Genomic DNA, 72,089 nt, shown 5'->3' on the forward strand with positions numbered 1-72,089 from the left:
GTTTAATTAAGAGAAAATATCCAAATCAACACTGGATGGGCCATTTCTTCCTACCAAATGTTAAGTTTTGTGGGAAGTGTCAGAAGTTAGGCTCCACTGTGCTGCAGATGAAGTATTGGTGACCCTACTCTCCTCAGCCATCCCACTCCTCTTTATGAAAAGATATGGTAGTTCTTTATGCAGGGAGTTTGAAGAACATGAAACATTTTGAAACTATCCCCTTTACGGTAGTGTCAGAACCTCCCACAGTCATTCCCTGTTTCAGTCCATTTTTTTTTTCTTCATATGCATGGAACTGTTGAAAACCTGACTCATTCTATTTTTTTTTTTTTAATGTGTATTTATTTTTGAGAGACAGAGAGAGAGAGAGAGCACATGTGAGCCAGAGAGGGCCAGAAAGAGGGAGACCAGGATCTGATGCAAGCTCTGTGAAGTGAGTACAGAGCCCAGTGCGGAACTCATACTCAGCAATGTGAGATCTTGGCCCGAGCCAAAAATCAAGAGTCAGCAGTTTAACCAACTGAGCCACCCAGGTGCCCCAACAACCTGACTCATTCTGAAGGTGTCTTTATTGCTTCTAAACTGGTGGCTCACCCTTCCTACCCACGATTCTAATTACTTGTACTTGTTTCTTGGCCACCTTTCTTGACAACCAGCAAAACCCCCACCTCAATGTACCTGGAACCCAAGGTATCACATGCCACAAAAATCCATTTATCTTCTGACTTCCATGCTTGAATCACTGGATCACATTTCCTATGGACAAACTCAGGAAAAATGGGCATTACCTTTTGACTCTTCTCTCTCTTCTGCAGATCATATCCACTAAATTCTCAATGCCTTCCCATTTTACCCTTCAGAGGGAATTACCTTATCATTCTTATCTTCATTACTCTCTTATTGCCCGTGTAAGGGAGGGGAAATAATTTTATCACTACCCTTCTAGGTTCTTGGCTAGAACACTCCTATTAAAAAAGGGGGGGGGGGGGGGGCTGGGTGGCTCAGTCTGTTAAGCCACCGACTTTGGCTTGGGTCATGATCTCACGGTTTGTGAGTTCGAGCCCCGCATCGGGCTCTGTGCTGACAGGTCAGAGCCTGGAGCCTGCTTCGGATTCTCCCTCTCTCTCTGCTCCTCCCCCGCTCACACCCTGTCTCTCTCAAACAAATAAATAAACATTAAAAAAAATTAAAAAGAAAAGACAGATTAACAGGGGAAAAGTAGAACTTTAGTTGTATACATGGGAGATACCCAGGAAAACTGAGTAATTCCCTGAAATGGCCCAAGCTACCACCTTAAATACCACCATTAAAGGTAAAAGAAAGATGTTAGGGGCTGAGGATGTCAGGAGCCACTTATGGGAAGTTACCAGAAAAGCACAATAAACAAGGATATGGTTGTTATGCAGATTTGTTGGTGCTTTCTCCACTCATAAGTTTTTAGAAGTGTGGTCATCTCCCTCTCCATCTCCAACAGAGAGAGATACCTTTACAAATGGAGATTTTCCTCATACCTGTAAATGTCTCTTAGGAAAAAGCAACTTCTTGGATGCCTGGGTCGCTCAGTTGGTTAAGCATCTGACTCTTGATTCCAGCTCAGGTCATGACTTGTGAGTTTGAGCCCCACATCAGGCTCTGCACTGTCAGATCCTCCCTCTCCCTCTCTCTTTGCCCCTTTTCCACTCATGCTCACACACTCTCTCTCTCTCTGGCTCTCAAAATTGATAAATAAACTTGAAAAAAAAAGGATAACTTCTCAATTTCAGATCTTCTCCTGTATCTGCTGTTTCTTAAAAATAATCAGTCTAAAATAATTTTTTTATGCCAAAGAGGCACATAGTGGGGTGACATATTCTGTTTTCTTTCACCTGAATTAACTTTCTAAAATGGAACTCATTGATAGGGAAAGCTGTTCTAATTCCTTGAATAGGACCTACAGAGAAAGGCCAGTCTACTTAAATGATATGACGCTTCTATGTAACCAATTTCCCACCTTATGTTTTACTTCAGCCATCACACACTGCTGTGACTTGGATTGTGTACCCCCAAAATTCATATGTTGAAGCCCTAAATCCCAATATATCAGAATCTGACTGTTTTTGGAGACAGAGCCTTTGAAATGGTGACTATGTTAAAATGGGGTCATTAGGGTAGGCCCTAAGCCAATCCGACTTGTGTCCTTACAAGAAGAGGTAATTTGGGCATAAACATGTCTGCACACAGAGGAAAGAAAGGTGATGTAAAGACACAGGGAGAAGAAGGTCATATGTAAGCCAAGAGGAGAAGACACCAAACCTGCCAATACTTTAACCTTGGACTTCCCTTCTCTAGAACATAAAAACATAAAATCTGTAGTTTAAGCCACCCAAATGTATTTTTTATGGCAGCTCTAGTAAGCTAATACATGCATCTTAAAACTTAGTAAAATGGTACTATTCTCCAGTTACAGAACCATGACTCCAGTATTTCTTGCTCAACATTTTGTACATTCTTTTTGGCATTTGATGCCTTTCCCCATCCCTACACTTGCTATCCTCAATCCTTGGCTCAAACTTTTCCTTTTTCTGGAAGATATCATAGATTCCTGAAGCTGGAGATCTTCCTTCTTTTGATCACCAATAGCATTTTATTTGTAATTCTAGTAAGGTAACCAACTGATCCACCCAGGCATCCCACCAGTCCACGGTTCTTAAAAGCAAGCACCTTGTCTAACACACGGTTGAAGCCTCCATAGCATCTTAAACTGTGCCCTACACACTGGAGGAGAGAACTGTACGTTCTGGAAGAAAATGGCCATGCTCACATTACTCACCATCTAGCTTCTAGCACCCACACAGCTTCTGTAAGAAGCGGTACTTGGAAAGTATTTATGGCATGACTATACGCTCAAACAGATGGATTAAATGGATAGAAACAATGCAGTTAAATTTCCTCCTATGACAAGCAGCAAAAATGATGTGTCGAAAAGTCAATGCCTGGGGTGCCTGGGTGGCTCAGTCGGTTGAGCGTCCGACTTCAGCTCAGGTCACGATCTCACGGTCCGTGAGTTTGAGCCCCGCGTCAGGCTCTGGGCTGATGGCTCAGAGCCTGGAGCCTGCTTCTGATTCTGTGTCTCCCTCTCTCTCTGCCCCTCCCCCGTTCATGCTCTGTCTCTGTCTCAAAAATAAATAAATGTTAAAAAAAAAAAAAAAAACATTAAAATAAAAAAAAAATAAAATAAAATAAAAAAAAAAAAAAAAGAAAAGTCAATGCCTAACTTTTAGTTTTCTAGTTAATTAGTTGTCTAGCTAGGATTACAAGTTGGAGCTCCTCAATTCATGGCTGTTTTCATAACTCAGTATTGCCTTCCTGGAATAATATGACCCTGTTAAAAAGTTAGTGCATTCAGGGCAGAGAAACAACATGAAATCATTAATGTGTATTATATTTTGTTCATTGTGTTACCAGCTTATTAGAGTAGAAGGCTTTGAGAGAATGAGAACTCGATAATCAGATGCATCAAGAATGCCATATTGGATAGTAGAAAATACAGATTGATGCCTGGCCATTTTCTCAAGCATGGTTTTTTATTGAGATGCCAGTTTGTCAGGATGAACATAAAGACATTAGACACCAAGCGTTTCCACGTGAAAAGAAGTGCTGAAAATGGAGATCAGGAAAGCAGGCAGGTAGGGAGTGCTCTGGTAACAAACTCAAATTACTTAGGTTTTATTTAGCAACTGTTATGGTATAATATTGACCCAGCCCTATCATTAAGTTCTACTTTAGAAGGTTAAATCAGGTGAAGGGGAGCATAATATGTCACCCCAATATATGCCTCTTAGGCATAAAAATTCTTTTAAGCTGATTATTTTTAAGAAACGGCAAACACAAGATGAGCTCATAAAACTTAGAAGTTACCCTTTTGTAAGAAACATTTACAGATATAAGGAAAATCTGCATTTTATAAATACAGGGTGTCTCTCTCTGTAGCAGGAGAGGGAGTTGACAATTTCTAGGAACTCCTCTGAATGGAAAGGCTCCAACAAATCTACATAGCAACCATACCCTTGTTTATTGTGCTTTCCTGGTAACTTCCAGAAGTGACTCCTGCCATCCCCTGAATGCTTTAATGTTTCAAATTCTGTTAGGTCAAGATCATTAATTACTAATACAGTCTATTTGCAATAGAACTCATGGTATATTTGCAATGAAACTCATGTTAAGATACAGACAATGCGTTTTTCAAGAGCTAATAGTTAATATGACTGACACTTTCTCTAGTGCTTACTCTTATAACACAAGGCTTGCCACCCTTGACATCATTCACATTTTGGGCTAGATCATTCTTTCCTGGGGGGTGGGGAGTCATCCTGTACATTGTAGGATATTGTAGGATGTAGCAGCATCCCTGATCCATATACTCACCACATTCCAATAGCATCTCCCCACCGAGCTGTAACAATAAAAAATGTCTCAAGATATTGCCAAGTGATCCTTGGGGAATAAAATTATCCTGGGTTGAGAATCACTGTTCATAACAGAAAAGCTTTTTTGAGATTCTAGTATTTAAGACAGGCTAACTCCTATTCAAACAAACAAATAAAAGCAAAAACCCAAATTTCAGTGGCTGAACTTAGCAGTTTATTTCTTGCTTTGAAACAGTCTACTGTGGGTCTGGATTGAGAGGGAGGGAGATGTGGGGCTTGTTTCATGCAGCGACCCAGGCTACTGTTGGCTTCCCCATCTTCAAGGTGCCCTGACTCTATACACAGTCAATAGATGGGGAAAGAGCTGGAAGGACCCTGTGCGGTAGATTTCCGACAGCCTGGCCTGAAATTGGAACATAAACCATCCACCACATTCCACTAGTTGGAACTCAATCAGAAGGACTCACTTAATTGCAGGGAAATCAGAAATGGAATGCAGCTCTGTGCAGAGAAAAGGAAACGGTCTTAGTAACACGGTTTCTTCTGCATGTCTAATAATACTAAAAGGGGGAGAGGGTTACATTTCTACTAAATGTGTCACAAATGAGGATGTTTTTGGCTTCTGTTGGGCCCAGAAAAGAATTTATTAGGAGTAACAGAGTCCCTTCTCATCCCTCAGAGTTAGTTCTTCAGTTTCTGAACTAAAAATAACTTAAGCCACAAAGTGTGTGTCCTTAATCACTTTTTGGTCCCTGAGTAGAGTGGCCTCCATGCGACTTAATATATACTTATGTAAGTGTATCATTGATGGAAGTTCATGTGTGGCCTCTCTGAGATGATAGTGTATTTTTTTAATCATCCAACATTTGGATAATTCCCAAAATTCAAAGTTAAAAACAAAACTGATTCTTATGATTGGTAGCCCTTCGTGTATTCAACAGACATTTATGTTCTCAAGAGGGCAGAAAACTGAATCACTTTTTTTTTAGTTTTTGTTTTTGTTTTCATTCATGGGACCTGTGTGTCCACTCTTCCATTGAGAACAAATACATGAAAGGGTTAGCTGGAACGGAGACAGTCCTGTCTAACTGTGGAGCAGAGAAAAGCTAATAGATCACACAAAGATCAAATCTGTGATCCCAGACCCATGACGTCTGGACTTTTACACGTTACAAGAATGAGCTGACCCTAGATGAAATATCTTCCTTCCACTTTCTTTTTGGAGATGCTCTACCTTCAGGAGTTTTACATCTCATCCCAGAGGTCTCTTCAAGCTGTTTCCTCTCAGTCTGACGTATGTTATCAAGAAAAATCTATTCAAAAGCACATACCGATGCCGTGGAGTGTTGCAAAAACACCACCTCTGCTCTCTCTAAAGAGAGAGTCGTGCAAACAGCTAACCACATTCAGTACAACAGAACAGCCTGACTGTAGAGCGTTCACATACTGCAGAGTGCAGGTTATGGAATAATTAAGTTTAATTGGGGGACTATTAGCAAATGACTCATACAGAAGAGTGTAAGTGGAAACTTGAAGGGTATATGACTTTTAATAGGCTGGGAGTGAAGAAAAGATAATTGTAGGCTAAAGGAATAGTTTGATCAAAGGTGCAGAGGTGTTTTTATGTAACTGGTGTGTTGGGGGGAGGCTGAGTAGTTGGCAACAGGATAATTAGCATAGGCAAAGGTCCTGAGCTAGAGATGATGGATTTACCTCACCCTCGCTCCGCTGTTCCTATTTAGTCTCACATTCTCAATTTCCTTAAACATGCCCTAGACATGGCTCACTCCCATTCCAACTGCTTTCCCCATGTGTTTTCGTACCAACAAAACATGTGCTACCTTCTAAATCTATACTTAGCCAATGCAAGTCCCCCTTCTTTCTCTCTCTCTCGCTCTCTCTTTGAGAGAGATGGCACAAGTGAGTGAGGGCTAAGTGACAGAGATAATCCCAGAAGGGGCAGAGAGAGGGGGAGAGAAGCAGGAGCTTGTTTGTTGTTGTTGTTGTTGTTGTTGTTGTTGTTGTTGTTTTACCCCATGTGGAACTCAAGGTCATGAATTGTGAGATCATGACCTTAGCCAAAGTCAGATGTTTAACAACTGAGCCACCCAGGCCCCCAGTCTCTCTTTTCCATGAGGTTTTTCCCTTTGATGCCAACTCACTTCCACCCACCCCACCCCCCAATTCACATATATTCATATCTTTCTTCCTAGACACGATTTTCACATCTAGAGGCAGGAGGTATCCCATTCCTATATAAATGGTATGTTTCATTCTTTAACTGAACTGTAAGATCCATGAGCAAAAGCATGACATTTACTGGCAACAACCTTCACTCCTGTGAATGCAGTTGCAATAAACTTTGTTCATGGTAAATTTTCAGGTAAATAGGTCAGAATCTTGAGGTGATAACGGGATAAGCTTTGGTATCTAATTGCAACTTTGAAATGGTAGTCATAATGGTAGACAAAGATTTACCTTGCATTTGGTAGTGAGTATGGTTTAAATTCATCACTAACTGTCCTTCTGCCTATCACTCATCTTTTGTTGACCTGGCAAAAGGGTTTGCATATTTAACCCACTTTCTGGTTCTGGACAGCTGCACAGTCACCAGGAAGATATTCTGAGAGGGATGTTTCTGTGGCATCTAACAAGGAGAAGAGAATATCATCTTCTTCAATTCATAAAATGTATCTAGAAACTCTGAAATTATACCAAGCAAAGACAAGTTTTTGTTTTATTTTGTTTTTTTAATTGTAGTAGAACCAGACTTGAAAAGTATTAAAAGGGCAAATAAATTTTCTCTAACTTTTTACACAATATGCCCAATTTTACTTGTAAAGAAAGATTTATGGAGGCCAATTGAGATAGCCAGATAAAGTTAGGTTAAATCCAGAGGCCTGGGAGGTGGTCTGCTGTAATTTGAATTCTGGTTTTGTCATTAGCAATCTTCCTAAGGTCTCTGTGCTCAGTTTGCTCACTTGCAAGGTGGGTTATAATAGATGGCAGAAGTGAACTAATGAGCTCTAATTCATAGAGCTTTGAGCTGAGTTAATATATTCAAAATGCTTAGAGCACAGTACAGCACAAAGCAACTGTTCTCAAGCATTAAAGGAATTCCTAGCTTGGGGGCGCCTGGGTGGCTCAGTGGGTTAAGCCACCGACTTTGGCTCAGGTCATGATCTCTCAGTTTGTGAGTTCGAGCCCCAAGTCGAGTCCCAAGTCAAGCCCCAAGTCAAGCCCCAAGTCAGGCTCTGTGCTGCTGGCTCAGAGCCTGGAGACTGCTTCAGATTCTGTGTCTCCCTGTCTCTCAGCCCCTCCCCTGCTCATGCTCTGTCTCTCATTGTCTCTCAATAATAAATAAACGTTAAAAAAAAAAAAAAAGAATTCCTAACCTGACAGAATTCCTTCGTGGGGAATTTCCACAATTCTAACACTCACATCTCCCCATCTCTCCATTTTCTGCTTTTGGTTTCCCCGAGTTCCCTTGTTAACAGGAAATAAACCATGCTAATGTTTGATGTGAACACAGTGTTGACATAAATAAATGGTTGATGTGGATACAGAGTTTGGGGCAAAGATCACAAAATTTTACAATTCTACAATGGCCAAAGATCTATTGAAACACAGAAAGAGTTCACTACAACTAAAATTTTTAGATCCAGACAGAATAGAGGTTTGGCTTGCTTGATATAATTCTTCTACCTTATTTTCGAAAATACAACTACACATTTTGCCATTTGGGGACATTTAATTGATAAAAAATTAAAATTTTCTAGATTTTTTCTGGCCAACATCTATTCTCAGAAAGTACTTTGTATTATATACCAGTCACATATGAGAAGTTGTGTTTCCCAATAACAGAATAAGAGCCCTAACTAGAATTTGGCAAGTTAATCTACTCTGTGCTGTCTCTGAAGACATCTTGTTTGTATCTGTGAGTGAGAGTTATTGTAAATAATGGTCCTTTCATTCTCTAGTGAGAAGCCTTTTGCTGAATGATCCTTACAAAGTACCTGAAGGACTGAGCTCAGCATATTCTCAAAAAATTTATGAACTTGTTCACAATTTGGGGATTTAAAAATATTATCCAACTAGTTTTCTTCTCCTAACAGAATGTAATAAAGTAATAGGTAAGAGTTTCATATTCCTGGTGGTCATAAGTGTTTAATTCTTAACCAGAAGAGAAAAGGACTCCCTCTACATTTTCAAGCTGTTTCAGAAAACAAAACTGAATGGATTTGCTGACAATCTTATGTCCAAAGAAAATGGTAGAAGTCAGTGCATTATGTAATGCAATTTTAAAACCTTCAGTTGTTTATGTGAATTTAATGGTTGATGAGATTTTTTTCCCAAAATATACATGAGCATCCACATGACTATGATGAGATGAATAGGCCTAGAACCTGTGGCTTTCTTGACACGGGAAAGGAAATGATTGTAATTAATCCATTTACTTATGACAATTAAAAGATTAGCTCAGTTGATTTGCCAAGACTGTCTACAATGTTGTCATTACTTTTAAAATTAGAAAAGAGTAACAAAAATATACTCTGCTGCCTCAGCAGTTTTAGAAGGAAAAAGTCTTAATGCACCAAAAAAAAAAAAAAAAAGAGAGAAAAACAAACACCCAGAATGATATAAGCATTTTATATTTTACCAAAAAAAAAGACCTGCTTTTCCATCTTCAGCATCCATATCTCTTTTATGCATATTTTATGGAAATTCATTTTTTATGGTATTAAACTTGAAGCATTGATTTTAAGTTTTTAATAGCCACACATATTTTGTTATATTTTACACAGAAACATAATGTATTTAAAAATATAGACCTATTTAAGAGTAGCACTAAACCCTTCCAAATAGATATACTTTCAAGGTTATCAGATGCATCTTGATGAATAATTTGGAGATGAATGTGTTCTCTAACTGCAATTCGACTCTATTTGGGCTGCGGTTTACATAAAAATACAATTTTTAGAGAAAAATCATCATCCTATCTGAAAATGTTTCTGGGGATAGCTTGTTGTCCAGCAATCCATTCCCACAGATGATGGCAGATAAACTGCATATATTTAAAGGCAAGGAATGACACTCTGCTACAAGATGAATTAATTTATCGTTTTCACCTTAGGTGGTCCACTGGTGACGAGGGCTTAGGAACTGGATAGCTTCACTGCAGTTATGCTCCAGGAGAGCAATCTTCATCATTTCTCTTCTACTGCTTTCAAATTACATGGAGCTCTGTGCAGGAATAAACTGTAATGTATGGCTACGGCCCTAAACATGCGTATATGGCTTTACGGTATCATAAAATGAGAATCCTGTGCAGGCAATTATTATTTAAAGTGCTTTACTATTGAGAAAGGCCACATGCTACATCTACATTTTTAGCTCTTTTTCATAGAGATTCACCAAAACATTACTGAGAGTTAACGTGTTTCTATTCAGGGGATAGAAACAGGTATGGATTAGTTATTAAGGGGAAGATGGTCTATTGAGTACCTGACAAACTGGCCTTCAGTACAAATAACTTTATTATCTCACGTAACAAGAAGCTCAGGGAAAGGGTGTGTTAAAAGGCTAGTTGATCCGGTGGCCCAAAGGTGGCATTAAGGACCATATTTCTTTTTGGCGCCTTTCTTACCATTGTTCTTGGAGTGTTGTAATCCTCAGACTAGTTTTGCTTATTGTCAGAACATGTCTGACCCAACACAATAAAGGCAGAATCTTCCTTCTCTACCATCAGTAGGAAAATATTTCAATGTTAAATATTCATCTTTTTCTTCAATCTGGTTGAGCCTACATTAGTCTCATGTTGACTCCCTATCCAATACAGGTTGTGCCCTTAATGCTTTAAAGTTACTGGGCTCTGTTGCTAAAGTGCTATCATTTGAAGAAGAATGAATACTTGGATAATATCAGGGTGCCTGTCAGTAAAGAATAAGGGGAAAATGACTGCTCTCATATGAAATCAACAGTGTCCACAAGAAATAACCAGGACAGACATGAATACCCAACTCAAGCAAGTCATGTGCTATGAACTCGACTGATCTCTGGCAAATTATCAACCCCTGGAACTCATTTTTCATCTGCAAAATAAAGATTAGAATATTGTCTTCTTAGCATGGTTTTGATGATTAAAGATAATATATACGAATCATTTAGCACAGAGCCTGACACATATAAAGGTACAAAAGTACATGCTCAAAAAAGGTAGCAAGAAGGAGAAATTATTGCTGTTGTTTTTGTTACTAGTGTCATAGGCTGTAATATGGATGACCTGACAGCTGGCATACAGCTAGTAGAGCAAATTTATCCCAAGGAAAAGCAAATGTCACTCTCCAGAATACAACTAATTATCTTGTAAAGATGTTCATCAGGATCTACTGAGACTTAACCATTTAGAAAATAACTATATGGATCCCCTGACAGCAGACATCACTTCAGAAATAAGTCAGGGACTCCAGGGTTGTCACAATGCCAGCCATCATCCTGGTTCTCCATCCTGCCTGGGATAGGAGGGAATAGAGAGGCTTAATATCTTCCATGGGTCCTAAAGCTAAATAGGGTAACATGATGATTTCCTACGGAATTCTTCTGAGCTAACAGTATATATATGTTCCAATAGATCAATGCAGCTTTTCTCTTATTTTAGGGCAAAGTGAGTCTTGATGGTGTCTTAATTGATACATTCATAATTGGTTTTTAATGCGGTTTTAAACCTGTGAAATTTATTCTAATGGTACAAATCTGTTATTCTTTCCTACTACAAAGTGCTACCTATCTTTCTTTACAGAATACAGTTATCTTCCAAAAAACTTTCTGTTTTGATTGCTATAGGATGCATTATATAACTGATTCTTATGCCAAGAAGGTACAAGTTAATACTTTAATATAAATATAAATTATTTCCCAGACAATGACTCATTCATGGTTTAATTCAATAGATCTAAAATGTATTTAAAGCCTGTCTGGCTACCTTCCTGCAAAATGCTGTAATCATCCTTCTAACCCCTTCTTTTTCTTCCTATTTTTATCTCTTTATTCATATTTCAAGGTGCAATAGTGATGTACATCTTCCTCACTCTATCTGTGATATATGATATACACATTAAAAGGCAGCAATCAAGTGCAGGTGTATTGATTAAATTAGACTGTCATGAGGAAGAGGCAGAAGAATTTTATATTTATTTAAGTCTCTCCATGTACTAATTCTGCCTGCCACTGTCCTCCACAGAATGTTTACTTTGGTTTCAGTACAGAAAACATAAGTTTCAATGTATAGATTAAATTTTGGGAACAATAAATTCATAATTGTTTCTTTAAAAATGGAATATCACGTATTTGGTGATGGGGCAGAGCAAATGTTTGTGTTTAAAGGAGTTGTTTTTGAGTGTTAATAAAACAGGGAGGGAAATTGAAATATATTTAAAGTAAATTTACCTTTCTTTTGAAAAGATTTAAAATTTAAAATACAAATAAAACATAATTGATAAAGCATACAAAAAGTTAAAGGTAAATAGGTCAAAAACCTGAGCAAAATCTGTACTTACCATATGTCTTAATGACCTTGGGCTGCTGTAACAAAACACCATGGACAAGGTGGCTTTAGAAACAGGCATTCATTTCTCACAGTTCTAAAGGCTAGGAAGTCCAAGATTAAGGTGTTCCCAGATTCAGCCCACTCCCTAGCTTTCCACATCCTGGCTCTGTCTTCACATGGAGGAAAAAGTGCTAGTGACTTTTTCCCTTCTTGTAAGGGCAGCAATTCTATCTTGGGGATTCTCCCCAGCTCTAAACCTAATCATCTCTCAAAGGCCCCACCTCCTAATAACATAACATTAGGGGTTAGGGCTTCCACATATGAATTTCAGTCCATATACACTGTGACACAACAATTTCATGACTAGATGTTTATGCAGAAGAAAAATGATAAAGTTATGTCCATACAAAGATTCATGCATAAATGTTTATAGCAGCTTTACCCATAATTGCGAAAAACTAGAAGCAACTCAAATGTCTTCAACTGTAGAACATATGAATAATTTCTGATACAATCATAAAATGATATACTAATCAGCAAGCTATTGATTTCTATAATAACATGGGTGCATTTCAAAAGCATTGTGCTAAGTGAAAGAAGGCAGACAGAGAAATCAACTATGTGCTTCCGTGTAGGTGGCATCCCAAAATACGAAAAATTTTAGGGAAGAAATCAGATCAATAGCTGCCAGAAGCTGGGATTAGAAGAGGGAATTGGCTGTACAGGAGCACATAGGAAATTGAGGTTGATGAAAATATTCTATATGTTAATTGTGCCAGTTGTTATATGACAATAAAAATTCATCAAAATTCATGGAACTGTTCACCTATACAAAAATTATTCCTCAAGAAACACAACATTGACAAAAAAAACCTGGGCTAACATATTCAAAGTATGCCCTTAGAAAATTCCTTTGAACAGACATAACTACCACCTCAGTTATTCATTAATGGTTAGCCATTAAAAATTAAGTAGAACCCTAATTTTTGAGTGCTGAAACAACCTATACACTGGTTTCCACTTGTGAGAAATATCATTCTTATGACCTGGTTGTCTCAGAACTCCAGAATTACCTTAATGAACTCTAGGGGTTGCCTTGGGCATAGGCAGAATATTCTAGCTGCATGACTGTGTATTGAAGAACCTCAAGCTCAGCCTATTCAAAAGTCTTCCCCCTGGTTTGCCAATGGGCATGAAATTTCCATCAGTATCTCTCTTTCAGATTAAGGAACTGGAACAAGAAACTGGGATAGGAACTTTGAAGATGATATCAAGGCTAACACAACTCATTGAGAAGCCACAGGAATTAATGAGACATCCTGAGAGAAGCATGTTAAAAGAGCATTCTAACACACATCTGTCTTGATTCTGATCTCCTCTTTTCACTGAAAGACAATATAACAGAATTAAGACAGAGGTGATTAAGAAGAGGGATTTTAAATGGTGGCTTTGCCTCTTAGAGCTCTGCTCTGTTAGTCAGATTCCTTAGCTACTTTAGGTCTCAGTTTCCTCATCAGTAAAAAGGAGAAGAATAATATTTAACACTCAGAGTGGTTTACAGAGCACACACACATACTCACCTTATATGGTTAACATTCAGCGCATATATATATAGTAACTGACACATAGTAAGTGCTTAGTAATGGGAGCTATATTAACAGTTATTATTACAGCATCCCTTCCCAATGTAAGCCTTTTTAATGTGTAAGACAGTGTTCAATGTTGGTGGCATAACAAACCTCCTCTACACTTAGTAGCTTAAATTAAAAGGTGTTTTATTATTATCAGTTGGGCAGTTCTGTGGCTATGTACCAGGCTTCACTGATCTAAGCTGGGCTTGCTCTTGTATCTTTGGTCAGCTGGCAGAGTATCCGGGGACTGGCTCTCATCAGGGATGACAGTGGTTATTGGGCCTCCTGTCTCACTATCTAGCAGGCTAATTTGGGCTTGTTCACACAGTGGAGGTAGATTCCCAGGAGGTTAATAAAGGGAAAAGCCTCTTGACTTCTAAGCTCATAACTGACATAAGACACAGACTAGCCCCTTCTCTCCTGATGCTTACTGTTAATATTCTTTAGTCTTCAGACATCCCCAGTTTTTTTTGTTTTTGTTTTTGCTTTTTTTCTGGTTCTGGTTCATAACAGATTCCTAAGCATGTCTAATAAAGTGTAGCCTACAGCCCTCACACGTAGCAGCTCTAAACAAAAATACTATGCATAACAGATACCTAGGATAACAGAGTCATATACCTTGCATATTAATTGATCAGTAGACTTGACACTTCTCCACTGAATCTCATAATTCCTTATCTATCATCCCTTCTTTCATTATATTATGGTTGTTTATTTATACTCATGACATGACATATTATTTCTGGAAGATAGGGATTCAGTTTTATGCTCTTTATATCCTCACTGCCTGGTACATATCTGTTAAATAAACACTATTAGAATGATCATGTTGCAAGCAAGAGAGATGACTTCAATCAGGGATTATCAAGGGATAGTCTAAGAATTAAGGTGAATCATGAAGTCTGGGAAAGAATTCTATTTGGAGAAAAGTTTTAGTGAGCATTCCCGCCAACATGAAGGAAGCCTGGAGTCAGAAACAGACAATGGGGATAAACCAAGCAAAGAAGACTCATTTGCTTGGCTGGAGCAAAATATGTGCCTAGAGCATTGATGGAAGTTGGGACTAGAAATAAAGTCAGAAAAAGAATGCAAAGACCCCCAGGTTAAAGAATTTACTTTAAATCCATTTATTATTTAATTAATGAGAGATAATTAACTTATTAATTAAATAATGAATGATAATTGAGCCATTAACTCTCATTGCCCATTAAGTTTATCAGACTAGTTAGACTTTACCTTGATAAACAAGGACATGGACAAATTAACCACAGATAATTACACTCTGAAGGGGGTTGACATTGATGAAAAGGGTCAATACATAACATTTTGTATGGAAAAGTCAAGTTCCTGTGGATTATGGGAGTCATTAGGAATACCTGCAAACTTCAAGGACTTAAAGAGAGAGCAGATATTGATAGAAAGGTAAGTCACAGATTGTGAAGATCCTTCATACTGGAGTCTCTGAAATGTACAGGCAGGGTTATGAGGATATATTCTCAACCAACACTAAACACAGTACACATAAATTTCCCCTCTATTTCATTGACCAGAACTTAGTTGCAAGGGCTCAATCTCCTGCAAGGAAGCCTGGGAAATGTAGTCCTTTTTTGGCTTATCCAACTTTGATCGCTGAAAACATTATACAAAAAGTTGCACAATATAGTTCAACATTTTGTGCAGGGCACGATGTAACAGTTAGCAAGGTATGCTCCATACATACAAGTGTTTTTTTCAAAATATTTAGGATTATCAGGTTTACTTGTGGCGAGTAACAAAAGGGGAAGAGAACCATCTTATAATGTTTGGAGGAGAGAGAGTAGGACAGTTACAAAAGCAAAAACAAAAACAAAATCAAAACAAAACAAAACAAAACAAGACAAAACAAAAAAATACTTCCTTTAGTTGTCAGGAAGGAGTGAAAGATGGACAGGCACTCCATTGGGTAATCCTTTATGTAGGGGTCACCAGGAGATTCAACAGTATAGTTCACTCAGTCTATCACACAAAGTAACCCCTGCCTCCCATTCTATCATAACAACTTAGCATATCTTAACTTTTGTCTTTTCTCTTTATCCTTGCTGCCTGTTAACTATTAACAAAACACAAAGTTTTGTGTTTTGTTATTTATTTTAGCATAAGAGTTACTCATGAACTTAAATAATCCCCAAAGAACAGGATTTATTTACCCCTCAAGGACTTATTTATTAGTAAAAGCTAATAGAAGCGTATTTTGGTTGTTTTCATATTAACAAATCTTGGATATAAGCTGAAATCCAAATATATCTTTAAGACTTTATTTTCACTTCAACAACCCAAGACAGATTTTTTCCTCAAACCTGGACTATTGACAGAATTGTTTCTTAACTGGTATCACAGTCCTTCACACCTTTAATATTTAATATTTATACAAGCAAAGCAGCATTCCTAAATCCTGCCTGCCTTATGTCATCCCTCTGCTCAAATTTTAATGGCTCCCTTCTTCCTAAAAGAGACATATTAAGCTCTTAACTTTCCATTTAATGCTTTCCAAATTCAGACCCTAAATGTTTCATTGCCTAAGCCTTTTTAGCCAGACAGGTTGATCTATCCCCAGACATACCTTACTAAGCCTTTCCCTTTTGGTTTTATAGGTGATTCCGTTCTTCCATCTTTTTCTATCTTATTCCTACCAAATCTAGAGGCCTCTGTAGACAGCTAATTTCACTTTAAATCAGGGCAACCTCATGAATCACCTTTCAATAAATGGGAATTCAGCCTCTGTCTCTTTCTGTCTTGTTGCTAGTTCTGGAAAGCAAGCCTCCTGATTCTACAACTGATCCCCACATTGTTTCTCAGTTCCCATTAATCTTTCCAAATAGAGTGGTGTATTCCTGTGGATTTCTTCCCAGGCTGGAACTGGAAGCCTAATGCTGAGCCTCAGTGCACTAAGGCCATTTACCTACTGTTTTCAGACTTTCCTGTCATTGACTTCCAGCCGGCTAGCCTAGGATGATGAATGCTCTTGGACCTAACTGCTGGGTCATCCATTAATGCAGGTAGGAACCCCTGATACCAGAAAATTTTCTGATTAATAATTCATTATTGTAGCTTGCTGTTTGGGTGGAAACAGATCAGTGGTGGGTTCCGCCTTGAGGCTAGTGTCTAGGGGGTAAGAATATCTTAGCAATGTTGTAAGCATGAGGTAAGTCCTAGGAGCTCAGACTTAGATAGTATTCCATGAGGACTCAGGAAGTTTGGATGGGATGAGTATGATGTTAAAAAAGAGAATATAAAAGAACTGGGTTCTAGAAGTAAAACTATAGAAAGAAGCAGTGCAAAACTAACAATTGCTAACATTTATAGAAGGCATTGCCTTAGCACAGGCACTTCTAAGCTCTTTATTTACATTCACTTACTTACTAACCACAAACATCCAATGAGGTAGATTCCATTATTATGCACACTTTCTAGATAAAGGAGATGATGCACAGAGGTTAAATAAGTTGCCCAAGGACAGACACACAGTTTACAAGTGGCAGAACTTGTGTTTCAAGCAAACATAGTTTGATTCCAGAAACTTCATTCTTGAACATTATAAAATATTGTCAATATGTAAAGTGCAACTTCTCAATTTTGTTAAGTACAAAACTTGGCAATATTATGCCTATAATAAAGACTCCCATGATGCCTGTTACTGCTGTTGCCCATTAAATAGTAAATAACAATTATGTGATGGATCAGTTAACATTTTAAAGCAAAGCTTCACTTTAGCTTCATTAAGTTTATTTTGAAGAAGACATATTAATGACTTTTTCTTAAGAAATCCTGCTGATTATCCTAATCCACAATTTTATGACAAGAAGTAATTGAGCATTAGAGAAAGGAACCAGAATTTATGGAAATTTTACATTCGAGATAATTTTAAGATTGTGGACAGAGCTGATGCCACCAAGGCAATAACTGAGGCCCCTCAGCTTGGAGAGGACTACACAGTAGTGTCCACTATTGTTGCAGGATTTTTTTTCTATTTACCTCAATGCCCAGGGTTCATTGTCTCATCGTTTTGAAGAATGAAGGGGTGAAAACAAAATAAAATGAGAAGCAGGCAAAAATTTGTTAGAGTATAAAATAAGATCAGAAAATAAGAATAGTATGAAAACTCTCTTTTCAGAGAGTGGGTATTCAAAAGTGAATGCCCTTGACTACAGGGAAGGGTCTTTGTTTTATGAGGTTTTGGTCTTCATCCCCCCTTTCCCTCCCACCCCCTTCCTTCTCAGGTCCTACCCTTATTGGCTTGATAGCTCTAGGTGCTGGCTTGTCCATTCCTGATTGGCTTGATTCCATTGTATGAATATGTCATTTTTTCATGGGTCATATGTTTTATGGCCTACTACTTATCATTAATTAGGTCTTCTGTCAAATTCCTGAGGGGAACCTGAGGGGAGTAGGTGGTGTCTGTTACATTCTTAAGAGGAACCTTATGCCCAAGGGGGTTTGCTGCAGTCAGGCACTTCCAGCATTGTTCCAAAGTATGTGTTTTTCCCCACCTAGGGACCTCAGGTCCTAACCTTTCCCTCTCTGCCTACTGAATCCTATCTTTTCCTATCATATTGTGACAGGTTTTCAGCCAGGTGGATGGACAGTGGGTCCCAAGATGGAGCAAGTGCTCCCAGGTTCAGCCATGGATCTATACTACCAAACAAAAAATAAGAAATACCTAGAAGAGAGAATCATGAAAAACAGGAAAGGAAAGTGAAAGGAAGATGGTCACAGGATATGGGTGGCTTGGAGTGGGGCTCTTAGTCCTAACATGACACTGTTTGAGTTATATTCAAGTACATCCTGAGCTTAATCCTGCAGCTGTGCTGAGAATCTCTGGGAGCCTATTCAGAAACCCTAAGAAATTACCCTTATTCCCTGTGTCACAACAGCTAAAGGAACAGGGAATTTTTGTTATATGAGTAGATGCCTTTATCATTAACTCACCTGAAGTCGATTTAGATTGTTATGTCACTGATACTATGTCAGAAGCTTTACATAAGACAGCTAACTTAATTCAGTAACTCAGAACAAAACTTATCATTTCTTCATTTTTAGTGGGGAGGAAAAAAAACAAGTCTCAAAAAGTCTAACCTTTTAAATATTTGTTCTAACATTTCACATCTGGCGTAAGTGGTGAACCAAAACTTTGAACTCAAGGCTGTCCACATCTTGTGCTTTCTGCTAAATTCTGCTTCTTTTTACTTGGAGAAAAGAAGTACCATTGTTTTCTGTATGCAAATCAAGCTTCTCCTCTGCAAAGAAGTTGAATTGCTTCAGGGAAAAAGAGTAAGCAGAAAGTACACTCCTCTGATTAAGGGTGGAAAAATTGTAGGAAGAAGTTACCTCCTCAGTGAAAGGACCTTCCAGTTATCAGTTTTTACTGCCTTGGGGAGAAAAACAAAGGCAGACATAACCTATTTGTGAAGGTATTCCTTGTCACAAATGCAAATGGTTTGGGTCTACTCATGAATAATAAGTGTTGAGTGTGTGTGTGTGTGATTGTATTTCCCTGGGAGGGAAGGATAAAGAAAACTATACACATGTGGAGAGAGAGTATAAAAGTGTAAAAGTGACTAGTCACCTGTACACTGTACTATTTTTAATTATTATTATATGCAGTTCATTGCAGAGTTTTCTGTCCATTGAATCTTCGGTGAGGGTCAAATTACATGCATTACAAAAAAGGCTGGGATTTATGGGTTAGGGGAAGGGAGAATAATTGACAAGTATTGAGCATCTATTCTGCTCTGTCCTATGTTAGCTGTTCTCCAATGTGAGACAGCCAGGATTTAAATCCATGTTTGGAAAAAAAAAATTCATGTCAATCTTTCTCCAAAGTTCATCCTCTTTCCATTAAAGGTAGTTTGTAGGTCCTTAAACATTTATCATTTCAGGTAGACCAAAATATTCAATCTACTCATACTAAATTACTGAAGCAATCACCTATTTTCTGAGTTTGCCTATAGTGTTCTTACACTTCAATCCATCAATTATAATGTTTCTAAACTTAAATGCTCCTAGTTTTCCAAAAAATAAAATCCAGAGTTCCCAGTCTGGTTCCACTGAAGCTGTCTAATTGTACCTTCCATTTCTTACCACCACTGATCTCCCATCCCAGCTGATCTCTTGACATGTCTGTTGAGTACAAACCATATTTTTTTGTTTTTCTTTTGAACATTTGTTCTTGCTACACGAACAGTCTGGGTTATATTTTTCCTCTTTCCCACCTTTGAGTTCAGAGGACTATTCCCAACCTTGATACTTACTGCTTTCACCTTTTATAAGTACTGCTTTTTTTTTTTTTGCTACTTCTTACATATATTTATGTTTTGTTCTGCCATCTGACTGCCTGCTCCTCGAGACAGTAACTCTATTTTATATTTTAAGTGAATTTAACAAACAGCTTTTGAGAATGAATTATGAGCCAGGCCATATGCTGGATGCATTAGACAAGGAGATACAAAGCTACGGCATCTTACTAAAAAGATTTACCCATATGCTTATCCCACATAGTGTCCAGGACCATGGTTCTCATACAGCAAGTGCTCAGTAAACACGCATAGGAGAGAAAAGCTGAAATGAAATTAAGAATGATCTTCCATTCTGAATGATCTCCAAGTCGATTTAAGTTTGCATATATGCTGTTAATGCCACGCAGCTAATTGCATCTTCAGCTCATTGGTGCTTCTGGGTTGCACTCCATTGTGTAACACAGGGTTTTCTCAAGTTTAATCAGTTCACGTGCTATGTCTCCATGCTATGCCTCTGCTCATACATTCTGAACGTCATTTTGCTTTCTCTATGTGACTTTGACTCCATCATGCTTCTCTCCTCCCTTTTCCTTTATTTTCTCCTGGGTGTTTTTTTTTTTTTTTTTGCCACAGAAGAGGCATTTGCCTAGAGAGAGCCACTGAACTTCCAGAAAGAATATAGCTAACAACAACAACAACAACAAAAAGACTTGTTGGTCCTGAGCTCTTTTCTTTTTTGACAGTCACAAAGGTTACTATCATGGCTATTATGGTCTGGATGGTATTCATGAACACTAATTAATTAATTAAACTTAAGCTATTAAGGCCTCGGAGCTTAGATACCAAGACCCATTGGCTCTCCCGGTTTGCAGTTGTGAAGACTCAAATTAACAGCCTTGTAATTATTGATCGAGTTCTTTTGCTTCAAACTACTGAACACAGGTTTGATTCTAGCATTCCACTGTGTGACTTCCAGGTACTATTATCACCAAATGTTTTAGGAGAGGATTTTTTTTTCCTTTTACATTTCAGGAAAATAAAGGTTCTTTGGAAGAAATACATGAGGATCATTTTAAAGAATCCTAGTTTAATAAGCACACTTGTTAGTAAATCAGTGCATAGCGACAACAACTAACTTCTATAGTTTTAGTGGTTTGGGGCCGCATTGGGGGAAGAAAGTGTGTGTGTGTGTGCATATATCCATGCACATACATACTCAAACTTACATGGGTATGTACACATTGCATACATACACACACATCCACAAACACACCCACGTGTATAGGTATACGGGGATGTGGAATTATCATATATTGTGTATGGTATGGCATATTCAAATTCAATATCCTTCTGCAATATTAACAATAATTATTTATTGAGTGCTTACAATTGCCAGATTCTATAGTTAAGATTTTACAAGCACTGTCTTAGTATATCCTGTCAGCAGCACCAAGACTTATTATTCCGCATTTTGCAAATGAGGAAACTGAGGCTCACAGTAGCTAAGGTTAATTTACCTAAGACAAAATTCAATGCTTGGTCTTCCAGACAGCCTCTCAAATGATTTATATTCTTCTCTTCCCTGATCTGATTACTTGGTTGTGCTTTGACTGTCTCTCAGTTTCCCCTTGTCTCTCGATCTGGCTGTCCTTTGGCAACTTCTCAAAATCAACTGCAATCATGTCCTGAGCATCAATTTCTAGGAATTGAGAGTTGATGCTAGGGTGGGAAAGAAAGAAACGTGCAATTCAGTAGAATTGGCAGCATTTAAACAGAAACAGATACCTGCTGCATCACAGAACTTCAGATCCTAACGGTTGGAAAATGTCTGATACTCAAATACTTACTCCCTTTTCTTCTTTGCACTAAACATGTGCAGGTGACAAAGGTCTATAGTGTCACTTGTGAGTATGACATGGGCAGAAAACCAAATCCATGGCTATAAGGCACATACAGTTTATTTGTGTTATTTGTAAGATAAAAAACACCTGGTGTTTTAATTGTGTTCTTCGTAGATATTTTATTAAGTCCCATGGCTCCTTCCTCAATATTTAAAGTAAGTTAATTTTACTTTGCCATTCATTTCAACTAACTTGTGAATTCCTTCCATGTGATTTCATCTATTTGTATAATATTGCAATGGCACAATGGATTTTGCTATGTTTGTGTCATATATCTTAGATTGCAACCTGGAAACCCTATCAAACACAAGAGAGTTTGTCTGTCACAAGAAGTCAGAAACCATTTTGAAGATGCTCCCTTTTGTGAAGTATGGGACAATTTGAACCTTGACAAAGATAATAAGGGTGAAGGGATTGAAATACATCAAATATTTAAAAATCCCTGTATTTATAATAATACTAAGCATTGTACTGATCACCTTTGGAAGATGCTAGAGAAACCAACTTATGATTTTGAAAATAATAAAGGGAAATAATCGATTATGACTGATATTCCATGGTAATCTAATAGTAAATGAGGAAAGGATTTGTTTATGAAGTATTGCAGCTAACAGATGGAGAAGAATTAGAATATCAATATTTTGCAACTGTAACATATTAACGGAAGCAAAGTTCCTAATGTCCCTAAAAGAAAAATGACATGAAATAATATGCCTTCTGATTAGATTACACAATGCTTATTCAGTGATTTTGCTTAAATAAGTTGAATTTGCTTCCAAATTTGAGTTGCATACAAATCTAGGGGTCTTGTCAAAATGCAGATTCTGATTCAGTAGGGCTGGGATGTGGGGGGGGATTCTGTGGGAGATGCTGGGGCTATGGGTCCAGGGACCACAGCTGGAGTGACAAAGCCTTATGTCTCATGACCATCAATGAACTAACTCACTCACTTTCCAGATGCTCTAACAGAGCATAACAGAGAGGATAAAAGCATTGACCCCAGAACCAAACTGCTGGGTTTAAATCCTGTCTATACCAATTCTGTATGTCTTGAAGCAAATTATTTTTCTTCTCTGTGACACAGTTTTCTTATCTGTAAAATTAAGATAATAAAGTTAAGATCAAATGTGCTGATAGTCACAAGACACTTAGAACAACAAACTGATAGATAAATAGGTTTTTCTTCTTGCCTCCAGTCCTACCATCTATACTTTCATCAGAGTAATTTATCTAAAATGAAATCTGATCACGTTCCTTCCCAGTATGAACCCCCCACACCTTTACAATGACAACTTTTACAAGGCAAAGCCATCTCTAATTCTCATCCTTGCCCCTCAAAGCTCAGTCCATGTGCCAATAGCATTGCCAGCAAACGCGAGGGAGCTTGTTAAACATGCAGAATCTCAGGCCCCATCCCAAACTTAAAGAAGCACTACCTGAATTTTAACAAGATCCCCAGTGATCTGAAGACACTGGAAAGTACTGCTTGAATTCAATCTTCCACCACGTCACATCCTGCATTTACTGTACCAGAAATATCCACTAATTCAGTTTCATGGAACACATCCCATTGTCTTTTCAACTCCATACCCTGTGTATGGTGTATTCTCTGCCTTCAATGCCCCCATCTTCTCTTCTTTTCTCCTGGGTCACTCCTGCTCAGCCTTTGAAATTAACACAGAAATCAGCTTCGCTAAGAAACGTTCCCTGTCCACCCCCACTAGGTTCCCTCCTCTGAGCTCTCCTGACACCTTCCTTTCTGTAGCCTACATTTTACAACACTATCTGTTTATTTTCTCCTACAGGTTATATTCTCTGCTATATATATATATATATATATATATATATATATATATATATATTCATTCCAAGTTTATACATTTTATATATATAAACTCTAAGAGCTTAAACAATTCTGTAAAAACTACCTTTGTTAAGTGTTTTTGAATAAATGACATATCTTTTAGACAAATAATCAGTTGTTCTTGAAGAAAGTTAGTAAATAGAAATATTACTCTACCCCCACTCCCCCATACATACCCCTTTTCTTCTTATCAGCAGCTGTGACTTTCTTAAAGTCACTGAGTTACTACTTAAGAGAAACCAGATATGACTGCTGATTTCAGAGTCTTAGAGAATGATCATTTTTTCTCACACCAGCCAGCATCGTGACAGGAAGTGATGGGAACAGCTAAGGAAAGAACACACTTGAGCAAAGTCTGGCTGCATTAGATTGTTGAACAGAAATATTGTGTCATCTCCATGAGTAGAGTGTTTTATATGCATTAATAGCATATTCAGACTAGTATTACCTCCATGTTACAACCGTGCAGTCCTTCCTCCTCCTCTATTCCACCAGCAGCTCTTTTCCATCAGCATGATAAACAGCAGACTAATTGGAGGAGAGGCAGGAAAACTATACCTGTCTTTCACTCCCAAAGTGGAAATGCCTGTTCTTAGTGGTGTCATAAGGCAATCTTGATTTTCCTTTCCTAGGCTCTTGAGCTGAGACAAATCTGAGTTCTGCTCATATTTTGGTGCCAGTTGAATGAATTAAATACATATAGAAAGAAATGAAACTCAAAGATTTCAGCTCAGACTACTTATCTATATCCCAGTCACAAAGGTAACTATAAACTGCTGAATGATAAAAGAGAACTCAAAACGATAGAATGAGAAAGTGATATCTGTGAAATCAAATGGAAGTAGAATTCTAGTCAAGGCAGGCCAATTGCCATCTTAAACCCTAGCAAGCAAGACTTATCTGGTTCTATTTATGTATCTGTTTTTATACTTCTCTTATAATGCACATTGATTTTTAAATAAAAAGGTTGCAAAGAAATGGAAAACAGTATTGCAAAAAATTATGTACTAATAAGGAATGACCTGTAACATGGGTCAGAATAGTTACAAAATTGCTTAAATCTATGCATTTCTGAGATCAGTAAAGAGGACCCCCTTTAGTCATAAGCAAGAAACTAATTAAAAAATGTCTCTCTGATGTTAAGTCTGAATTTGTGAATAAAGAAAGCTAGTGCTGAAATATGAACTGTTCTTTGACATATACTGTTATTCATATTATAAAAACTACATACATTTACCATGCATGTCCCTACTTATAAAATCCTCTTAGAGGAGGACCTGGGTGGCTTAGTCCGTTAAGCGTCTGACTTCAGCTCAGGTCATGATCTTGATCTTACAGTCTGTGAGTTCAAGCCCTGCTTTGGGCTCTGTGCTGACAGCTCAGAGCCTGGAGTCTGCTTCAGATTCTGTGTCTCCCTCTCTCTCTCTGCCCCTCCCCCACTCACACTCTGTCTCTCTCTAAAAATGAATAAACATTAAATTTTTTAAAATAAAATAAAATCTGGGGCACCTGGGTGGCTCGGTCGGTTAAACGTCTGACGTCGGCTCAGGTCATGATCTCACGGTCCATGAGTTCGAGCCCCGCGTCGGGCTCTGTGCTGACAGCTCAGAGCCTGGAGCCTGTTTCAGATTCTGTGTCTCCCTCTCTCTGCTCCTCCCCTGTTCATGCTCTCTCTCTGTCTCAAAAATAAATAAACGTTAAAAAAAACTTAAAATAATAATAATAATAATAATAAATAATAATAAAATAAAATAAAATAAAATCCTCTTGGATTATGATAATATGTACAGATTAAGTACCTCAATGTCCACGTTTTTCATTTTCTAAATCATTAAAATTCCAGGTTTTCCCTTTTTTCTGGTTTGAATTCTTTAAGTAACCTAAGAGTAATTTATACTTTTTCTAGTGTCTAAAACTGTTACTTCCAGATTACTTAGTCCATAATTAGACACTTGCTTCAACTTTTTCCATTTTGATAAGTATACATATTTCCATAACCAGGTATGTTGATATTTTCTGGGCATGTTCACTGTTATTTTCTATTCATCTTAAACATTTTACTTAAGGACAGTTTCTGTAGTTAAGCTCTGTCCAAGGCTTTGGCAAAGAGCACTTCAAAAATATGTTTTAAAAGTTTTTCTGCTTCATCAAATCTGGTGTAGGAGTCATCTGCCTGTCTCTTAATCACTCCTGGGAAGAGAAGAAATGTTTTGACAATAAGCTATTCAGGAAGTTCAGCTCATGAGATCTAATTAAAATAATAACCTGACATGCATGTTCTTCTTGGATTAGTGTCTTATGAATCAGTTGTTCACGACTTTCCAGAGACAAATCAAATCAGAGCACAACTGTTAATTAGAATGAGAAACTGGCTAATTCATAATCAGAGAGTTGTTGACTTAAAAACATAAATGTCAAATGTCAAGTGCAATGACTCACTAAAACATAAGGTAACATTAGCTCCTGAAATATTAGAAAGAATATTTTGCTATCATATAATAAAAATAATAAAGAAGGAGGAGGAGGGGGAGGAGGAGGAGGAGAGGAAGAGGGAGAAGAAGAGGAAGAAGAAGAAGAAAGAGAAGAAGAAGAAGAAGGGGAAGGAGAAGGAGAAGGGGAGGAGGAAGGGGGGGAGGAGGAGGATGATGACCACAAGGAGGAGGAGGAGAAAAGAAGAGGAAAAAGAAAAGAAGGAGGAGGTGGAAGAAAAGGTCACATTATAAATTCAAGTAAATGATATTCACAATGATATATTTCCATGTCCTTATGTGAAAACTCTCACCAAACTATATGACAAATGAGCCTTAGAAAAGCTATAGGACTTGCCCAGTGACACACAGTGAGAAAGTGAGAGAGTGGCAGAATCAGGAATAGACCTCATGGTTGCTGACATCATTATCTGATATTTCAATATCGGTTTCTCTATACATACTTATAAGGCATATATCTAGATAACTAAAAGGTTGTTGGCAGTAAGGCTGTTATAATAAATTTTCACTTTATTTTCTGCATATCAAATGTCTACAATGTAATTTCTACTATGGAATGCACACAGAGACTTTGGGGGAAAGTTGTGTGTTTTGGCATCAAACCATATCTTAGATCGAAATATCAGCACTACTGCTTACTGAACAGGAAAGTCCTTAATATTCTTAAATCTCAGTATCTTTGGATGTTAAAAAAGAAATACCAACTTCCATATATTTTTTGAATGTTGAATGAGATATGTGTATATTGTTACTGAAGAAATTATTTTTGAATCTTATTGGTTGAAGATATTCTGCATTAGCCTTGCTACTTTCTTGTCTTTACTTTCTTACTACAGAAGTACTGGCTAATGCTTTTAGCATTGGTTAGATCATGGTGTAATAAATTTTATGGGTTGAGTTCTTGCAGCTGGTTTTTACTTCAATAGCCAGTCCATCAATAACACATACCAATGCGAACTGTAAAGTGTAAATACAGGATTTTCAACAATTACTCATGTTGTCTTGAATGAGAAAAGGCAATCAACAAAGTCAATGCTAAGATGGCACTAAAGTTAGAGTTTTCTAGCAAGGAATTTAAAGCAGCCATCACAAGGATATTTCAATTAAAAATTATAAACATGCTTAAAACATATTTTAAAAGTAGAAAGCCTAAGTGAGAAATTGAAAATATAAAGAAAAAAATGGAAATTTTATAAATGAAAAGGACAAAATCCAAGATCAAACATCCATTGGATGGGCTCAACAGCAAAATGGAGAACATAGAAGAAAAAATCATTGCATTTGAATTAGAACAACAGAGATAACCCTTTGTGGCTTACAAAGAAAAAATAGACAAAATAGACATAAAAAAATTGAACAGAATTTTAGGGGCATGTGGGTTTATAACAAAAGATCTGGCTTCTTTTTTTTTTTTTTTTTTTTTTTTTGTCATCAGCATCCCAGAAAGAGAAAGAAGATAGAGCAGAGAAAGTGTCTGTAAAATTAATGGCCAGAAATATTCCAAATTTGTTAAAAGACACAAACCTACTGATTCATGAAGCTGAAAGAAAAACAGGATAAACCCAAAGAAAGGTGTTCCAAGGCACATCATTATCAAGCTTTTGAAAACTAAAGACAAAGAAAAAATCTTGAAAGTAATTGGAAAAATTTGGCATCTTATCTGCAGGGAAAAAAACCAATTCAATTGGCAGTGGAATCTCATCGTGACAGTGGAGGCCAAAAAGGAACAGAACAAAATTTTTCAAGTGCTAAAAGAGAAGAATTATCAACCCCAATTCTATATCTTGGCAAATTCCCACCTTCAGGAATGAAAGAGAATAAAGGCCTTCTCAAATTAAGGAAACTAGAAAATTTGTAACCTACAGACTAATCTAAAAGAATGGTAAGTTAAGTTTTGAAACCAAAAAGAAATGATAAAAAAGAAATCTTAGAATATCAGGAAGGAATAAAGAACAATGGAAAGAACAGAAACATAGTTAAATAAATAGACTCTTATAATGTAACACTTAGAGCAACTACTAAAAATATATAACAGGTATACCCCAAAATACTATAGATAAGTCAAAATAGAATTCTCTATTCTATTTTCTATTCACTGCCCTGACAGTGCGGAGCCTGCTGGAAATTCTCCTTCTGCTCTCTCTCTGCCCCTCCCCTGCTTGTGTGCATGCTCTCTCACTCTCTCTCTTTTTCTCTCAAAGTAAATAAATAAATACTTAAAAAATAAAAAATAAAGGGATAGCCTGAGCATTATCTTTGTAGTGATAGAATAATTATATAGCGTGATTGGAGTGGTAGTTACATGACTCTACACATGTAATAGAAGGACATAGTGCTATACACATATATTTTACCAGTGTCAACTTCCTGGTTTTAATATTACACATTTAATTATATAAAATGTAACTATTAGGGGATCTGGACCAACAGTAAATGGGACCTCTTAAATATTCTTGGCTAATATCTCTGGATCTATAATTATTTTGAAATAAAAAGCATTTAAAGAGAAAAAAGTGCAAAAAATTAGAAAAGAAAAACATGTAAATATTTTTATTTCAAGGAACCTAGAGAAAGGATCACATAGCACAGTGGTGCTGGGAAAAGCAATGAAAGTTCAAGATCAACAGAGAGAAAAATTATTGGTTGGAAAGAGACCTGTTGTGAGTTGTGAAGAAAGACAATTATAGTTACAACAAAAATTATATTTAAAAACCTGTAAAGAGAAATGCATTGTGCATATCTGCATTTGTGTCTGTGTGTGTGTGTGTGTGTGTGTGTGTGTGTGTGTGTCAGGCTGTAGCAAAGAGCCAAATGGAAAGAATATATTGACTAATTTTTAAAGAAAGATAAAAATTAATTTCTGTTTTTGAAGTTTTATTTTTATATAGGAGGATAAACTGAAATTTATCAACTGAATGACCTATTCACCTCCTGAGAATAAACATCTTCTTGAAGGGCTTTGAAAATATTTTATGATCCATATCAAAGAGCTCAGGACAATTAAGAGAATTTTTGTAGTATCTCTTAGTTTATCCCTTGTGATAACTAAATCTGTAATATAGCCTACATCTAAAAGATACTTGGCCTTTGAATTTCAATTTCCATCTATCTTCACTTTGCCTTGGCAATTAAATATCCTTATAACACTGAGCTCACTTTATTGGTGGTAAAAAATAGTGGAGATATAGAAGAAGCTCAAGGGTCATGGTAATTTTCTGCTTGCATAAAGATCTATTATAACAAGTGAGCTGAATTAAGGAAATAACTATAGCATTACTTCAATGTATTTCAGAGCCTAGTTTGCCTTCATAAACAAGAGAGATTTGTTGCCATTCTATTGAGATAATTTCAAAAAAAAAAACACTCTTGGAAAAAACAGAATATCCCTTCAAAGGAAAAAAATATATATAATCACTACCCATATGACAGTAGCTTTCGCTATATAATGTAAAAAAAGAAACTACAAGAACAGAGTTTCTACCCTAGAAGTTAGGCATATCAAATAAACCTAGACCCAACCCAGGTCAAAAGAGACAGATGGACAATAAGTGAAATTACTGAGTTACAGATGTCACTTAATTTAGTGATGAGAAATAAAGGTAAAAAAATGGTGTGAGAGGAGAGAATAGCAATACCCTTTTGAAATGTACAAAATAGAAACCATGGCTATTTTGAGGCATGATTTTATGCTTGAACTCTCAATTAAAAATTGTAGATTCATCTAGACTTCTGGTTTTATCCTGAATCACATCTCCACAGGAAGGCAGACACAAATAAGTGGAAAGATATTCTGTGTTCATAGATTGGGAGAATTAATATTGTTAAAATATCCATACTACTCAAATCAATCTATGAATTTAATGCAATCCCTATCAAAATCCCAAAGGCATTTTTTAACAGAAATATTTTTGAAATCCCAAATTTCACATGGAACCAGAAAAGACTCTACATAGGCAATGCAATTTTCAGCAAGAATAGAAAAGCTGGAGGCACCACACTTACTGATTTCAAAATATATTACAAAGCTAAGAAATCAAAACAGTATGGTACTGGCATAAAATTAAACAGATAGACCCATGGAACAGAATAAAGAGCCCAAAAATAAACCTACACATATACAGTCAACTGATCTTCAACAAGGGTGCCAAGAATGCACAATAGGGAAAGGTTATCTCTTCAATAACATGGTGTTGGGAAAACTGGATATCTACATCCAAAAGAATAAAATGGGACGCTTGTACTTTATCATACACAAGAATTTACTCAAAATGGATTAAAGATTTGAACATAAAATCTGAAACTGTAAGACTCCTAGAAGAAAACATGGGGAGAGAGTTTCTTTAAATGATTTCTTGGATGTGGGACAAAAAGCACAGGGAATTAAAGCAGAAATAGATTAACTGGGACTATGTCAAATTAAAAAGCTGCACATCAAAGGCAACCTATGAATAGGAGAACATATTTGTAAACCATATATATGACGAGGGGTTAATTTCCAAAATATATAAAAATTCCTGAAATTCAAGAGCAAGAAAAACAAATAACTCCATTAAAAAATGGGCAAAGGACTTGAACAGACATTTCTCCAAAGAAGATATATGGATAGCCAACATGTATATGAAAATCTGTTCAATATTTCTAATTATGAGAGAAATGCAAATCAGAACAAGATACCACCTCACAAATGTCCAGTGGCTGTTATAAAAAAAAAAAAAAAGGTGACAAATAGTGCAAGGTTTTGAAGAAATTGGTACTCTTGAATACCTATTGGTAGAAAAGTAAAATGGTGCTACGACTATGGAAAACAGTATGGAGTTTCCTTTAAAAATTAAAAAGAGAACTACCATATGATCCGGGGCACCTGGGTGGCTCAGTTGGTTAGGCATCCCACTTCGGTTAATGTCATGATCTCACAGTTCGTGAGCCCCACGTCGGGCTCTGTGCTGACAGCTCAGAGCCTGGAGCCTGCTTCAGATTCTGTGTCTCCCTTTCTCTCTGCCCCTCCCCTGACGGCACTCTATCTCTCTCTCTCAAAAATAAACATAAAAAAAATTAAAATTAAAAGAACTACCATATGATCCAGCAGTTCCACTTTTGGATATGTATCCAAAATAATTGAAAGCATGATCTCAAATAGATATTTCCATTCTTGTGTTCATTGCAGCATTGGCCATTCACAATGGGCCAATGTATGGAAACACCACAAATGTTCATCAACAGATGAATGGATTAAAAAAATGGCAAAGAGATAAATGGAATATCATTCAGCCTTAAAACGAATGAAATCCTACTACTTTCTACACACGAATGGACCTGGAAGACATTATGCTAAGTGAAATAAGCCAGTATTAGAAGGACAAATACTGCATGATTCCTCTTATATGAGGTAACTGAAATAGTTGGAGCTATAGAGCAGATAATACAATGATGGTTACCAGGGGGGATAGAGAGAGGGATATGGGGAACTGTTTTTCCGTGAGTATAAAGTTACAGTTATACAAGGTAAGTTCTAAAGATCTGTTGTACAACATAGTACCTATAGTGGACAATAAGGTATTATGCACTTTAAAGTTTGTTAAGATGTTAGATCTTCTTTTAAGTGATCTTAACACATACACACCCAAAAGGGGGAGAGGACATAAGAAATCTTCTGGAGGTGATAGATATATCTATTACCTGGATTGTCACTATAGTAACACTATTTATTGTATACATATGCCCCAAATCACCAAATTGTATACGTTATGTGCAGTTTTTTATGTACTAATCATAACTTAATAAAACTGAAAAAAAATTCTTTAAATTACAAGGACCCATTATAGCATTAGAAAGATGAGTGATATCACAAAAACATATTCTTAAGTATTTCACAGACTCAGGAAATAACAATAATTTATTTTAAACAACAAAATACTATGAATACAGGCTGGTCATTTTGGGGATGCATTGGCTTTTATATTTACATTGCAAATTCTTTGAGAGTAGGAACTCTATGTACATCTTTGCCCAGGTAACTTAGTACTTTGTACCTGTGGAGTCAGTCATCTGTTCAATCTGATTTTATTTATACTAAAATGTGTGCATTTAGATATTAGTTAATACTTTTGCTGTTGTTCCTTTGTAAAAAAGAAGTAGGCTGTTTAAGTATAATGCTTCTATGTAAAATCATGGACAGTGAAAATATTGAAGAATGTCACCAACTTTAAGGTAAGTCAACAGCAAATTCTTCTTTTCTTTTTTCACTTCAAGTCTTAATTTAAATTCCAGTTAGCTAACATATACCGTAATATTAGTTTTGGGTGTAGAATTTGGTGCTTCATCACTTACATACAACACCCAGTGCTAGCAGCAAATTATTTTCATCATATATATACATATATATTCCTGTTTTATTTTATTTTTAAACTTTTAGCCAAAAAAAGGAAAAAAATTAAGCTACTAGGCAACATTTTTCAAATTCAACTTCCATTGCTATACATACATGATTTATCATGAATTCAGACTGATCTCAACTAGTCTTAATTTTTTATTTTTTTTAAGTTTATTTATTTATTTTTAGAGAGAGAGAGTGACCGCAATGGGGGAGAGGCAGAGAGAAAGAGGGAGAGAGAGAAAATCCCAAGCAGGGCTCGAACTCATGAACTGTAAGAACCTGAACCAAAGGTGGATGCCTAACCAACTGAGCCACCCAGGTGACCTGAGGATTTTTAAAAATTTTTAACTGCAGGTAATCTGGTTTTCTTCTAGAATGTATATGTTTTTTTAAGATGTTAATTTATTTTCACAGAGAGAGAGCACATGTGTGCACAGTGGGGCGGGGAGTGGGATGGGGGCAAAGAAAGAGAGGGATAGAGAGAATCCCAAGCACGTTCCACACTCAGCATGGAGCCTGATGTGTGGCTCCATGCCATGACCCTGGGATCATAACCTCGGCCTAAATCAAGAGTCAGATGTTCAACTGACTGAGCTACCCAGGTCCCCCTGTACATAATTCTTAATGCTCAAGAATCCTGAATGTTTAATATTTTTATTGCTATTGTAAACGACGTTTTTCTTTACCATTATGTTCTTCAAATGGTTTTTGTGTGTGTGTATGAAGACTATTGACTTTTATATTGTAGTTTTATATCCTGGTACTTCACTGAATTTTTTTTTATTGTTTAAGCTAGTTTCATCATTAATTATTTGGAGCTTTCTGGGTGTACATTCATATCATCTGAAAATAGAGATACTTTAACTCTTTACCCATTGTTATGCTTTAATTGACTTCTCTTATTTAACTGTATTGACTGATAATGATAGCACCATGTTGAACAATAAAGAAAAAAAACTGGTATCCTTGCCATGCTCCCTATCTTGTGAAAATGTTGTCCAGTAGCAAAAGAATTCCTGTCAATTTTTGCCCATTTTTCTCCCACGGAAGCTATTCATTTCAAAAATTCTCCTTCGAATCAATACGTTGTTTTAAGTCTCTTTTTACAGACGATGCTCTAATCTGCCAGGGCATTCTTTTTATATTTTAAGACTTACGGTATCCTTATACCTTTTGGAAATGGTTTTAGATCAATGTTAGGCTAGCAACTCTTCTTCGTCTTTCATCAGTTTTTCGTGGCCTGTCTTTTCTTGCCATGAAGTCATGGGGTAGGAAGGTACTTAAGAGATCAGTTTAGTGATTTGGTGTTTTCTACTGCTTTACTGATACTTAAATTGAAGTTAGTGTTCTCTATTTTCATGTTTTGCTGTAGGCATGGTTTTATTTTTGCTCCTTGTTTTTCTCCATGGTTTTTGAAGTGAACGTTGTGAGAACCTTATCTCAGCAGCTGCCATTGCTTTTAGCTACATGAATATTCTGAAAGGTACTTTTTTGTTCTACTTTGCTGTATATGATCAAATTGACCTTCAAAATTCTAGTATCTAGTCACATTCCCACCAACTATGTAAAAGATCAGTCTCACTAGAATTTCTCATCCTAAAAAATGAAAATTGGTAGCCTATTTTTGTTTTAATCTGCCTTTCCATAAACACTAGTTATGTAATTGGAATTAATATGCACCTCAGAATTTTGCATCTCTTCTGTGAATTATCTGTTTAGACTTTACCATTATTCTCTTGGATTCTTTCCTTCTTTTCTTTCTTTCTTTCTTTCTTTCTTTCTTTCTTTCTTTTTCTTATTATTTTCTTTTTAAAGAAGTACATTGAATAATAACAATTAGTTCTGTTCATGAATACTGCAGATGCATTCTCATTTAAAATATATTTACCCCCCAAATTAGAAATAACTGCAGAGTTCAGTATCTCAGTCTTCTTTCTTCAGATATTTTATACCTTGCTTACAATACCTCCCCTAACCTAACCTAATAAAAATATTTCCTATTATTTTCTTCTATTAATAACTTTTTTATTTATTGTGTCACTTTAACTCATCTGGAGTTTATATCTTATTATAGTACAAAGCATATACAACTTAATATTTTTCTTCTATCCAAAGATTAGAGAAATACCCAACTATTTCTTCACCTGTATATATCCCACGGTAATAGATAAGTAATGTCCATTTGGGGAAAATATCATATGATGAACACTGTATGAACAAGTTATATATTAAATAAATCTATTCAGTCAAGTCCTTATAGTTTAAAACTATGGTCACATAATTAATAATTGCAAGGAAGTCATTATATGTCCCACTTCTGGCACCACAGTAATCTTAAATGATATAAAAAAGATTAAAATAATTTAAAAAGAATTTGAATAGGTTTTGAAATTAAATTAAATTTGTTTTATTATATTTCAAATCTTCGAAAATAGTGACACTATTTAAAATTGTGATATTTAGTAAATTTCTCAGTTAGTTAGTTTATTCATTAACTAATCATGTTAAATAAAGTAAAATTTAGAACCCTATGATCCAACCACAGTAAAGCAGCCTCCCATCCAAGAAACCAGAGTTTATGTGTCTCATTGTTTTGTTATAAAAAATTATCTCCATATGATCTACTTCTTAAGGCATTGCCACGCTTTTGTATAAACTATTACATAATGTAATTTTTTAGAAGGAACCAATGATTTCAAAACTTTTCCCTCATAGTTTGAAACACAGATTTCTACGTTATGAAAATTCAAGATGAAAAAGGGAAATCGGCTTACCATTTCTAAAAATTATCAATTAGAAAATAAATAAATAAATAAATAAATAGGACACACAGAGTGTTAGTAATAACAAATTTGTTTATAAATCCCAATTTTTTCTGGATAATCAAATTTTCAAATAAAGCAGATAATAAATCATATTCTTTACAATGGCAATTTTTTTTTAATTCTCATTCTATAATTTCTTCCAATAACAGAATCCTTAGTAATTTAACAATGTAAATCCTAGGCTGCCAAAATATAGCAGCTGAAAGTAAATATTACAAATAATCTGTCTTTTCCTCACTTAACTGAATCTCATGGTTTTACTTTTTCTCTTTTTTGTTCTGAACCTAGGGAAGTCTGTCACTTCTTTCCCAGAATAACAGGTTAAATGATTTTATTTAAAACTAATTGCCAATATCCTTGCCCTTCTCTCTTCATTAGAAATATTCCCTGAAAAATCACAGCTAGTAGTGCATTCTAAGTAGCTCTTTTTTTGCCAAAACTTAAGAAATAAACCAGCTTGAATAAGGGAGAATGTGAAACTTACTATAAATTAATACTTAATATTCTTTATGGTTGTAGGAAAATGTAATTTTAGGGAAAGAAAATATATCTACAGTTTAATTCGATGAGAGTCGCTTTGAAAAAATATCATGTAATAACTTTTTGAATCTGAATTCATTCTGATTCCATTATAGATAAATTCCCATTGTACATTTATTATACATTTGGAGGGTCCAGAAATGTCACCTCAAAATAATAAACCAATTTCTATAATTTCAGAAATGGATGTCTACATAGTTCAATATTGTTCAGCAATTTCCTAGAGAGACAAATTTCCAGGTCTCGATGGGCTATTCCTGTATTCATGCTGGATAACAGGGAGGGTGACCTTGGAAGTTCAGGAGTAGGGCTCTAAGAGACAGATGAGACCTAATCAGTTAAAAGTCTCCTATAACAGGTGCCTACTGTTATGTCCCACTGGCACTAGCCACATATGTTATAACTTGAATCCAAACTAACACAAGTGAATGGAGAGATGCTGTCTTGGAATTAAGAAATGGTGGTGGTGAAGAGGCAGATCTATGCAGGTTATTCAAAGGACATGTGTTTTTCTATTTTGCTTCTGTCGGTTCTTTCTTGCACTTGGAAATCTAAGGTGGCCAGTCATTGGTGCAAAGCTCAAATGAGCTTTATATGTATGTCTGTGTGCCTGAACACAAAGGATCCTAAGCACAGACATTTACATTTTTTTTCCTTTTTAGGTTTTGAACAATTTATTCTATCTTTGGTTATGGCTCTGGATAAATTTAGAAAAATAACAGTGTTCCTTGGCTTAGTTTTTGGATTTTCTTTCATCTGACCACATCACCACCACCCTTGGCTGTGTTTATTGTAACTGATCTGAATACATTTCTTAGGACCCTTTCTGCTGTCCCCTCCATCAGAAGTAAATTATCTGCCCCCACTCATAATTATCTAGATAAGGTAATAAACCAGTTTGAATGAAGGTATAAACTGCTGAATAACCAAGGGAGCAAAACAGTAAACATTTATTATTATTGGCAAATGAGAGATTACTCTGTTACCTGGCCCAGATTTCACATGTATATCCATGATATTATATTTTAATAAAAAATGATAGACAATTATGTTGAAATGGTAAAACATCTCTCTCAATGGTATTTCTCTTGCCTAGCTAGTAATTAGAATCACAGGGAGAGTCTTACAAACATAAATAAGTGCCCCAACACTTATCAAATCATATCTGTGATTTTTTTAGAGCCACATATATGATTCTGATGCATACACAGGATTAATAACCAGTGTGCCAGACTCTTGCCTAAGAAAGTGTGGTCCTAAACCAGCAGCATCAGCAACACCTAAAAATTTGTTAGAATTTCAGAATCACAGACTCTAGCCCAGAACTCCTGAATCAGAATGTGCCTTTTCACAAGATCTATAGTGATTTGTAAGTACTTAAAGTTTGAGAAACACTGGGGTATAATCAGCTACAACAGGCAGGGTTTTAAAAAATACATTAAAAAAATAAAAATAAAATAAAATAAATAATAAATCTTTTAAAAATCAAAGAGGGCTAGGGCCCATGGGTGGTTCAGTCAGTTGAGTGTCCAACTTTTTTTTTCTTTAATATTTATTCATTTTTTAGAGACAGAGACAGAGCATGAGTGGGGAGGGGCAGAGAGAGAGGGAGACACAGAATCTGAAGCAGGCTCCAGGTTCTGAGCTGTCAGCACAGAGCCCAACAGAGGGCTCAAATGCAGGAACCTTGAGATCATGACCTGAGCCAAAGTCAGATGTTCAACCGAGCTACCCAGGCACCCTGAGCATCCAGCTCTTAATTGCAGCTCAGGTCATAATCCCAGGGTCATGGGATTGAGCCCCCGAGTTGAGCTCTCTGCTGAGTATTCAACCTGCTTAAGATTCTCTCTCTTTCTCCCTCTGCCCCTTTCCCCTGTTTTCACATTCTCTCTCTCTCTCTCTCTCTCTCAAGTTAAAAAAATAAAATAAAATAAAATATAACATAACATAACATAACATAAACATCAAAGAGGATTGGAAGCTGGAATAAAGGAACAATCTAGAGCAAGTAAGGTCAGAATAGGTCATGTGCATAGTCACTGGCCAGTTAGAAGCATTTACAGTGCCTAACTCTGACCATCATCTTCTCTTTACTTCTTTTCCATTGGCTTTGGGGCTGTGCTGCAAGATGGTCAGAATCACCCTACCTATCCCATCTTTATTTGCCCTTCCCCTGACTTGTAGAGTTTCTATGCTGGCCCCCTAATGGAAAGGCTTCAGGTAATAGAAATAATGCTTGAAGTGAGCATTTCATAGAGTTCATACAGGTCAGGACTTGATTGGCTAGAGAAGTAGATTATCTCATAAATAATATATATGAGAAATCATTTTATAGCTAGACTTAATGGAGTAAGCAGCTTTGACTTAAAACAAACAGATAGTCCTAAAAATATAACTACACTCTGAAGTCTTACAATGGCAATTGAATCACCCTACCTCCATTCTGAGTAAGTTCTAAATGAAGGTCTTTTCTCAATAGTCTGTTCTCCCAAATGAGGGAGTTTCAGTGGCATATCCTCACATGAGTAAATGTATTCCATTGAACTAATCACCTCATTTAAAGAACTCATCTACCTGAAGAGAGAGGGGGCCATTTGATTGACAGTTTCAAGTTAGTTTTTGAACTTTTCTATGTTCACCCAAGTTTAAGCTTCAAAAAGTTTTCTTGAATATGCAATGTTGACTAAGTCGCACAGGAATACAGAAAATTAAAGTATTCGACACATTAGTATGTGTGGCACATCGTACTATTAAATATTTATTGAGTACTAACAAGTGCTAACTCTACAAAACATAGAGTTATTCTGCTGCTTCCCAGGACAGTACTAAAGACAATGGAAAACAGTAGCACCTGTGATAGCACACTCCATTCCAGCTCATAAGACCCACAAATTTAAAATAAAATGCATCATTTGGATCAGGGCATCTTTAGGCACTTGATTTAGCCTCTCTGGGGGTTTATGTTCATACGTGAAGATTATTTCTTTACAATCACCTCCTTTAACTGTTACCTGTATATTCCTGAAAATAATCAAGTGATCAAAGATTGTGTTTCCTAATCCGAGAATAATTTCCAATCTCTCTCTAGATCTTAAATATTTTTTGTTGTCTTGAGGACATCATCTCAGAAAAACTCCCTATGACATAGCAAAACTGTTCCATGCTCATTATGCCAGGAATCTTTATTTAATTCTAAATTAAGGCATAATACTACTACTGAGATAGACATAACTTTGCAAGGTGCTACTGTGTTGTTTGTTTTTTTAAACCCTCTTCTAGAAGTCCAATCAAGAATAAATGATACAAGGTAAGGTGGCTTTGTAATAAGTCTCATACTTCTGTAGCTATTTTCATGGTTTGAAAATAACTACAACAGTACTAACCACGAAAGTTGTATTAAAACGAAACATTTGCTTTTCCAAACAAACAAGAACTTCCCTTCTGGGCTGACTGGTCCATCTGTACCTTCTCTGTGGAATCCCATCTGTCTGCCAGTCTTGGTGTTTGCCAACACTCATTAAGAATATGATGAATCAATTGATTTCATTTGCTGTGACTCTACATGGTGGTGCCTCATTTTGGAACATGGCTGGGCCTGGAGACAGTATATTTCACAAGAAGGTGGACAGGTGTGAGGAAATCAGGGTGAGCCTTGCAAGGTTTGAAAAGAATAATGAGGGTTGGGAATGCACCCCTTAAATTCAACCATCTGCTGAAATGCATACATGATTAAATAAACCAGATTGCCATTCATTCATTCATTCATCATTCATTTAGTAATCCATTTAGCAAAACCATACTCACTATCCTGGGTACTGAAAATACTCATAACTACTCCTTCGAGGAACTTAAGATCTAGTGAGGAATCATATTAAACTTCAATATTCTTCTTAAAAACTAAAATTCTCCATACTTCCTAATCTTCTGGAGCGCATTTATTCATTCACTAATATGAATCCATGTTACTTGTGCATGTGTATTTAGGACAATATCTTTCTGATAGACTTTAGTGCTTGTGAATGAAATAAAATTCTTGCTGTTTGTTTTTCAGGATGGAAGACTGGGGAGGAGATCAAAAGAGAAAAATCACTCCACATCATGGCTGACACAGAAAGAAATTAAGACAGTTAGCAACATCTTCCAGTGGACTTACTTTCATCTTTAAACCTGCTGCTGCTATCAGAATGCTGGGCGCTGCCTTAGTCACAGTGTTAATTACTTTCCATAATGCTCTCCAATTCCCTTTGATTAGTTCAATTCTTCTACACCCTTCACAGACCAGCTTCAACTAATACTCTCTCCATAAACATTTCATTGGTTCCTGCCGTCTGCATTGTTTTCTACTTCTTTTGTTCCTCAACCTGTGGCCACACTACGTGAGAGGTTAGTAGAAATATAAAAATTAAACTAGTCTACATATCCATTTATAGTAGAATGCATAAATTAATCATAGTATATTTATAAAACAAAGTAAATATGGGGGCACCTGGTGGCTCAGTTGCTTAAGCGTCATGATCTCCCAGTTCGTGGATTTGAGCCCTGTGTGGAGCTCTGTGCTGACAGTTCAAAGTCTGGAACCTGATTCAGATTCCGTGTCTCCCTCTCCCTCTGCCCCTGGCCTGCTCTTTCTCTCTCTCTCTCTCTGTCTCTCAAAAATGAATAAATGTTTAAAAAATTATCTTAAATGAATAAAATTTTAAAAAGAGTAAATATAAGTGCTAACAAATATAAATCTCAGTAACATAATATTGAGTAAAGAGTCAAGTCCCCAAAATGTATGCAGTATGGTTATAAAACTTACAAATAAAATGAAATAAAAATTTTAGGACTACATACATTTGTTATTGTTGTGGTTTGAATTGTTCCCCCCAAAGTTTCTATGTCAAAGTCCTAACCCCTGGTTCTTCAGAATATGACCTAATTTGGAAATGGTTATTGAAGATGTAATTAGTCAAGATGAGGTCATACCAGAGTAGGGTGGACCCCTAATCCAGTATGACTGGTGTCCTTTTATTACGAAAGAGAAATTTGGACATGCGCACAGGGAAAATTTCATGTGAACATGAAGGCAGAGATCAGGGTGACATGTCTACATGCCCAGGAGTGGCAAAGATTCCAACAAACCACCAGAAGCCAGGGGAGAGCCGTACAACAGATTCTTTCTCACAGCCCTCTAAAGAATCAACCCTGCTGGCATCTTGTTCTAAGATCTCTAGCCTCCAGGGCTATGAGACAATACATTTCTGTCCCTTAAGCCAACCATTTCATGGTGCTTTTTACAACATAATGTATATGAATTATATATATAAATAAAAATATATACATATATGTAAATATATATGTATATAAATATTCCTAAATATATAAACATATATAAATAAAAATATGTGTGTGTGTGTGTGTGTGTATATATATATATATATATATATATGCACAGTCCCCAGCTTGCAATGGTTCAGTGTAATGATTTTTCAGCTTTAACAATGGTGTGAAAGCAATATGCATTCAATGGAAACTATACTTAAAATTTTGAATTTTGAATTTTTCTGGGACTAGTAGTATGCAATCCAGTACATTGTTGTGATGCTGGGCAGTGGCAGCGAGCCACAGCTGTCAGTCAGCCATGTGATCACCAGGCAAGCAAGTGATAGACTACAACCATTCTGCTCTTCACGTTAAGTACAGTAGTCAATAAATTACATGAGATATTCAATACTTTATCACAAAGTAGGCTTTGTATTCGGCTATTTTGCCCAACTGTAGGCTAATGTGTGTTCTGAGAATGGTTAAGGGAGGCTAGACTAAGCTATGATGTTTAGTAGGTTAGGTTAACAATCTACTGCATTTTTGACATGGTATTTTTTTTAATTATGATAGGTTTGTTGGAATGTAACTACATTGTAAGTTGAGGAATAATAGTTCTTTAATTCAATTTGATTATGGGTAACAAATTATTTATAATTGATTTTGAAACACTGGTGATACTATGGAAAATTTTTGCTTTAAACCAGAAGAGAAAAAGTTGAAAAGTAATATGGATGTCTCTGTATTTGAAAACTAATTATACCTATCTCAAAGAGTTGTTTTCATGGTTAAATTAGTTAATGTAAGTAAAATACTCAAAAAGTACCTGAAATACAGTAAATATCGATTAATATTATATATGACAACCATAATGATCATTATATCAGAATAGAAAAAAACACAAAATATTTTTTATCATCTGCTCAATTCATAATTAATTCCATAATATCATATAATATTCAAATATACTTGCTTGTGAAAGAATATCCCTTGAGTCCACATTTTTTATAAGCAGACCCTTTCAAGCAGGATCTTGTGTCCTTTTAAATGCCTCAACACTCTCTGAGCACTTCTTTGCTTTTGGCACAAAAAAGGTTTTCCAGAATCACCTACCTTCAAGGTACACACCGGGAATCAATGATCTCTCCATGAAGCTCTGGTTTGTTTTTCTGGGAAAAGCACTTAGAAACCATGATATAGGGACCAAACTTGCCCATTGCCGCTGGAATATCATTACTTTTAGGTTGTTTCTATAGACAGAGTTCTGATTGATTTGCATCTCCAACCAAATAGCGGGTATTAGACTTAACTTCTACCTTAAACAACTATAAAACCGGACAATGTATATGACATAACTGCTTTTAAGCTTTGGACAACAAAAAGCATTCATTTGTGATTCTGTATGACAAGGGAAAAGCCTGAAGTGTGCTTTCTGCCCAAGGGCGCTTTGCAAATCACAACAGGGATGTGAAACCCAGAGAGCAGAATTTTTCTGGCCAGAGGAAGCAAAGCCTAGTGCCTGCCAAAAGAGAATGGATGAATCTTCATATTAATATAATGAAACTCTACAGAGTAAAAATGAATGAACTTCTGATACAGATAATATAGGTATCTCTCAGTGGCATCAAACTGAAAATAAGCCAGACATAAAAGAACACATATGAGTGATTCAATTCATCTGAAGATCTAGAACAGACAACCTTAAATTATGGTTATTGAAATCAGAATGATGGTTGCCTATGTTGAGGGAAAATTGAACAGTAAGATGCACAAGGAAATAAGGAAGATCTGCGCATTTCCCACTAAAACAGTTACATATTGATAAGGAAAAAATGAAAACAAAAATAAAATCCTGAGTTCATGCCGAAATCTCTAATTCAAATCTAATGATTTAAACTTTGTTTCTAATTTTTCTTTTCCATCATATTTTCTACAATGAAAACCTTAGTTTCCTAAATCACAAATACATAAATTCATTTTCTTTATTCTCCAAACAGAATATGGTTTGAAAATTACTAGTTTCATTAACAACAATAAACTTACTAAGTTGAGTTCACTATTTTATTGACATTCTTAAAGGATTTTGATCAGACTGCAGGATAAGCAATTTACTTGAATTAGTAGTTGGGCTATTTTGCATTTTTCTTCTAAACTTTAAAGTTAGCAATTTGTAAAAAGTTAGCTGTATTTATTTCTATTCAGTTTATCTTTTCTCATTTAATGTTGTTCTTTTAATATGTGACACATTTACATTTAAAGTCGACTTGTAACAGTGTGTACTCAGAGATGCCACTCCTGTCCCTCTCTTCTCTAAACTACATCCCCAACTACTGTCTTTATTAGACTCTTTTCATCTTGTTCCAACTTATCTTTGTTGTGTTTCTTTTTCAAAACATTTTTAACATACTGATAAATAATTACATGTTTCAGACAAGTTATACTCTCACAACATCCTATATTTCATTTAACAATTTCTTTTGGAATTTATATTGGATTGGTTTATACAGATCTTCCCCATCGTTTTCTTTTTTTCTTTTTCTTTCTTTTTTTTTTTTTTTTTTTTTACACTTATTTATTTTTGAGAGACAGAGAGAGAGCGTGAGCAGGGGAGGGGCAGAGAGAGAAGGAGACAGAATCCGAAGCAGTCTCCGGGCTCTGAGCTGTCAGCACAGACCCGGGAGATTATGACCTGAGCGGAAAACAGACGCTTAACTGACTAAGCCACCCAGGCGCCCCCCACCCCCCATCTTTTTCTTTTCTTCCAGCTGATCGCAATTTACTGGGTGGATGTGCCATCATTTAATCAACCAGCCTCCTCTAGATGGTCATTTAGGTTGTTTCAATATTTGCTAAGAAAAATAATGCTATAGGGGTGCCTGGGTGGCTCAGTCAGTTAAGCATCCGACTTTCACTCAGGTCATGATCTGGTGGTTTGTGAGTTTGAGCCCCAAGTCGGGGTATGTGCTGACAGCTCAGAGCCTGGAGCCTGCTTTGGAGGCTGTGTCTCCCTCTCTCTCTGCCCCTCTCCTGCTTTCTGTCTGTCTCTCTCTCGAAAATAAACATTAAAAAAACATTAAAAAACCATGCTATAATAACTATCCTTATGGATATATTATTTTGTACTTGATTATATTATCAGGAAAATTCCTTAAAATGGGATATCGATTGTAAAAGTAAATACATAACTAATTTGGTTAGATATTTTAAAATTCCTTCCACAAGGAGCCGCAACAGTCTGTACTCCTATCTGCAATGTATGAGAATGCCCATTTCCTCAACAAAATACAAGGTCTTTAATTTCCCCACATCCAGATTATAAGGGGAGTTTTTTTTCATATTTTATTCCAACGCTTGTACATTTTTATTTCTGATTCATTTAGAGTTTATTCTGATGTTTGGTGTAAGGAAAAGATCTAGATTTTTATTTTTTAAAATGGTTATCATGTTGTCTTAACACCATCAAATGCAAATTCTATCATTTTCTTATTTATTTTAACTACAAACTTTGTCATGTATCAATTTCCATATGTACTAGAGCTTATTTCTAGGCTTTTTATTCTATACCATTGGTTCACGTGCCCCAAACACACTACTTTACTTACAATCACTTGATAGAGGGCTTTACTCTCTCTGGTGGAGGTATTTGTCTCCAACCCCATCATTACTCTTCTTTCTTAAGACTTTCCTAGCTCTTCTTGATTTTTGTTTAATGTTTACTTATTTAAAAGAGAAAAAGAGAGTGTGCAAGTGGGAGAGGGGCAGTGAGAGAGGGAGAAAGAGAATTCCAAGCAGGTTTCATGCTGTTAGCGCACAGCCTAATGCGGGGCTCAATGCCACGTGGGATCATGACCTGAGCCCAAATCAAGAACTGGGTGCTTAACCAACAAGCCACCCAATTTTAATCCCCATGTGATGTTTAATCTCCATATGATGTTTAATCCCCATTTGAATTTTAGAATCAACTTACCCATTTCCATTAAAAGTGACTGACATTTTACTGATTTATTTATATATTAACTTGGGGGAATTGGCATCTTTATGATATTGAGTGGAACTGTTCAAGAAAAAAAAGTATATCTTTACATTTGTTGAAAACCATTTGTGTGCTTTTTGGAAGCATTTTAAGATTTTTTCATACATATTTTGCATATTTATTCCAATATATTTTATATGTTTTGTTGCTATTATAAATGGTTTTCCTGTTATATTTTCTAAATGATTATTATTTGTATATGACCAAAAGGTTTGCATATTAACATCCTACTAAATTATTGATTTTTTATTGTGTTTTTATAATACGATTTCCATATATATAACCATGCCATCTATAAAAAGTAGTTTTCTAAACTATCTTCTTCTTTTTCAATTCTTACATTGTCATAGTTTTATCTTGTCCAATTTCATTGGTTAATTCGAATAATATAGTGCTTATTAACTGGGGGTGATTTCATTTCCCAAGGAATATTTGCAAATGTCTGGAGACTTTTTTTTATTATTAAATGTTTATTTATCTGAGAGAGAGAAAGAGAGAGAGAGAAAAAACACAAGGAGGGGGAGGGGCAGAGACAGAAGGGGCAGAGAATATGAAGCAGGCTCAGCACTGACAGCAGTGAGCCTGATGTGGGACTTGAAACTCACAAACCATGAAATCATGACCTGAGCCAAAGTCTGACACTTAACTGACTGAGCCACTCAGGTGCCCCTGTCTGGAGATGTTTCGATTGTAGGGTGCTGGTGCTACTGGCATCTCACGGGTAGAGGCCAAGACTGCTATTAAACATCCTTCAATGCCCAAGAAAGCCCTCACAACAAGGAATCATCCAACCAAAAGGTCAATATCATAAGCTGAGAATTTCTGGTCTAATATAATATTAAACAGTAGTGAAAATATTAAACATTCCTATCTTGTCCCTGACTCCATGAGAATGCCTCTTGTGTTTCCCCATTAAGTAAAATTCTGACTTCATTGGTGCTGCTGTTATTGTTGCTTTAGAAAGATTTTCTCTTTTTTCCCCTATTCTCTGGAAGAAGAGAAGTATCATTTGGGATTATCTGGAAATTGAAAGTTTAGTAGAATTTCCCAGTGAGGTCCTCTGGGCCCACTTGAACCCAATGCTATTATCTCTTGGAAATGTCATCTCTGGAAAGTAAAATTATAGGGTAACCATTGAGAACAACTTAAGACTTTCAACATTTAAAAAATAATTTTAAGTAAAAAACTGTGACCTGGAGTTTTACGAGCCCATTAATCAAAGGATATGTGTAGGCATGTGTTATGCATTATATCTATTATGTATATATACGGTTTAACCCTACATAGGGTTTAGAACCCTACAGATCTAATATAGCCAATGGATACATAGGTGGATAGGCCTGTGTCTTCTGTGATTCACGGATACTAGGAGAGTTTTCTTGTTTGCAATAATGCCTAACTAAACTGTTCATTTTATGCCTGAAATGTAACCCAGGAAACCCAAGTGTCCCTAGTATCTTTACATGTCAGAGAATTACCTGTTTACAATCACCAAGCATTGTCAGTGTCATTATTCAGCCCAACTAGGCAAAGTCTAATCTTTTCACCAAGTATTTCTGAGAATCCTCAGGATGTCTACTTATATAAAACTGTAGTTCTGAAGATTACACATATTTTTGAAGATCAAAGTGTTTAAACCTCATGAGTCTGTTTCAATGTTATCAATGTAAAGTAAGTCAATCATAGTAAGTCATTGCTACCAAAACATTTGAAAATCTAGAATAAATTTTATCTGAATTATGTGAATTACAATCAATGTGGATAGAATGAAGACAATAAGGTATCCAAAATGTCCACTGAGATATCAGAGAAAGAGTTAATTGTGTTCAAAATAGTTTATTTGTTAAACATTTTATATTAATTATTTTAATTTTTAGACATAACAAATTTTATATGAGAATTCCACATATAACTGATGAGCATCCTATTGTTAAATCAGACTGAACAGCTAAGGATTTTGTTCAGTTTTTTAAAGCATGGCATGTATTTTACAATCAATAATTTCTGTGATTTTTCAGAAGTCATGTACTTCAAAAGTTAGTAGAAAAACTGATGTGCAGCAATAATATGAATGCATAATAGATACTACCCTGTTTTATTTTTGAACTCTTTCTTTAGCAGTTATTTGCCATGTCTTGATAATGATGCAATAGAGTTAGTCCAGAAAAATCTCCATCTACATTTCATGTATTATTCATACTACTTTAAAAAGCAACTTGCTTTCAAAGGGTTAGCTCCAGAGAACAAAATGTTATGGTCACCTTTAAATTATATTAACATAGCCAGGAGCTAAGGACTTTAGTTGTATTAAACACAACCTAAAGCAAATTCAAATCTGTTTGATAAATGCCTCGTTTCCTCAGTAAAAGCCTTTTCAAAATCTCTTATGATATTTCAGAATGCAGATAGGGTGACTATGACTTCAAAATGGATAAAATGGTGCCAATGTCCTTTCATAATTTTTCTCTGAACATCCAAAGAAGGGCTCAGATCCTAACCCAATAATATTTTAAGTGCCCATAAGATAAAACAAATTGCTAAATTACAACTATTTAACTTGCTTTGAGAGGGGCTATCCTGAAAAAATGTACCGTATAAAATGTTTTAAGGAACTTTCTTCATCTTGAGTGGCAAATAAACATTGAATTGGTTGCGTTTCATTTGGTTGAATCCTATTTTCTTAAAGCAAATAGTGTATCCAACTGGTGATTTAAACATATGGTGTGCACATTATAATCACTTAATGAATATTTGCTCATTTATTAATGATGACATTTTGGGGTGAAATGTTTGGCTTATGGGTTTAAAAATGGGCACTAATAATATAACTTAGGACTCTTGGTTGCAGATGATAGAAAACTTTCCCAAAGAACAAGCCTTAAACCAAAGAATAGGACTGGCTTCAGGGAGCACCATCATTTTCAAACAATATTTTTGCTATTGTTTCTCCTACTGTGTGTCCTGCTTTCTCTGCGCTGGCCCAATTTTGGAAAAGTTTCTGCTGTCATGACACCAAGACATCTTAAGTATATCCTTTCATTTTGGCATCCCTTCATTTATTAATCAGAAGTGAGTCAGTGGGTCCAACTGCACAGGGAAGAACATTACACGGGGGTGTGAGTAGGGAAGCAGGAGGCTTTGGGAGCCTTTAAGAAGCTGGACAGCCATTAAACCAGAGCAAGCCAAACCAAAGAGGAGCAGGCAGGGAGCTCTCTGAGCTGATAGATGTATGTAAAGAAGATGAGTGGGGTGTGTTGCACAATAAAGTCTTCCCCTTTACACTTAAGGGTTGAAAGAAAAAATATTTATTTAAAAAGAAAAACACCTAGGGCATCTGGGTGGCTCAATCAGATGAGCATCCCACTCTTGATCTCAGCTCAGGTCTTGATCTCAGGGCAGTGAGTTCAAGCTCTACTTTGGGCTCCACGCTGGGCATGGAACCTACTTAAAAAATAATAATAAAAGCAAAAATTAATTAATTAACTAACTGAATAAAAAAGAAAACATTTTAAATTCTTTAACTGTACATTATTCTGGCAATTCCAGTGACTACTTCTGGGTGGAACACTGGTGATTTTTGTTTTCAGGGTATACTTTCCAAATACCACATAATATGTATGTCTTATGTTTACTCTCTTTTTCAGAAAAAAGAAAAACTACATAAAACTCTGAAAATTATATTTAAAGTTCAAGAAGCTTTTACTTTGCATCTCATAATCTGGGAGGTGCTTATTTATATTTCATAGTTCTTTATATGTATATGCGAGCTATATGCTATTCTTTTTCATTTGTTTTCACATTCAATGCCCACAACAAATTTATTCATCCTTGTGTGAGACTTAAGGGTATTTAAAGTTGCCTAAGGACATGCAGGTAGTCAACTGGGATTTAAGGTAATGGATTTCCCTCCTTCTTACTCTCGCTTTCCCTCATCATTATAGGCAGTAAAGCAGAATAGAAAGAGCATGAGTTCTGGGGGCACCTGGGCGGCTCAGTTGGTTAAGTGTCTCTTTTAATGATCTCACCATTTGTGAGACAGAGCCCCCCACCACCACACACATCCTCAGTGCGGAGCCTGCTTGAGATACTCTCTCCCTCTCTTTCTGCCGCTTCCCAATTATGTGCGCTTTCTTTCTCTCTCAAAATAAGTAAATACACTTAAAAAAAACTTTAAAAAAAAAAAAAGAGCATGAGCTCTGAACTCACAATGCGAGGGTCTAAATTTTTGTTCCAATATTTAGTATCTTTAATAAATATGGGCAACTTACATAACTCTCTGTGTTTAAGTTTTCTCATCTATAAAATGCACATAATAATGGTACCTACTGTATTAACTACACTCAAGACAAAATAAGATGGTACTTATGAAATACACAGAATACTATCTGCTATACACCAAATACATAATAAAATATAACCTTATTAGGATATTCTACTATGGGCATTTACTTTTATCACTTAAACATTTTTAAAAATGGGGTGCATGGGTGGCTCAGTCAGTTGAGCGTCCAACTTAGGCTCAGGTCATGATCTCATGGGTTCATGAGTTAGAATCTCACATCGGACTCAGACTCGCTGCTGTCAGCACAGAGCCTGCTTCGGATCCTCTGCCTCTCTGCCCTCTGCTTCTGTCCTTCCCCTGCTTGCACTCTCTCAAAAATAAATAAACATTAAAAAAATTAAAAATAAAAATAATAAAAATCACTTGAAGGCAGGTGCAACTATAATTAGCACTTTAGAGATAAGAAAAGAAAGAGTTAGAGAAATCACACAAATAGCCCAAAACTATACCACTGGCAAGTGGTTAACCAGGATTTGAACCCAGGCAGTCTGAGTCAGGACCCTCTAGTCTAAACCACTAAACTCTACCTGCCTGACGTCAAAACACCTTTTTTTTCACCCTATTACATTACCTTAGATTGCTATACTGCTTTTACTTGTCCAAGTATTCCATGAGTCTCATTTCATCTTCAAGATGGCTCACTAATTATTATTTTTCTCCTCATCTTATAGATAAAGAAACTGAGATTTGGTTAAATTAAGTGCTTCCCCAGTCAACCTTGTTTGTTTAAAAGTAGCAGAACCCCAGTCTTTTGATACCTTACAGAATGACACCCATGGCCTCATACCCTCAGGTTCAAGCGTCAGCTGAGGTGTCACTTGCCTCCTAATGTGGAAAACCTCTGGCTTTTTCCAGGGGAATCAGCCTGAGTGGGAAACAGATTGAAAGAGATGAAAACAGATTGACATGTAAAATAAGATGAGTGTGTGACTAAATTCAGGATCTGTAATTCGCTCTGTCTTTCGAATGTCCCCTGGAATTTATGACATTGTAACATAATTGAGTTTTACACTAAATGGCTGGGTTTTATAACTAAACAATCACACAACAGGAAGAGTGTTGAAGAGGTTAAAAGAGAGAACATGTGACCAAAGATGTTTAAAAGAGAGAAAAGCCTTCCATCTCTTATGAGGTGAAAGTAAAATTATTTGACCTTAAAGTGTTTTTATTAGAATATTCTACAGTGGTAGTGATGTCTTCCATTTAGGAAAATATTAGTGCAGGTGGATGTTACCTAGACTCTCTTCGGGAACCCATAGGACATAAAGATGAGACCTTTGTCTATCACTTTTATCTCTGTAAATGCTGATATTTTGAACAATTCCTACCACATAGTAGGCACCCAAACAATTATTCAATTAATAAGATAATTAATTAATTTGAAAGTTGTGTAGGCCTTCCCTGATTGTCCTGTTGTTAGTAAAAATTTCCAAACACTAATGCACCCCGTTGGGTTGGGAGACTGCAATTTGCTAATGGATTGTGTATTCTCTGCTAAATCAACATCATGTTAAAAAAATCACTTACGTGTCTATTTTCACTACTTTATATAGTTATAAAATCTTGGTTAAATCACTTGAGCTTCCTGTGTCTCATTTCCCATTTGATAAGATATGAAGTACCTTTACTTATATTAAATATAAGAGTAAGCATATTATAAAGTGAAAATAATGAGAGCACCATTTCACAGAGTGACCCTGAGGATTAAACAAACGAATGCAGGTAGAAGCATTTAGAACATTGCCTGGCAGACAGGAGGCACTCAATCCATGTTAATTATAATAATATGACAATCACTATGCATTAAAATAATTATATCAGTTAAAATGAACTTTTAACATGCAAAAAATTAAACCCATTAGGATCCAGATATGGATTTGGCAGTATAGATACTATTTTGTCTTATTCCATGTCCTACATGTGCCTTAGAATATATTCCATCAAAGATCCACATGCTTTTGCTATATTTTTACAACATTTAGCATGGTATCTTGTAAGTAGATATTCAGTACATATTCCTGTTTAGGCCCTTAACCAGAACATACATCTAAAATTAAGCTATCAAAAGACAACCTTTTTAATATCCTAAATGGTGGCTGGCACAATATTAGGCTCATGACAAGTTCTCAATATATTCTGGCTCACATTCTTGAACAATTATCTCTATTTGGATTTAATATGAATTGACTTAGTTGTATCAGAAAAAGAAAGGGGCCTAAAAGCATATTTATATTAAGTAATGAAAGGACTCTAATTCACAGTGAGGTCTGCTAAATGCCAGTGGCCATATAGTTGGAAGTACAAGGGGAAGGAAGGTAAGCAGCCAATGACACAGAACCATAACTGGTTACTGCTAATTTGAAATTAGCTTCCATGATCTCCTTGGTATTCAGAAGGAGAAGAAAAGAACATTAGAGCTGAGGGTGGCAAGGACCACCAGGCAGGTCCTGAAAGATTAAAGGTATAGTAGCCATTGTGTCTTTCTTCAACTTAGAATCCATAACACAAGGATTCCCATTACTCTATACCATGATGTCAATGAAAGTCAATAGTGGTGAACCAAAAGCCCTTGAAAATCCAGACTTTGAAACGCAAATAACTGGTAACCCACAGTTCAATACAATTTATTCAGAAAAAGAGTTGGTAAAGAATACTAGGCTATGTTATAAGAGTGTGGCCAAAGAAAAGCTGTGTAAAGCCATAGACACCTGCACAGGTTTCATTCCAGCAAGTGCTGAACTTAACGCCTTGTGAGTTTCTGTATGTTTCAGGGTCTGTTAATATAGTGCAATCCAAACTATTTGTAGTGAAGAATTTTTTGTGTGTGCACACGTGTGCATGTGTGTGTGTATGTGTTTCATTCCCAAACCATTACAGACTTATATATTGTCCAAATGTCCATGACTTCTTCATAGTTTGTACCAATGTAACTCATCACAAAATACCAAAACTAAATTATACCCAGTTCAATGACATAGGGATAAATTTCATATATTTGGAAATCCAGGAAATACCAAATTGTTATAAAAGCTTTTATCTTTTAGCTCAGTTTCTGTAATCATTTCATCATGGAGCAGTAAGTAACATAGAATTTGTGAACCAACATTGATTTACAGAGCACATTTTCAGTGGCACTGTAGTAGAGGACCTCTAATGCCATAACCCACTGGAGAACTGTGAGACAAAAATCAAAATGAGAAAGTCAGACATGTTTGTAGGTTACCACCAATGAAACAGTTGAAAACACACTATGATAGAAATTCTTGAGGGTAAAGGTGAGAATTTTAACTTCAGTCTTAGGGTATAGTTTGTTAAAGCAATGACCAAAAAAAGCTAATATTCAGGATTTAAGCTAAAAAATTATGCCACAAGTAAGTACACTTAGTCCATTTATTTATGCACAAACACATTTTGGGGATCCATCCTATGGATAGCATTGATCGATCACTAAAAGAGCTATAAAGAAGCATGATAATCAGTGGTGGTTCTCAAGGAGCTTAAAATAGAGATGGAAGACAGAAAACATACATAAATGAATGCTTAAGTAATAATATGAGTTAAATATTAATATCAAATTAATCAATATAAGAAAAGACTGTATTCCACGTGACATTTGAGATTACTGTCTACTGGAACAATTAAGACATTTCAAGCAGAGATTGAAAAAGGAAACATAATCAAAGAAGTAGAAATGTGCGCACAATGACAAGCAGGTGATACCAACAATCACAGTAATCATTATTTATTGTAATCATTATATATATATATATATATATATATATATATATATATATACACACACACACATATATGTATGTATGTATATAGCATTCTTTCAATAAATAATGAAATTATTTCCATATTCCCTCCAATTTTCTTCAACATTTATAATACAACATACCAAACTATTTCACTTGGTAAGCAGACTAAACAACACATACCATTGAAGAAAGAGCTACCAATTCCCATGGTATAGAGCATAAGTATGAGCCAGTCAGCATTTGCTCAGCCTTGATTGCTAGTGTGACAAATAACATATTGAGAAACTAGTATTACTTTTATCCTTAGTTTTGTTTTTCCTTCAGTATGATTGACACACAATGTTACATTAGTTTCAGGTATATGTTAATATATATTCTCATTAAGAATATTGCATTGGTATTGTTTTAAATGCTTTACAAGCATGATTTTATTTAATATTACAATAATCTAGAGAATTTAATGTTATTGGTCTCTATTTAAAATTGTTGCTGAGGGAAGTTAAGTAACTTGTTCAAGGTCATGCATCTGGTAAATAGTACAGACAAGAATTGAACCCAGATCTGTTTGACTCCAGCTAAAACACTCCTACTAAATAACAGCTGGTAGAATGTAGCATTTAGAAAGGTTAGCTTTAAACTATTATCATTAGTTCTTAGCTGTCATCTCTTTGTCTGCTTTGTAGGGTGCTACACAAATGTTAGCTATTATTATCATAGCTTTGAAAAAACTGTAGAGGAATCAAATATATATTCTGGGGGTAAGAAAATTGAGTTGATAATTCTAGAAGCATTGATATTTTTGTGTTGATATGTGAATATGACAAGTTGTTTTTGCAAATTGAAAAAAAAAGCAACCAATTATAAAATCATGCTATAGAAATTAACTCAAATGAAAGCAGAAAGTCCAAGCACTTAATCACACTTTCCCTTTCTTTTGATTGTTTATCAGTTAGAATCAGTCTTAAACATTATTCAAATGTTTATCTCTCACATAAGAGAAGTCTGGGAGCAGACAGCACAGAGTGATATTGTGACTGTATGGTTATTACCGATCTATTGATCCCCAAGGTCACTTCATTCTTCAAAACAGCTGCTAAAACTCCAGCCATCATGTATGAATTCCAAGAAGCACAAAGAAGCTTAGTCAGCTCTTTTCTAGATGCTTTCCTCAAAGTCTTACCCTTTAGATTTACTTTTGTTTTATTTCACTGAGTTAGGAACACAGATTTGCATAGCTTCAAGGAGATGGAAAATGTCTTTTAGGTGAAAATACTGCTGTTCTGAATAAAATCAGGATAACTAAGAAGAGGAAAATTGATACAGGTAAGCAACTAGCTTTTTCTGTTACATACATGCCTTTATTCTCTATTTCATGGAGACAGGAATAACATTATTAAGTATCCAGGCTCATGTGGACACTATTATATTACTTATCTACATATTTGTCAGGATTTGGGCAGCAGTTTTGTTCTCTAATTTAAATATTGGGTGTAATACTAAGTGAAAATGTCAAATTTTAAAAAGATGATATCCATAGAGATGTGATTCAATGTTCTAATTATGGTTATCCAAAAGTAAAAAATAAGATTAGTCCAGGTTTGTTATTCACTGAATGATTGAAAGTTGTCTGTCCTACCTTTCACCCCATGAGAAAAATAAACAAGATAATCTGATGTATTGAATCACATGCTTCCTTAAAAGAAATATCTGACTATTAATACTGCAACATTTTAGTTACATAGAAATATTTTTATTAAGAAAAGGAGATGTATTTATTTGTAGGTTTAAGAAGATCAAAGAAGAGGTAGCTAATTTTCCAGTCAAAGGCAGAGAGGACTAGCTATTATTGTACATGATGTGGATGTTGACATGGTAGAAAAAAAGATTTGAAGCTTTGAAACTGCCTACAAGTTGTTAAAAAGCATTTTGGATTAAAAATGGTTGGAGACTTAAATCGTCCAAGATCTATGGCAAAGACTTTCTCTGAGCTGTCACAAACTAATACTAGAGAAGTAACAGCCATAGTGTATGATTATAAACATACTACAACATCAAAACAGTTCTATAGGGAACACTTTCCACAAACGACAGGTGATTTACATTGCTGTATATCAAAAGGAAAAGTAAAATTGTTGAACATAGTAAAGAATAATGCTATGAGAAAAAGATGATCTAGAAAGAACCTGCATTCTTTATTATTCATTATTATTCTTATTAAATGTTTAAGAAAATAGGGCACCTGGGTGGCTCAGTCAATTAAGCGGCAAACTCTTGGTTTTATCTCAGGTCATGATCTTATGGTTTGTGGGTTCAAGCCCTGGGTCAGGCTCTGTGTCCTCTCTCCCCCCATCTGACCCTACCTCACACTCTCTGTATCTCTCAAAAATAAATAAATAAACATTAAAAAATAATTAAAACAATATTTAGGAAATATAACTGTGTTCCCTACTGCCATAAAAATCTAGGGAATTTATCTGTAGTTTTGGAAAAAAATATATATATATATATGAAAAGGAGTAAAATAATACATGAAAAGGATAAGAAATATTGAAGTATAAAAATTAGCAGGTTTCATTATGGAAAGTTGTAGATTAGAAAGAAGGTTGGGAGGTAGTGTGTTTATTTATTATTATTATTATTATTATTATTATTATTATTATTTTAGAGGAAGAGAGCAGGGGAGAGCAGCAGAGGGAGAGAGAGAAAGAATCTTAGGCAGCCTCCATGCTCAGTGTGGAGCTGGACTCAGGACTCCATCCCAGGACTCTGGGATCAAGACCTGAGCCAAAATCAAGTCTGACACTCAACTGACTGAGCCACCAAGGCACTGGGGAGGTAGTTTAAAAATAGTAACGGCAAATAATTATTCACTTCCTAGAGAACATTAGTGGGTCAACGAAAAAGAAATTTTAAATTTTAAGGTATGTCTCTATAGTGGTTAAAATATTATTTATAAAAGACAAAATACATCCTCATTCAATATATTTAAAGTACAATACAAAGCAGAATTATTTAGCGTTTCCTCCTCTTAGTAAATTACAAAACAAAGAAGCTGAGACTTTATAAATGGTATGCATTTTTTTTTCAAATGTTCATTTATTTATTTTGAGAGAGGGAGAGAGAGTGTGTTTGCGAGCAGGAGAGGGCCAGAGAGAGAGTATACATGGTATTTTTAATGAGCAAATTATCTAAAAGTGTTTCTAAATTTGTCACAATTATGTATAGGTAAGAACATATTTTAAAATATCCACATGCCAAAATTTAACATGGATTAAGATTTATGTTTATAAACACAGTGTTAATTTTGGGGATGGGGAACTTCTTACAGAATAGGGATACAACAGAAATACCATTCTAAACAGAACAGTACAAAGTCTAAACAGAAATACCATTAAGTTCATGCAATTTTAAAAGATGAAGCACATAAAGCCTGTAATGACTTGAAAACAACTGATAGGTGTAACAAAGAAAAGTAAGAAGCCATTGAGGGAAGAGAAGGAGAATGACAACTACCAAAGTTAAAACAATTGTGAAAGCAGAATACGTTATTAGGTAATGAAAGCAAGACATTGTACAGTGAAACCTGACAGATATTGGGAAACTAACAAGTGGTATTTTGAGCTATGGGTCCCATAATAGATTCTGAATTTGCTACAAAGCAAATAGCAACCACTGAGTTTCAATTCAACAATACGATTGAAATTCAGCTTCCTGTGAGCATGGTGCTGTCACATTTGTGACTCATATGGAAAAGTTACCCAGGCTAGGGTCCCACAATTACTGAAGAAAAAAATGACAGGTTGTTTTCTTCCCTGGTGGACAAGAGGAAGAACTTTCATTTGTTAGCTTGTCTCATTTAGTAATTCTTTGAGTTATCTCAAGAGTTATCTCAAAAATTTGAGATAAATCTTTGAGTTATCTCAAGAATAGTTCAGACACATTCATCATCAACTAAATATATTTTCTCCTGATTTATTAACACCGAAGTCTATGCTGCCCAAGTGAAAAACTGAATGATATAAACGTCTTAACATACATGCAAAATGTCTTGATCCTTGCTGACAATTTGACTTTACCCCTTACTTTTGATCTAGATACATGAAATCATGTATCAATAGACTGTCCCTCTCAGACACCTAGCAGTGTCTAGAGGAAGTATTCAAAGTTTGATTCACCCCTTTTAGCCCTCCCATTCTGCTCTAATTCTTTTAAAGTTTGTTTATTTATTTAGGAGAGAGAGAGAGAGAGAGAGAGAGAGAGAGCAGGGAAAGGGCAGAAAGAGAGAAGAGAGAATGCCAAGCAGGTTCTGCACTGCTAGCATGGAGCCCAACGCGGGGCTTGAACCCACCAACCTTGAGATCAGGACCTGACCTGAAATTACGAGTTTGATGCTTAACTGACTGAGCCACCCGGGTGCTCCCAGTGCCACAGTGGTTGTAAGATTGTATTGAGGTGGAAGAATTTTCCCTCTTCCTTTCTAGGTTCATGGGACTTGCCTGATAATAAAATTCACATAAGACAAATTAACAGGAGAAAAACAAATGTAATTACATATATATGGGAGCCCCTAAAGGACATCACACTCAAAGTTAGGCAATTGAGACTTAGCTACCAGGAAAAGGGGTAAGGGGTCTAGGACTTCAAAGGAGAGCAAGACAATTCCCCGGAAGATGAGAAGAGCAAATGTTTGGTAAACAAATGTTTGCCCTACCATGTAGGTAAATCTTTTTGATCTAGAAAGTTCTTTCTGGTAATAGCTATTTTTCCTCATACAGATTTCATATCTAAATTCTTTTATGTAGTTAAAGGAAAGTTAAGTTTTCTGAGTCTGTTGTGTCTTAATGCCTTCAGCTCAAAACAATCTACATGCTAAGGTGGCACATTTTGGGATGACACATTCTTCTCCCCTTCAACTGTGATTTCCAGGATGCAAGGAATTAAAACAAACAAACAAACAAACAAACAAACAAGTGACAATGGAGCTCCAAGAACTAGGCCCAATGGCTTTTAAAAGCCTAATGGAAATTGGGTGATTGTTATTTGCTACTTGTATCGCATACTCGGTAATAAATGGCTCCGAAGATTACATATGCAGAACTAAACAGCTAAATATATGAGGTCAAAGAGGAAAATGACAAAAGGGGAGAGATTAAGAACAATTGGACTAGACAGTACTTTTAATATCTAAAAATTCAAGCTTATATTAAAAGTACTGAAAAAGAGTCAAGCTCTTTTTACATTATTTAACACAAGTTAATAAAGGCTTCCAAATCCTTTGAGACAGGGAAGAAAAAAAAACAGCAGCCAAAAATTATGTTATACAAATCCAGAAAATGCCCCTTGCATTTAGGTTAGATATCCCAATACAGCTCAAAATCCAACTCTGCTTATCCAGCCTTGGTTCTGCTTCTGGTAGTTCCGCACCAGTTACTTGCAATACACAGATTGTCAGTCTAATTTATGGCTAACGGGCTGCATTACCTCAGTTGAGCTTAAGTAATTTGTGGGCAGGAATTCTCCTGGACTGTAACCACTTGCCTCCTTGTCTTCAAGGTCATGGTCCTTCTAAAGGGATGGAGCAGACTGGCAAGGATGCTCTGAAGCAGATGCATAGGGGAAACTGACTTATTTGAGGTTCACCTTGTTCCTCACCCCTCTGCAGCTCCGTATTCAAATATATTCAGTAGAGTGAATTCATTTTTCTAAGGTTGAAACTTACAAACTATGAATCAGATATGCAAATATAAAATATGTAACACATATATAATATCTACTTTTTATTTTTTTAAGTTTATTTATTTATTTTGGCAGAGGCAGACACAGGGGGGAGTGGGGGAGGGTCAGCGACAGAGGGAAAGAGATTAATTCCAAGGAGGCTCCACGCTGCCAGCCCAGAGCCTGATGTGGGGCTCAAACCCACAAACCATGAGATCATGACCGGAGCCTAAACCAAGAGTCGGATGCTTAACCGACTGAGCCACCAAGGTGCTCCTACATCTCTACTTTTTAAAACTGAATTCAACTTTGCTCTCGTTGATACCCATCTAAAAGTGCTTTCTTCCATTCCTGTCTACCCAGTCTAACCCAATTACGTTGAGAGTGTCCATGTGACTGTCTAGAAAACAGTCTTGCAGAGGCTCTTCCCTTTCCCTCTCTTCTGGTGCTTCATTCTGGCAAAGATTGGAGATTTAGAAATGGTGGGGAGAGCAGCATTGCCCAAGCTCCAAGGAAGGAGCACACATCTAGTCCTTCCTGGTGTCACTGAGGTGTCTTTCCCGACTGGTCTGAGCCTGTTCACTGAACACCCTACACTGGTAGCTGCTGAGGTAAAGACTGCCCCGGGCTGCACTTTGGGTTATTGTACTGACACTTGCTACTGCTGAGAGAAGGGACTAACATAGTCTATAGTCTTGGGAGGTCCCTACACTGTACAGGCTTTTGTTTTTTAACTTCTTTGTGGAGATAGTTTATCAAGAATGACTGTTAATGTCTCAGGATATTGTTAATTGACATTTTTGAGAAATGATTGACTATTCACATACACTTGTAAAAAATAATTCAGAGAGATTATCTGTACACTTGTCCTAGTTTTCTCCAGGGGGTAACATTTTGCAAAACTATAGTTTAATATCATAACCAGAATACTGATAAGGATACAATCCACCAATATTATCCAAATTTACCCAGTTTTACTTGTATTCATATGTATGTATATCATGTTCTATGCAATTTTAACATCTGCGTGGGTTCATATGTCTGCCACCCATCAAGGCGCTGAATGGTTCCAGAATCATAAGGACTCTTGTGTTGTCCTTTTATACTGCACCCATTTTCCTCCTGTCCCCACATCCCTTTCTCTAATCCTGGGTAACCACTAACTTGTCCTCCATATCTAAAATTTATTACTTCAGAAATGTTATAAAAATGGAATCATATATTATGTAATATTTGGGGGTTTGGGGTTGTTTTGGTCTTCACGTCAACAATATTCCCTGGAGAGTGATTCAAATTGTTACATGTATCAGTAGTTTGTTTCTTTTTACTGCTAAGTAGTATTCCATTGTAAGTGTGCAACATAGTTTGTTAAACCATCCACCAGTTGAAAGATAGCTGGGCTGATTGCAGCTTTCGATTATTGCAAATGAAATTGCAAACAACATTCACATAAAGTTTTTGTGTAAACATAACTTTTCATTTTCCTGGGATTAATGCCAAGGATACAATTTCTGGGTCTTATAGTACTTCCATGGTTATTTTTTTCTAAGAAACCGTGTTTTCAAAGTGACTGTACTATTTTTACATTTCCACCAGCAATGTGTGAGTAATCCCATTTTTCTGTTCTCTGCCAGCATTTGGACTTATAACTCTTTTATATTTTAGCCATTTGCTAGATCTGTAGACATAGCTCCCTGTGGTTTTAGTTTACATTTGCCTAATGACTAAGGATGACAGACATCTTTTCAAATGCTTATTTGCCAGCTATCTAGCTTCTTCAGTGAAATTTCTGTCCATGTGTTTTGTCCATTTATAGCTGGATTGTTTGTTCTTTACTGTTTAGTTTCAAAAGTTTATATTCAAGATACTAACCCTTTGTCAGACAGGTGGTTCTCCCATGCTTGCCATTCATTTTCTTCACAGGGGCTTCCACACAGCAGGGTTTTTTTAATTTTGTTGAGGTCAACTTTACTGATTTTTCTTTTTATGGATCATAGCTGTTTCGGTGATATGTCTAAGAAGTTTTTACCAAGTCTTGAGTCTGAAGATTTTTCTCCTAATTTCTAATTTTTTACTAAGAAAATTTTTCTAAATTTTTGCAGGCTTATATTTTTGCATTTAAGGCCGCAGTCCATGTTGAGTTAATTTTGTATCACGTGTGAGGTTTTGGGTTTCTGGCCTGCAGATTTCCAGCATCATTTGTTGAAAAGCTGATCCTTTCTACCTACACTTACTAGTTTTTGCATGTGTATCAAATCAGACATATTTTAGTGATCAAGTTCTAGGATCTCTGTTCTGCTGCAGTGATCTATGAGTCTATCCTCCCGTCAATGCTATACTATTTTGATTACTATACCTATAGACGAAGTATTAATATCAGTGAAGCAATTGATCCCACCTTATTCTTTGTCAAGATTATTGTTTTAACTATCCTAGGGTCTGTACCTTTCCAATGTACATTGTAGAGTAAGTTTTTTTATGCTTAAAAAAAAATCTGGGATTTTGATAGGAACTGCATTGAACTTTGGTGAGACTGACATATTGATATCCTTGCTATGGTCAGTGGTCCAATCCATGATTTCCATTTTTTTTTTAGGTCTTCTTTGATTTCTTTTATCAGTACCTTATATTTTTGGCAAACCTATTCTGCACATGTTTTGTTAAGTTTTGTTCAGTCTCTCATACCTATAATAAATCTCGTTTGGCTAAGGGATATAATTATTTTTATATAATGTGTGATTCAGTTTAATTATGTTTTACTGAGAACATTTTTTCATCTCATTTCATGAGAGATATTTGTCCATAGTTCTATTTATTTATTTTTGTGCTGTTTTCGTTTGGTTGTGATGTCAAGGTAACACTGTCCTCATGCAGAGTTGAGAGATCTTCCCCCTTCTATTTACCAGAAAACAGTGAGTAAATTGGTGTTATTTGTTTTCTTTAAATGTTTGGTAGAAATCTCCAGTGAAATAGTCTGACCTGGAAATTTTTGGAGGGGAGCTTTCAAATATGAATTCAATTTATTTTATGGCCATAACTATTCAGATTATATATTTCACCTTGGTTAATTTTAAAAGAATAGATCCATTTCTTCCATTGTCAAATATATGAGCATAAAGTCGTTCATAGTAGGCCATTATTACGTTTTCAATGGCAGCAGGATAGATAATGATATCTCCTATTTCCTTTCTGATATTGGTAATCTGTGTCTTCTCTCGTTGTATATTTTTTCATTCTCTCAAATTTATTCTGTTAAGACCACCTTTTGTTTTATTCTTTGTTTTCCCATTTTAATTTCCTTGATTTCTGCTGTTATCTTTATTATTTCCTTTCTTCTTTTTGCTTGGGTTTCTTTTGCTGTTCTTTTTCTTGAGGTTGGAACGTAGGTTATCAATTTGAAATTTTTCCTTGTTTCTAAGTATTCAGTGCTATAAATTTCCTTCTTGGTACTGCTTTAGTTGTGTTCCATTTTGACATACTGTATTTTCATTTTTATTCGTGCTGAAGTCCTCAACTATATGATGTATTTTCCTCCTCTCTTTAGCTTTATCAGGTATTGTTTCACATATTTTGGGGAAAAAAATTGTTTCGTGTATATTTTGTATAGTGTCGACAAATTTAGAATTATTATGTCTTGGTGGATAATTATGTAGTGTTATTCCAAATGTGTGTGTGTGTGTGTGTGTGTGTGTGTGTGTGTGTGTGTGTGTATATATATATTGCTTTAAAGTTTACTTTATCAGATATTAATATACCACTCATGCTTTTTTTTTAATTAATGTGTGCATGGTATACCTTTTTTCCATTCTTTGGCTTTCAATCTACTTGTATCTTTATATTTGTAACGAGTTTCACGTAGATGGCATAGAGTTGGTCATTTGGGTCTACTTTGCTAATCTTAGTCTTTTGATTGTATATTTACACTATTTCCACTTAAATACTTTACTTCTATGTTAACACTTAACATATTTTATGTTATTTTTTTGTTTTCTGTCCCTCCCCCAACCCCCGCTCTAGTTCATGTTGCTGTCTCTCTTTTCTTGCCTTCCAGAAGATTATTAGAATTATTTTTAGCACCCCATCTTGATTTATTCTTAGTGTTCTGTATGGTTTTTGTAGTGGCAGTTCGGGGTATTACAATACACTTTTCTGACTTAAAACTGTCTGCCAGTATCAACATTTTACCACTTTGAGTGAAGTATGGAAATCATACTTGCTCTTTGCTCCCTTTTCCTTCTCCATTTTTATACATTATTGCTCTAGGTGTTGCCTGATATCATAATATTTACTTCAATAATCAAGTACTATTTATTAAACTCATCAGAAAAAAAGTAGTCTATTCTATAATTTTTTTATTATTTATTTTGAGAGAGACAGAGACGGCATGAGGGAGGGAGGGGCAGAGAGAGAGGAGATAGAGAATCCCAAGCAGGTTCCACTCTGTCAGCACAGAGCCTGATATGGGCAGCTCCAGGTCATGAAAACATGAGATCAGGACCTGAACCAAAACCAAGAGTTGGATGCTTAACCAGTAGAGCCACCTAGGCACCCGTCTATTCTGTATTTTCATAATTTTGATCTTCATACCGGTTTCTTCTTCTTGGGCACTCCAAACTACTTCTTTTCTTATTTCATTTCTATTTTTAAAATTTCCATTAGTCAGTCTTTGGGGTAAGTCTGCTAGAGACAACTTCTTTTAATGTTACATAATTAGAAAACATCTTTATTTTCTTTCATTTCTAAAGGACAGTTACATAAGTTGTAGAATTTGTTTTGACGTTTCTTTCAGTACTTGAAAAAATATTGTACCATTTCCTTCTGGCCTTCATTGTTTCAAATGAAAAATACACTGTCATTTGAATTAGTGTTTATAAGTAATGTACTATTTGATTCTGGTTGCTTCCAAGATTTTTTCCTTATCTTTAATTTTCAAAAGTTTATTGATGATGTGTCTTGACGTGACTTTCTTTGGGCTTATCCTGTTTAAGATTCACTCAGTTTCCTGGACATGTGAGTTTGTGTGCTTTGCCATATTTGGGGAGTTTTTAACCATATTTATTTAAGTGCTCTTTCAATCCCATTCTCTTTCTCCTGTCCTTCTGAGACTCTGATGATATAACTGTTGGATATTTTGTTACTGTCCCACAAATCTTTGAGTATCTCTTCAACTTTGTTGTTGTTGTTGTTGTTTATTTATTTTGAGAGAGAGAGAGAGAGAGTGCACCTGTGTGAATTGGGGAGGGGCAGAGGGAGTGAGAGAATCCCAAGCAGGCACCTTGCTCAGCATGGAGCCTAATGCAGGGCTCGGTCTCACAACTGTGAGATCATGCATGACTGGAGCCAAAATTAAGAGTTGAATGCTTAACTGACTGAGCCACCCAAGTGCCCCTGGTGGTTTTTTATTAATCTCCCATATTCTCTCTGGTGTTCATATTAGCTCACCTGTACTGTTTTGTCCTCACATTCACTCATTCTGCTGTATCCTTACCAGGTGGCCACCAATAAGAGTGATGTCCACTTACGTCACTTTCTGAGGAGCTATGACCTGCTTGAGCAGGTGAAGTCCATCAAAGAGTAAATGGCCATCTCACTAGTATACACATGATAAGGGCCCCAGAAACTGGCATGGAAGAGTGTGTCTATGACAAGATCACTCAACCATGGCAAGGAGAAGGGAGCTTTGGGGGCACCTGCGGGGCTCAGTCGGTTGAGCATCTGACTTGAGCTCAGGCCATGATCTCAGGGCTCATGCGTTTGAGCCCCATATCTAGCATTCTGCTGTCAGTGCAGAGCCCGCTTTAGGTCCTGCATCTTCTGCTCTTTCTGCCCCTCCTTCTAGTGCTCGCTCACTCGCTCTCAAAAATAAATGAATAAATAAATAAATAAATAAAACTGAGCTTGGACCACCTTCTTTACAGCCACAAGGCAACCCCCTGGTCATCGTGCCAGGCATGTATCTTGCAATATTGTTTACTTAAGTAAGTAAGTATTGTTTACTTAAGTTTTCATTTTTCAATTTTACTATTTTTTCCCATTAAGTTCCTAGATTTAAAAAAGAAAAAAATGTCTTCTACCGAGCTCATCCAGTAAATTTTTTGTTTTGTTATTCCAATTTTCAGTTCTATCATTTTTATTTGGTGATATTTTTATAACTTTCATTACTTTTCCAAGATTTTAGTTATTCATCATTCCAAGATGTAATTTATTGTTGAAGCATTTTTATGTTATTTTAATATTTTGTTTTATTTTATTTTATTTTTTGAAAGAGAGAGAGGGAGAGTGCATGCACGTGTTAGCAAGAAAGGGGCAGAAGGAGAGGGAGACAGAGAATCTTAAGCAGGCTCCACACCCAGCACAGTGCCCAACATGGGGACTCGGGCTCAGGACTGTGAGATCGTGACCTGAGCCAAAATCAAGGGTCAGATGTTTAACCAACTGAGCCATCCAGGAGCCCCCGAGAAGCAATTTTATAATAGCTGCTTTATAATTCTGGTCACATAATTCTAACATCTGATTCATCTCAGTGCTGCTGTCAGTTGATTCTCTTATTTGAGTTCTTGTTTTCTTCACTCTTATTATGCTCAGCGATTTTTATGGTATCCTGGATATAGTGTCAACTATGATATGAGACTCTATCTCCTATTAAAATAGTCACTCTGTTTAGCTTTATCACATGGGTCTCAAGGTCTTGATCTACTTATTTGTCCCTGCTGGTGCTGCATAATGGGGCAGAGAGGTTTTCCCAGGCCCGGCCACCGGTTGTCTGTCCCTGGGTGCAGAGTGTGATGGAATGTGTGGATTCTGCCATGTTGAACATGGTGTCATGAGACCCCAAGTATTCTACCTTTGGCTGGAAAACTGAGGAGGAAGTGTCCTGCTCTTTCAGGCCCCTAAACTTACCTGAATTTTTCTGTCACCTAACTGTTGGTTAAAGCCTAGGAGATGAAATAGGGAATATAACAAAGATATTGCCATATGCTGTGCATTCCTGCCATTAATGACTCTTCCTGTCTATCTACCCCTTAGAGAGGTTCCTAGTTCTCCTTCCTTTTTCTAGCAAGACTCGTGATTGTAATATATCTATCTCCTTTAATAGCTAATAGCAAAAAGTCCAAAAAATGAGGATTGACTCTATTTTTACCTTATTAAGTCTCAGATACAAGATTGTTTTATAAAACCTTTTCTCTCAGCAAAACCTCATTTTTGCAAACCTAAAGTTTCAGTCTTCATAGATGCTTAAATGTGGGAGGACTATTTTGTAACACAAAGGCAAATCTTGAATTTCTTGTTCCAGTCTATATCTTATCCTTTTCCTGGAATCGTAAAAACAAATGTATTTCAATGGGTGCAGAACTGGATGACAAGTAGGAATAATTAGTGGGTTACTGGAAATGAAAATACTTTGGGTTAATAAATTCCTATTATCTCTGTGACATACTACTGAGTCTTGTAGAAATATTTTCCATTCATCCTTATTTATTGAAATGCACAAGACAAACAAGAATGGAAGTTACGTTTAAACTTTGTTTATTTTTATGACACAAGCTAGATTTATCAGAAACTGTAGAACTGAATCACATTGATTTCTCATATAACTGAGTGAGATCTTGAACACAAACTATCCAGTGAAGCAAGGAAGCATTGATTGATTGCACATTTCTTTCAAGATAAATGGACAATGGAAGAAGCACCAGAAGTATGTCTTTTAGAGGACAGATAGGCAAACTTTCTATAAAGGGTCAGATAGTAAATATTTTAGAGTTGTGAGCTATAACACCTCTGTGGGAACTACTCAGCTCTGCCGCCGTGGCACAACACCAACCACAGACACTATATAAATGAGTGGTCAGGGATATGTGCCTATATAACTTTATTTATAGACACTGAAGTTTGAATTTTATATAATTTTCACATACTATGACATATAATTCTTCTTTTGATTTTTTTTCAGTGATTTAAAAAATCTTAAATCATCTTTAACTCCTGAGTTGCACAAAAATAGATGGTGGGCAGGATTTGACCCATAAGCCCTCTCTTGCCAACCCCTGGTCTAGATCCATATAGCACTGGGTTTGTGCTCTAGCTGCCTAAGAATCATCCAAGCTGTATTTCAAAGGAAGCAATATGTTGTTGCAAATGGCAAGATTTCATTCCTTTTGTGGCTGAGTAATAGGTATCACATCTTCTTTGTCCATTCATCTATCGATGGACACTTAGGTGCCTTCCTTATCCTGGTTATTGTAAATAATGCTGCAATAAGCATAAGGATGCATAGAATTTAAGAAAACACACAAACAAAAAGACATAAACAAAAAAAAAATACTCTTAAATCCAGAGAATTAGGGGTTGTCAGAGGGGAGATGGTCGGCAGATGGGTGGAACAGATAAAGGGGATTAAGACAATACTTATGTTAGTGAGCACTGAGTAATGCATAGAATTGATGAATCCCTGTATTATATACCTGAAACTAATATAACACTGTATGTTAATTATACTTGAATGCATTTTTAATTAAAAAAATAAATATAAAAACAATATTTTAAGATACATTCAAGGCAAATTTCCCTCTCTCTTCAGATAGTAGCACTGGTATTGTAGGGTGGTTATGAGGATGACTCTAAGACTATACCATCCCACATTCTAGTACAAGAAATCTCAGTATGGATAAAGGATTTAATTTAGGATGTAAAATTAAAAATATTAGTGTACACAGTTTCTGGGTTTCACTGGGATTCTGCATTTAAATTGAAGGTATTAAATTAACATAAGCTCTAGAACATAATGCAAAAATGAGGCATTGCATATAAATGTCCACTTAGACTTCAAAAATGACAACAAAGATATAAAGTATGGTCTTTGAAACTCTGAGCAGCAAAGAGAATTATATGTTGCTTCAGTCAAAAAGAATATGATAAGAGAATTATGGGAGAAAAAAAAAACAATAGTTTTCTAGGAGCTAAGTTTATTCAAACAGCATGGTATGGATCAAATAAGAGTGTGGTCTTTCCAATGAGACAAACCTGGGCTGGAAACCCAGCTCCACAACTTATTAAACATGGTAAGCAATAAACACCATGGTTAGCTTTTTCTGTGCGTTGACATTGTTATCTGTAAACACATCTACCTCATAAATTTGTAAAATTTAAACGTGTTTATTATGTTTATAAAATAATCAGCCCAGCACATGCTTAATAAATGACATTTACTACCATTCAAATTCATAAAAATGTATATCCCAGAAAATCCAAGTATTAACTAGTTCTGAAGAGCTCAGACTTACCCACCCCCACCACCTGAAGTCACTCAGGGCTGAACTGAACATAAGATATATTCTCAGTTCATTAGGAAGGTCTGTAATAAAACTATGATGGAGAATGGCTTTTTTTTAAGTTTAAATAACTATTTTTTTAATATGAAATTTATTGTCAAATTGGTTTCCATACAATATCCAATGGTCATCCCAAAAGGTGCCCTCCTCAATACTCATCACCCACCCTCCCCTCACTCCCACCCCCCATCAACCCTCAGTTTGTTCTCAGTTTTTAAGAGTCTGGAGCTTTGGCTCCCTTTCTCTCTAACCTCTTTTTTTTTTTTTATTCTTCCCCTCCACCATGCACTTCTGTTAAGTTTCTCAGGATCCACATAAGAGTGAAAACATATGGTATCTGTCTTTCTCTGTATGACTTATTTCACTTAGCATAACACTCTCCAGTTCCATCCACAGCCATATTTCATTCTTTCTCATTGCCACGTAGTATTCCATTCTGTATATAAACCACAATTTAAAATAATAGTCATAAAATTAATCATTGGGCTTGAAAAAAGTATAGAGGACAGCAGAGAATCTATTGCTACAGAGATCAAGGGACTAAGAAACAGTCAGGAGGAGCTAAAAAATGCTATAAATGAGGTGCAAAATAAAATGGAGGCGACCACAGCTTGGATTGAAGAGGCAGAGGAGAGAATAGGTGAATTAGAAGATAAAATTATGGAAAAAGAGGAAGCTGAGAAAAAGAGAGATAAAAAAAATCCAGGAGTATGAAGGGAGAATTAGAGAACTAAGTGATGCAATGAAACCTAATAATATCCGTATAATAGGGATTCCAGAGGAGGAAGAGAGAGAGAAAGGGGCTGAAGGTGTACTTGAACAAATCATAGCTGAGAACTTCCCTGATCTGGGGAAGGAAAAAGGCATTGAAATCCAAGAGGCACAGAGAACTCCCTTAAGACATAACTTGAATCGATCTTCTGCATGACATATCATAGTAAAACTGGCAAAACACAAGGATAAAGACAAAATTCTGAAAGCAGCTAGGGATAAACACACTCTAATATATAAAGGGGGACCAATAAGACTAGTGACAGATCTATCTACTGAAATTAGGCAGGCCAGAAAGGAATGGCAGGAAATCTTCAATGTGATGAACAGAAAAAAATATGCAGCCAAGAATCCTTTATCCAGCAAGTCTGTCATTTAGAATAGAAGGAGAGATAAAGGTCTTCCCAAACAAACAAAAACTGAAGGAATTCATCACCACTAAACCAGCCCTATAAGAGATCCTAAGGGGTATCCTGTGAGACAAAGTACCAGAGACATCGCTACAAGCATGAAACCTACAGACATCACAATGACTCTAAACCCATATCTTTCTATAATAACACTGAATGTAAATGGACTAAATGCTCCAACCAAAAGACATAGGGTATCAGAATGGATAGAAAAAATAAGACCCATCTATTTTCTGTCTACAAGAGACTCATTTTAGACCTGAGGATACCTTCAGATTGAAAGTGAGGGGATGGAGAACTATCTATCATGCTACTGGAAGTCAAAAGAAAGCTGGAGTAGCCACACTTATATCAGACAAACTAGACTTTAAATTAAAGGCTATAACAAGAGATGAAGAAGGACATTATATAATAATTACAGGGTCTATCCATCAGGAAGAGCTAACTATTATAAATGTCTATGCACCTAATACAGGAGAATGGCTTTAAAAACCTTACAATGTTACCCTACAACTTAAGATTCCACAACATTCCAGAAAATGAGAGGGCCTTTCACAGTATGTCCACACAGTTATGTCTTTGCTCTATTCCATGCTTTGCTGCTTCAAAGATGGAAAGGTTAAAGGCCTGACAGCACAGTCCAGATTGATGGCCAGCCCGGGAGCAGAAGTCTGACCTTTCAGAGACAAAGCTCTCACCTTCAGTTTGGAGACCCAACTCAAGTCTCAATGCCTTGGTTTAAAAAAGATCAATAGTACCTGAGAGGGAGGGAGGGAATATATTTCTCCTCAAGACTCTCAAGACTCTCCATTCCCTCTTTGCAGAAATTTCATCTTGTATATATTTTCCAGTTACCAAACTGTTCATACAAAAGGCAAAGCAGGTGAGTAAAAGCAACCAACGCCTGGAGATTTTTCCAGGGAGACAATCTCTGAAATAAGCTGCTCGTAGTTGAATAAAAGATTATTCAAACAATTCCATCTCTGCCTCTCAACAGTAACTGGAACTGCACAGGGGCCTAATGTGTGGTGTGGGCACAAGAACTGCCTAGATCAGGAAAGTCACGTGTCTACACTCTCAGTGAGGGCCAGATGACTGCTTCATTCATGTCTCAAAAAAATTCCAAAACCATTTTAAAAGTCAACAGCCAACAACTATAAAATGTAGAGCCTAGAAGGGATAGTAATGCTTCTAAGTAAACAGAAAATGCTATCATCAGAGTCTAGTGGAAAGGGCTTTAGTCCACTTCTCAGCTTCACCAGCTAGAAGACCTTGACCAAGCAAATGAAAGATTGAAGTATCAGTTTCCTTATCTGTAAAGTGCACAGACACCATGTTCCTCCAAAGTTAACACATGCTACAAACTATAAAAAAAAATACTGTAATTGGCACTGACTCATGAAATATAAAGGGCAATAAAGCAAGAATTTGTACTAAGCAGAAAACCCATGTCTATTTCTTCATTGGAACACACAGACGCACCATACCAAATCAAGTGGCTGAGCGGCAAAGGAGTGAGTGCATGCATTCTACAACAGATGAAATCAGTTGTCTTTTTTTTTTCTTAAGCGATTCTTGTCACATCAGAATTTCTATCTACATGGCTAGTGGCAGGTATTTCTCACATCAGCTTGGAGTAAAACAATGAAAAATTCTAATGAACTGAAATGTTTCCTTGAACCGATAGGCTCCCCAAAAGAAGTTGTGTCTGCATTATAATAAAATGCATGTAAATTAGAAATTAAAACTATTAATCATTTAGATTTTCCTTAAATGACAATTGATCTTTGAATAATATTATTGAAAAATATTCAGATTTTTTTCAGCTAGTTGTAGAGTGGAAAGGTACTGATACTAAAGAACGTATCAACATCGGATAGCCATAAATGTGCAGACACGTTCCAAAATATTTAACTGAGTGGATAAGTGTGGTAACAATGCAACACTCTTGATCATTTAATAAAATCAACAGTGTCATGGGTTTGTCAAATAACCAGTTGGACAATTTATACTTTCCAGGTGTCCCCTGCATCTCTAGCATATGATGTGAGATAAAAAATAAATATATTAGTTCTTGCTAACAAAATATATGCATTTCACAGGACAAAGAAATGTCTAGCATGTTTCATATGAAGTTAACAAAAAACTGAAGAGAATTTGACAATTCTGATAACTACCATGTCACCAAAGTAAAATGAATATTGTGAAATATTTATCCAGACCTCTAGTGACAAATGCAGACAAACAGGATGAACTCCCTTATTCGGGTCAACTTAGGGAAATTGTCTGATAGCCAAATAAACATGACCTAAAATGTATTATTCATATTTTCCCACAAAACAGCCATGGGAGGTTCCTGTGACCTTGTCAAAATTTCTTGGTTAAATTACTGGAATCATCCTTCCCAGTGAAAACCCCAGGACACTTGCTTGAGGGGGAAGAGAATCCTAATCTGCCAACTGCCTATCATGTCTCATCCTGATGCTGAGTAAGCAAATGAAAGATAATGGCCCTTGGTGTCTCTGACACAAGTAACAAAGCTCAGATTCTGCTGCCATGTCTGATTGCTTAAATTTA

This window comes from Panthera onca, chromosome C1, assembly GCF_046562875.1.
Source record: "Panthera onca isolate mPanOnc1 chromosome C1, mPanOnc1 haplotype 2, whole genome shotgun sequence".
In the NCBI taxonomy this organism is placed as follows: Eukaryota; Metazoa; Chordata; class Mammalia; order Carnivora; family Felidae; genus Panthera; species Panthera onca.